The 60,948-nt window shown below is 44.1% G+C and overlaps 1 protein-coding gene across 1 annotated transcript; it reads right to left on the reverse strand.

The window, feature by feature from the left end:
- Window positions 1-9,040: 9,040 nt before the first annotated feature.
- On the reverse strand, window positions 9,041-58,354 carry LOC307206115 (atrial natriuretic peptide receptor 1-like). Its single transcript, XM_079958909.1, has 21 exons — window positions 58,282-58,354; window positions 56,179-56,302; window positions 51,613-51,717; window positions 49,510-49,612; window positions 48,573-48,718; window positions 46,651-46,723; window positions 43,529-43,676; window positions 42,687-42,773; window positions 40,564-40,707; window positions 36,047-36,168; window positions 33,193-33,334; window positions 31,096-31,144; window positions 29,480-29,584; window positions 26,125-26,244; window positions 24,232-24,325; window positions 21,398-21,485; window positions 19,868-20,007; window positions 17,687-17,839; window positions 15,789-15,887; window positions 13,962-14,053; window positions 9,041-11,888 (listed from the first exon to the last, which is right to left on the reverse strand). Exons 2-21 carry the CDS (start codon window positions 56,293-56,295, stop codon window positions 11,754-11,756), a joined length of 2,262 nt encoding a protein of 753 aa, XP_079815035.1. The 5' UTR covers window positions 56,296-56,302; window positions 58,282-58,354; the 3' UTR covers window positions 9,041-11,753.
- Between the last annotated feature and the right edge of the window lie 2,594 nt (window positions 58,355-60,948).

A 60,948-nucleotide genomic window follows, 5' to 3' on the forward strand; every position in this document is an offset into this window, starting at 1 on the left:
ATATCTGGGGGGGGGGGAGCTGTGGGGGAGAGAGAATGCTATCCTTTTTTTTCAATGCAAGATTTCTAGTGAAATTGATCTGAAGCGTAGTGCAAGTAGCTTACGACAGGACAGCACCGCTGGTATTGACAGCACACCTGATTTTGACTTTAAAAGGCATATAGGGACAGGTGGAAAAGCTTTTGAGAGTCTGGAAAAGGGTTTTGGAAATGTGAATGGATACTTCTTTTTGACAAGTTATTGTTCATGGAGGAGAAGGAATATAAACGGATCTCAAAGGCCATATTAATATGCTGTCTTAATGGTGGCAATTTTTAAATCTGAATAAAACAAAACCCTGTGTTATGGTCCTCTGTTTTCAGCATTCACTGTGACTACTTTGAATGTATATACATATACATACAGTGGTACCTCGGATTACAAACGCTTCGGGTTACGTGTTTTCAGGTTGCGGACCGTGGGAAACCCGGAAGTACCGGAAAGGGTTACTACCGGGTTTTGCAGCTCGTGCATGCGCAGAAGCGCCAAATCACGCTTTGTGCATGTGCAGAAGCGCCAAATCGCATCATGCACGTGCGCGGGTGCAGCACCGCAGGTTACGAATGCTGTGGGTTGCGGATGTGCCTCCATCATGGATTACGTATGCAACCTGAGGTTCCACTGTACACTGGTACCTCTGGTTAAGTACTTAATTCGTTCCAGAGGTCCGTACTTAATCTGAAACTGTTCTTAACCTGAAGCACCACCTTAGCTAATGGGGCCTTCTGCTGCTGCGCCGCCGGAGCACACTTTCTGTTCTCATCCTGAAGCAAAGTTCTTAACCTGAAGCACTATTTCTGGGTTAGCGGAGTCTGTAACCTGAAGCGTCTGTAACCTGAAGCATATGTAACCTGAGGTACCACTGTATATATATAGCCAGATTCCTTCCCCATTGCCCTGTCCTGAACACTAATTGATTGTAAAATTATTGCTGGTGGTTTTGTTTGTTTGTTTTCTCCCACAGCTCAATCCCATCTTCCCTTCCTTTTCTCAACGCATTTGACAAACTGGCCAGTGAATCAAATGCTGTTTGAGTAGTATTCCTTGTTCCTCCCCTCATATGCTTCAGATATGCTGAATCCATCTTTTTTTCTTTTTAGGGCATGATATGTATTATTCAGTCAACATCGTATTCACTCACACCATTTCTTTTTAAAACAGAATCCATTTTTAAACCCTTTTTCAGAGTGGAGAGAAAGAGGAGGTTGGTTAGTGATGTCATTGGTCTTCTGCCAATCTGTGCTGTGCGCGGTGTGCTGAACTCAGAACTTCTCTCTCCCCGAAGCTCAGTCCGGAGGAGAAACAAAACATGGCGAGTGCCCCTCCGCAGGAAGCTTGCCGTTAGAATCATGTATGTGTATATGTGCACATGCTAGAGGTGGTGTGTGGAATTCACTGCCACAAGATTTGCTAGGATTAGATGAGTCAAGGGCTATTAATGTCTGTGATTGCTTTCAGGCCTTTTGGAGACATGGGGCAGTATATAAACAAATGCTAGCTGCTGGGGGAAAAGTCTCATGCTCATGCCTTTTTTGTGATATTTCAGAGATACCAGGCTGGTTAGAGCTGGGAACAGGATGCTGGGCTGGGTGGAATGTGGTCTAATCCATGTGTGGGTTCTTTTAAAGAAAATGTGACTGCACTTATGGAATGACCGGGCACTTGGCTCTAAGACCACTTCTCATCCAAATCAATGGCTGAATCTCTGCTCCAGCAGTAGTTTCCACAGCAGAATAAGACATGTGCACCTGTCTCCTTCAGAATTGTACCTCTTCAGTAGAATAATCTAGGGAATAGGGAAGGAGATAACTGAATAACCTGGATTAAAAAAAATTGACACGTTCCGTTCTAAAACCAGTGGCATCATCCATCCAAAACAGTTCATTTGGTTACCTTGCGGTGCTGATAATGCCCAAGGTTGCAGGTTCGATCTCCTTTTTGGGACAGCTGTGTATTCCAGGGGGTTGGGCTAGATTATGCTCAGCATCCTTTCCAACTCTACAGTTCAGTGATTCCATGACAACGAAGCAGTTTTAGGCCCCTTTGGTTTCAGTGGATGTATTGAGCATGTTTCTCAATCCTTCCAGTTGAAGCCTGTGAGGTTCAAAAGAGCTTAACTTTGGCTTGGCTGTGCACCTGGGTATCCACCCCCCTGGGTAACATTAAGGAAATTGTCAGATAGAGTTTTCGCACAAGGTGGGCTGTGTGCATCAATTCAGTTATCATTTGTCGCCATAGCAATGGAAGCAGGAACTTTCTGATGACTCAGCATAAAACATGTCGCTTGGAGGACCTCTCAAAGCCTGCAGGGAATGAGTCAGCAAAACCTATGTACATTATGTCTCCATTATATCATATGTGCAATACTGTATATGTACCAATATCTGATTTGGGATTTTATATGTGTTATATATTTAATCTATGCAGGATGCCTTTCAAGGGTTAATTGTGAGGAACAATATATTCAATAAATCCAGAGTAATTTGTACGTCCTGGGCTTTCCTTTGTAAGTTTGTCCGTGCTTCGTTTCTGTGGCTGATTGCACAGCTCTGAAAAGCCTCGGAGTTTTAAGAAAGAAAGAAAGAAAGAAAGAAAGAAAGGAAGGAAGGAAGGAAGGAAGGAAGGAAGGAAAATATCCGTACGAGCTCTTGTTTTCATCATACATAATTTACTCCAGACCACTTGATTGTCCAACCCTCCATTGAAGGCTTGGGATAATTCTGCAGAAAACTGACTTCTGATTTTTCCGTGTGGAGAGAGAGAGAGAGAGAGAGAGATGGTTTGCCTGGGCAACTCTCACACATGTGATGCTATCTAGCAGATAGACAGAAGTCCTCAGGCTCCTTCAGGGCCGTCTCGTTTTTGGAAACATTGTTACCGACAGTTATTTCAAAGGGAATTATCAAAGGGAGAGATGATGCTTTTCATTAGGGGTGTGAACTTTTCCTACTTGCTCTCCATAAAATTGTACAGCCATTTAGAGGGAAAAGCAGGGGAGAGTGAGACATTTACTCATCATTTGAAGGCTCACAGCAGACAACTACATAGACCAGACCACGTTCACTAAGCAGCGTTTTACAGGTTCATCCAAAAAGAGAGCTCATTTGGGGCCAACCTTTGCCCAGAGGAAGAGAGGCCGTCCATATCTGAGCTCCAGTGTTATAAACTCAGATAGCTTAGCTAATCACCAAATGGCACCTTTAACTTTGGTTCTGGTGGCCACTACCAAATGTCTAGGCACTTTTCTTTTTAAAAAAGAGAATTATTATTATTAATTTCATTTCTACACCACTTTATATTTCAAAGAAAGCATCTCAAAGCAGTTGAGATTGGATTAAAACATCAAATTATTTGATTAAAACATCAAATGAAACAATCCAGAGTAAAACAAATTCAAGTTTTAAGGAAAATAGTTCAGATCCTTCTCTAAGGGACATTTGGCTTTCCCCATATTTATTTGCCTACTTAATTTAGATAGCTGCCCCAGAGCAGAAGTACTCTAGGAGTAGTGGTTAAGAGTTTTGGACTAGGACCTAGGAGATGAAGGTTCAACTCCTCACTCACTGAGTGACCTTGGAGTGAGTCACCATATCTTAGCCTTTACAGTTGGCTGAAGGGAGAACCAAAAAGAGATTGGTTCAGGGGTAAAGAAGTTACGGTTAATGAATAAAATAAATAAATTACCGTATTTTTCGCTCCATAAGAGACACTTTTTTCCTCCTAAAAAGGGGAAATGTCTGTGCGTCTTATGGAGCGAATGTGTGGGTCCATCGCTGGTTCCCTTTCCGGCCCAGCCCCCTTGCCCAGGCCTCCATTGTTAAATGTTCTGCACACGGAGGCTGTTTGTTTCCCCAGCGACATGTGACTGGCTGATTAGATTACAGTGGTACCTCAGGTTACATACGCTTCAGGTTACAGACTCCGCTAACCCAGAAATAGTACCTCGGGTTAAGAACTTTGCTTCAGGATGAGAACAGAAATTGTGCTCCAGCGGCGCGGTGGCAGCAGGAGGCCCCATTAGCTAAAGTGGTGCTTCAAGGTAAGAATGGACTTCTGGAATGAATTAAGTACTTAACCTAAGGTACCACTGAATCTGTCTGGAAACTGTTGGAACGGATCTCTTTCCTTTCCTAAAGAAGCTGCAGAACTGTGAGTTGAACCCCATAAAAACAGGATTTTTTCCCCCTTTGCAAAGTAAGCTCAATAACTTTGAGCTGATCCTCAAAAAACCAGGGCTTTTCCCCTTTGCAAAAGAAGCTGCACAACTGTGAGCTGATCCTCAACCCCCCCCCCCGGGGCTTTCCCCCTTTCCTCCTCTAAAAACTAGGTGCGTCTTATGGTGCGAAAAATATGGCAGTTTAATGGTTGCATGGGGGTGTTTTCTCCTCCGTTAACACCAAGTGACAAGTTAGGCATCCCTCCTGAAATCACTGTAACTGCAAGTCCTGTCCAAATTATTCCCTGGTTGAAAGCTAGATCTGCCATTTAACAACTGTTCCTCTCCTCTCCTCTTGGTTCCTACGTGTTGTTAGATAGGAAGCTTTTGGACACAAAGACCGGATCTGTTTTCTCTCCTCCTTCTTAAACTGCAAGGTAGCCCCAAGGCTTCAAGTGCAGCCTCAAGTGGTCTCAGAACACCAGATCCTTCAAGTTTCCCTGTTTTCCAGGGACAGCCCTGGATTTACAGAAGCCATCCCGGTTTCTGATTTGATCCCAGAACATCCCGCTTTTCCTTAGGATGTCCCTATTTTCATCAGAGAAACGTTGGAGCGTATGGAGTTATGCAACCCATGAGCCAAGGAGATAAGTAACTATACAACCTTTAGAAGACACCTGAAGGCAGCCCTGTTATAGGGAAGATATTTAAAAAATGTGTAATGTTTTATTATTAAACTGAGGTCCAGCTCCGAGGGTCTTCTGGCTGTTCCCTCCCTGCGAGAAGTGAAGCTACCGGGAATCAGGCAGGGGGCCTTCTCGGTAGTGGCACCTACTGAGGAACGCCCACAAGGAACGCCCTCCCTTCAGATGTTAAGGAGATGAGTAATGATATACCATATTTTTTGCTCTATAAGACTCACTTTTTCCCTCCTAAAAAGTAAGGGGAAATGTGTATGCATCTTATGGAGCGAATGCAGGCTGCGCAGCTATCCCAGAAGCCAGAACAGCAAGAGGGATTGCTGCTTTCACTGCGCAGCGATCCCTCTTGCTGTTCTGGCTTCTGAGATTCAGAATATTTTTTTTCTTGTTTTCCTCCTCCAAAAACTAGGTGCGTCTTGTGGTCTGGTGCGTCTTATAGAGTGAAAAATACGCTAACTTTTAGGAAACATCTGAAGGCAACCCTGTACAGTCGAACAGCTTAGTTCTCGAACGTTTTGGCTCCCAAACGCCACAAACCCAGAAGTGACTGTTCTGGTTTGCAAACTATTTTTTGAAGCTGAATGTCCAATGGGGCTTTGGTTTCCAAATGTTTTGTAAGTCAAACAGATGAGGTATTATTCAGATGGGTTAGGTATTATTATTATTATTATTATTATTATTATTATTATTATAAGATGATGATGATGATGATGATGATGATGATGATGATGGAATAGGGCACCCCTATTTTCAACAGAGTAATGTTGGAGTGCGTGGAACACATCTCCTTCACCTCAGAAGATCCCAAACCACCCCAAGCCTGTCCAATCCAGTATTTTCCATTCCAGTTTTTTTTCTTCTCACTCTATTTTCTCTTGCTCCTTCCTTGAATAGAATGAAGGTACTGATGCCCACATTTTAAAAATGCATCCATACTGCAACACATATGAAGGGCACTCACCTATAAAAAGCACCACCATGGAAACTTGTTGAAGGGTGGTTATAAATCCCCAAAATAACAAACAATTGCAAATTTAAAAATAACAATTTTGTGTTTTAAGATGCATGCAAGTAGAGGCCCAGTCCTTTCCTATTCACTGCTCACAAATATTTTGGACGCATGTTGCACGCTTTCTCTGTCAACTCAGTGTATCGGATAACGTGTATGTTTGGTTATCCAGTATTGGTGCCCAAGCATAGTCTACAGAGCAACCCTTTCACCGAGTTTGTTAATAAGGTTTAATTCCACATTAACATCAGTAAAAAAAGAACATTTAATATTAATAAGGTTTGGGCTCTCCCTTTATTCTCTCTTTTTCATTTCCCTGGTATGTGCTGGCAGGGTGGGCAGGAGGTTGGGACCATCGAAATCTAGTCCCCTATCCTTCACTGCTGGAAATAACCAAACTAAGAAGGTGGCAATCAGCTTTAATTTACAAACTGGGAGCTGATCTGGTCGTGCAAAAATCTATGTATGGGAGTCGGCATTGCCTGTTACAATGAAGAAGAAAGCCATGACAGGCACATTATCTCTCTCTGTGTGTTGCCTGCTGCTTCATCCAGAACAGATCGTTGGAATGGGATGAGCGTTGTTCAAAGACTTTGGCTCTTTAATTGGGGAACCCGATGTTACTGAGGATGGCAGGAGCTACAGCCCAAGAACATTGGGTTCCCCAATTAAACACTCCTCATGTTGGCTGTGGTGTTCCTACGGGTCATTCTGTTCCTAAATGCTTCTGAGGGCAGCCAAGCTACCACTTCAAACAGCAGCAAGTGCATACACTCTTCTAAGCTTGGGGACTTGTCTAGGTGTCACCTGAGGGGTCCTTCAAAGCCTTGGGACTATTGCAATGTGTTCTACGTGGTTCTACCTTTGAAGGAGACCCAGAAATTACAACTGATCCAGAATGCGGCAACTAGACTGGTGACTGGGAGTGGCCGGCAAGACCATATAACACCGGTCCTGAAAGATCTACATTGGCTCTCAGTACGTTTCCGATTCAAAGTGTTGGTGCTTTAAAGCTCTTGGCCCTGTATACCTGAAGGAGTGTCTCCACCCCCATCGTTTAGCCCGGACACTGAGGTCCAGCTCTGAGGGCCTTCTGGTGGTTCCCTCACTGCGAGAAGTGAGGTTACAGGGAACCACACAGAGGGCCTTCTCAGTAGTGGCACCTGACCTGTGGAACGCCCTCCCATCAGATGGCAAGGAAATAAACAACTATCTGACTTTTAGAAGACATCCTGTTTAGGGAAGTTTTTAATGTTTGATATTTTATCGTGTTTTTAATATTCTATTGGGAGCCACCCAGAGTAGCTGGGGAGGCCCGACCAGATGGGCGGCGTATAAATAATAAATTATTATTATTATTATTATTGGTTGAAAAGTGGAGTTTTGGTTGAGAGAGTTTTAATGGACAAATCAGAACCGCCATTACTTCTATGGCCCTGGCGGAGTGGTCATCAAATGTTCTTTAAGGAGATGTCTCAGTCGACAGGCAATTATGAAAAGAAAGACCCTTTTGGGAATCAAAGCTCATATTTCCTAGCTACTCCACAGGCTCAGGATCAGTATGAAGGAAGAATTGCTAGTATCATCTTGAATTGGCTTGAGAAGAGATGGACGCTTTTGACTTGCTCGTTGAGCTGAACCCAAAGATACGGCTTTGTGGGATGGGCCCTCGAATCCGAATAGGAGACCAAGATCTGTTAAGAGTGACAATTCTGTGAGCAATTGTTAGGGGCTGTGCCACAGCTTGCTCCACTCACCAACCCAGGGGTGGAGGAAGGGGGGTGCAGTGGGGGCGGTCCACCCTGGGTGTCACCACTGGGGGGGGGAACAAAATACTATACGATAATCTTTATTGTCATTGTCCCATACAAAACAACGAAATTGAAAAATCTACACCAGACATTCAAAAACCAACAAGCCTGCTATCCCAACTATCCCAGCCTGGTTAGTCCCCTAAGAACTCTGATACCCCATTTTTAAATACAATACACTCCCATAGAGACTCCTTACACTGCGTTTAAAACCAAAATCACATTTGGGTAGAAACTGTTTCTCAGGCGGCTAGTCCTAGTCTTTATAACCCTGTACCTTCTTCCAGAAGGCAGAAGCTGAAAGAGATCATTTCCGGGGTGCGCACTATCCTGCACTATCTCTGCAGCTTTCTCATGGCACCTGGAAGCGTAGATTTGATCCAAGGTGGGAAGAGTGCACCCAATTATTCTCTCCGCAGTCTTTACAACCCTGGACAGCATTGTTTTTCCCCTGACCGTGCAGTTCCCAAACCTCACACACAGACCATAAGTACTCTCCACAGTACAATGGTAAAATGCCATCAACAGGTCCTTTGAGAGATTGTTTTTCCGGAGGATTCTCAGAAAATATAACCTCTGCTGTGCTCTCTTCATCAGGTCTTTGCCAGGCGGCACTCACCGTAGGGCTTGCAGCGCACCTGAGCCACATGTCTCTCCTGCGAGTGACGTGGTGGCTTGGGGAAGGATTTTGTGCCCCACCCCAAAACTTACAAAAATTACTGTGACAAAGTATTTATTTATTACATTTATTTATTATTTGTATACCGCCCTTAATCTGAAGATCACAGGGCCATTCGCAACATAAAAATACAAATACAAAATGAAAATGTAAAATACATAATAAAGCAAAATAAATTGATAACCTCCCCTCCCACAGTTTATTTAAAAGGCCACGGAGTGTTACTCAGTCAAACACTTCAGCTTAAAAGTACTGCCAATGTCAGATTCTTATTCTTATTTATATTTATATTTATTAGTCACCTCACAAAATAATTTCTCTAGCTCAATATACATCAAATATAAAACAAGGTTAGAATGCAAAAGAAAATAATACTGTCAATTATACATGAAATATAAAACCAGCAGAAAAAAATAAAACAAAGACTAGCTATAGCAACAAAACATTTAATACAGAAAAACAGAGATTGCAAAGAAACAACTTATGTAACATGCTCTGAGCTGCATAGGGACTGCAGCATAACAGGTGATGGTGTTGTTGTTAATCCTTTCCCTGTGTCTTTTCCTCACTGAAAATCCCCTTCCAAAGTTGTTGTTTGTTGTTGTTATCTGTCCCCAAAGGGGACTGCTTTTCTTTCTGGGCAAATAATAGCTTTGAGATGGTTTTGGATAGAGGGTCCTGGAGGGCCACATGCAGCCCCTGAGTCTGAAATCTCCCATCCACCACATGGCTTGAATGAGGCTTGAAGAATTCATAGATTCTTTCTAAATATAAGGAAAAGATTTGTGATGTGGCTATTAGTCACCAAATTGGGCATTGTGCTATGCATACAGAGGGAGGATACCTCTTAGTATTGAATGAGGAGAGGACCATGTTGGGAAATGGATTGAGGATTAAATCTGTAGATTTAGATCTAAACTTCCTATCCCACGTGTGTGGAAGAAATACAAAACAATATGGCTGTGAAGCCTTTTCAGCAGAGTAAAATACTTTTTAGTTTGGCAGCTTATTAAAGCTTAGTAATAAGGCAGCTATACCTTTTTATCCCCTTCTGTTTGTGGTCTATTGACCAACTCCTTTTCACCCCTGTTGCAGAGAATGAGCCATGCATTTTTAGTAAGATCAATGGGGAAAGGGTTTACTTACATTTCAGTGCAAGCAGCAAATAGAGCAAAGTAGTGTGCAGAAAAATACTTCTAAGTTACAGTGAAATGAAAGTTGGGAGTCTTTGCTAACATGGCTGAAGGCAGGAGTTTTAGTCATGCACGTCTGGTCAGCTTGGAAACATCGTGAAAAGAGAGTCTTCTTACAGGAAGAAGGAAATATAAAGGATTGTCTCCTTTGTTAGAGAGTTCCTGCCCAGAGGAGGCAAAGGAAGTGACCACACACACAGGGTCCTCTCTAGGATGTTCAAGAACTCTCCATGTACTAGCTCTGTGTTTGTCTAGCAAAACATGCTTTTGTAATTTGGCTGCAAAGCCCACAGACCGGCAGGAGAGGGTTGTCGTGCTCATGTCCCTTATTTGGCTTACGGCTATTACAAAAAGGAAGAAGTCTCCAAGCAACTTATAAGAGCCAAAATACACAAAACAATACATTTCAGTAATAAAACCACTCCAATAACCCACAGACGTTTGGTGAGGCAGGTATTTGAAACAAAATGCTAGACCTAAAGGTCAGGTCCAACAGGACTCTTATCGCCTTGATGTGAGAGAAGGGGAGAGGAATTTACCAGGGCAGGAACTTGAATAAGATCCCAAGGCAGGATTGAATCCGTGACAGTTCTGTAACATGAGAGATTATCCGGCATTACAAGCACTTATGAACGGAAGCAAAACAAAACAAAAACTCCGTGACTATTTATGAACGAAAGAGTGCTTGTGGAAAGGAGCCCCGCTTTCCTTCAGAGACACCACAGCCAGTGTCCTAAATTCCACAATGAGTCAGAGTGCTTGAGGTTCTCACTAAAAAGAAAGCAAAAAGCATTGTGTGCCAAAAAGGGACCCAGCATCACGGAGGTGCTTCGAACAGGCACAGCAAAACAAACAATGCTGATGGGCACCCAGACAAACGTGACAGCCCAGGCTTCCTATCCCCCCCCCCCAATCTATTTTCTCTGTATCCAACTGGCTTACCATGTTTACACATATAGCTGTAGCAGAGGGTGGACAATGAAAAGCTTATTTCAAACTTGCAAACCTTTCAACCCCCCCCAGAAGGTTCTCGACTTAAGAGCACTGATGATTATACTATATGTGATTCCTCTCTGAACCATTTCTTAAACAGTGCCAGCCTTGCCAGTAAGAGACCTCAAGAATAGTGCCTTGCCAGTTTCTAAGCAAAATGCTGTTTTTCTGCATCATCTCCTGTTTCCAGTTTTTGGAAGGGGAATTTTCTCCTTCACTAGATCCCTATTTGCGTGCTCACATGTGATTACAATCATGTGGAATGGGTGGGTGAGGCTGGCTGACAGCCATGTATCGTGTTATGTACTGAGTTGAATAGGATCCAAAATGCAGCAGTCTGATTGGTCCTAGAACAATAGGATCCAAAATGCGGCAGTCTGATTGGTTCTAGAACAATAGGATTCAGAATGCAGCAGTCTGATTGGTCCTAGAACAATGCAGCAGTATCATTGGTCTGCAGGAGCCATCCAATCCAGCTCCAGATGGAAGTGAATCCACAACCTGATTGGCTTACAGGAGAATTCCGGAATTAGCCAGTAACGTGCAGCCCATTATGTAAATAATGTATATAAAGCAGATACTTTGGGGAAACTTCCATTCCTCCTCACCACTATGAGCTGAATAAAGAACATGAAATCTACTCTCGACTCTGAGTACATTTTATGTCGGAAGGGTGATATGAAGAGGGGGACCTGCTCCAGGCACACAGTGGTCAAACCATGGTTTTAAACCATTTCCTGCCCCTATTCACTACCATTTGTGCCATCAAAGACTGCATCCCCCTCATTAGGTGGCACAGTGATCCTAATTGTGGTTCGTCAGAGGTCTGTGAATTAAGTAACAACAACAAATAACACTTAGCACAAAGTTTGCTTTGCAGACAAGATTCAAGCAGGGTTTCTGACCCTGGTTTGTTGGCCCTGAATAAACCATGGTTTGTGGGCAGGCGAAACAAACCATAATTTCACCTAACGTCTGAAAATAGCCAGAGTCAGGGTTTGCAAGCCTACAACGGTGTCTATTTTCTTCATATCGCTCATGAGGACCTCCCTTTTGGAGAAGAGAACTTAGATGCTTCTTGCTTACAGTTTCATTTGGGGTGTATAAAGACTGTGACCATGGAGAAAGTACCTGGTGGGGTTTTTGTATGGCAGGGTCGAAAGCAGGTCATTTTATATAACACCTGGGATGATATTGCAAGTACTTTGGTTAAGAGTCTGAGAGGTTGTGGAAGGGCTTAGTGACTTCTTTTGAGTTGCGCTAGACTTCTTTCCTTCCAGCCAATATGTTATCATGTCACCTTTCCCCTAGAAAGAAACGTAACAGCACAACTTATCAATGGTGTCAGCAATACTTTACACCTGAGAGCAAATACCAGCACTAAAATAGAGGCATGGCTAGCCCCCCCCCCCCCCCGTTGCTTTATTTCAATTGCACCAGAGCAGGGATCTCCAACAGGTTGATTGCGATCTACTGGTAGATCCCGGGAGGTTTTAGTAGATCACGGTCGATCGCTGGGCCCCTTTCCTTACCGCCCCCTTGCCCCGCCCTCTATTGTCGCACAATCTGCAGAATGGAAGACGGAGTTTACTCAGTGAGGCTGTTTGTCTCCCCAGCAATTTGTTGGTGTGTGGCTGTTCCTCTTTCTCCCCCAAAACCCTTAAAAATGGGGCTTTCCTCCTCCTTAAAAAAGGCTCAACATCTTTGACCTGAACCCCCCCCCCAAAAAAAACACAGGGCTTTCCTTCCCCAGAAAAGGTTAACAACTTTAACCTGAACTCCATTTTTAATGAGCAGGGCTGCAATTCAAGATCTGTTCTCAAAGTGGGCCAAAATGCCATCCTTTTCAGTGGACACCATTGTGTTTTGCTCAGTTTGGAATGGAACCACCCCTCCCCCCACCCTTTTAAAATTTTGTGCACTGGAACCAAGTGTTTCTGTTTTGAGGGTACTGTTTTGAGGTTTCTAATTTGGGTGAATAGATGCAGTGGTAAAGCATGGGGGGGGGAGGGGGAGGCACAGGGCAGTTGCACTGGGAGAAAAAATTCAGCACCCAGTGCACTTCCTTCACTGGGCTCCATTGAAAATGGCTTCTCCATGTGAACCAGGAAGTGACCTCTCCATACAATGGAACAACTCTTCTTTCATTATCTCTGCAGCTGCAATGTCCTGGGTGACTCAGATGCTGTTATGTAGTTGAATGCGCATCTCTCCATCCATTTCCCTCCCTCCCCCCGGGACCACAGATGCTGGCAACCCACGCTACGCCACTGTCCTTCTGTCTAATAATGGCCTGGTTCACGCAAAGCACTAAACTAAAGTATGGCATAGCATGGACCAGGGATGTAAGAATGCATCTTTTTTTCCGTTTCACCTCGTATCCATCTCAGACAGAACTGTTTCTGTTCCACTGCAGTTTATCTTCTGTCAAAAGCAACTTCATTCATCTTGCTGTCTGCTGTGATGAAATCATGTAACCGAAGGTCATCGCTTGTCTCACCTAAGCAAACCACCAGCCAAAACCGGACACTGATTTCAGCTTGTGGTTTGTCTGGAATGGAATAATGCTAATCCAAACCATGGCTTAGTTCCCATTACAGTTTTCCCACAGTGTGCCAGCACAAACCATAGTTCAGCCTAGTGTTACATGCAAACCAGGCCCATAAGTGGTAGCTTTTGTTTACTAAATGGACTGTTACCTTATACCAGGCATAGGCAAACTCGGTCCTCCAGAGGTTTTGGGACTACAACTCCCATGATTCCTAGCTAACAGGACCAGTGGCCATGGATGATGGGAATCATCATCAAAACATCTGGAGGGCTGAGTTTGCCTATGCCTGCCTTATACTCTCTGCAGTACCTCAGAAACACAGTACCTCAGAAATGTATATGTATATTTAATCAAACTGCAAAAAGGCCAGTGGTTAATTGGCTAAAAATGCAAAGCTGGAGGCAGCCCTAACAGAAATACATTTGCACTTTCCATCTGCACTAGAATAAGCATAGATGTTCTAGTTACCCACTGGTGAGGTGAAACTCTGCTCAAACCCACTTTCCTCTATATTACAGCTTTGCATCTTCTGGGACTTCAAGTCTTCAGGATAAAATAGATCCTGGAGAACTTAGGCAGAAATTAGGCCCTAGGCTGGTAACTTTCAATATCACGGCTGTTTCCAGGGTTTCTTGGGAGAGGCATTAAGACTTGAGTCACTTTACACAGTGCAAATGTGCCCTAAGGAGCAGACCAGAAACGAATGATGCTCAAGATTCAGAGCAGACTCAAGGCCAGCCAATCCAAAGGGGTTAAAGCAAAAGCTTTCCAAAGGACTGCCACTCATTTCCCCTTCGGGAAAGCCTGAACACAAACGTTTCCTATTTACCTTGACTTGCAAATTCCCCCGGCACACCAATATGTACTCTCCAATCTGCTCCAACAGCTGGTATGTATTTGAACTGCACTGTATTTTGAGAGCTAGAAGGAAAAGAGACATTCAGCTACAGCACTGTTATCAGCCCTGCTTCCCTTTTCAAAGAAAAATTCGCTGTAGAAACTGAGCAATGGCCTCTTAGACATAGATATCTCTCCCCCAATCTCGTTTCTGCCATTTGCTGCTACAGTCCTGCCAGTGGACTCACAGGGGAACCCTGAGGTCTGTGGCTTCTGCCTGAGGCATTTGGGAATGTGTCCATGACTGTGTCAACTAAGAATTAATGATAGTATTTCCCATCTCCTTATAGCTGTTGACAAGATCAGACTCTCCAAGTATCCCTATTTTTCAAGTACAGTCCATTGACAAGTAGAGAAGTTGTCCCTATTACTGATGGGATCCCTGGAATGTCCTGCTTTTCCTTAGGATGTCCCCCTTTTCATCGGAGAAATGTTGGAGAGTATGAAATACCCCGCCCGGGCTTTTTTTTCAGCCAGAACTTACTGGAATTCAGTTCTGGCATCTCTCAGGTGGGCGCCATTCTAAGAGAACAAGGGAGGTGCCAGAGGTGAGTTCTGGCCAGTGCTGGATTTATATATAAGCTAAACAAGCTCTAGCTTAGGGCCCCACTCTCTTGGGGCCGCCAAAAAAATTTAAATAAAAAAACCCTGGATGTATATTTCCAAAATATAAGATAAAAAACAAACAAAATAAAAACTACACACAACAACAGTGTTTTGTGTTGTGTAGGCTCCTATTTGTTATGTGCAAATGGCTTTAGATACCTATTAGGTCCGTAAATTACCATATAGCATGTATTCAACACAAAAAACAACGGCAATTTGTTGTTGACAAAGGACAGCTGGACATCAAAAGGGCCCCATTATCTTCAGTAGCTTAGGGCCTCATCAAACCTAAATCCGGCCTTGGTTCCGGCACCTCTTTTTCTAGAAAAAATAGCACTGGGCACCCCTATTTTCACTGGAGAAATGTTGGAAAACTTGACCCTTCCACCCCGCAAAGATAATTCCATGCAGTCTTGCTTAGGAGAGCGACAAAGATGATCAGTGCTAGAAAGAACTAGGCAGAAAGATTGGATGAACTTGGTATGTTTAGGCTGGAGAACAGAAAGGCAAAGGGCTATCACAGTGAAGAGGACAAAGACTTGGGTTGAGTACACACCATGCATGTAAACTTCACCCCAAGGAATCTTGAGAAGTGTTTAAAAAAAGAGGGAGAGGGAAAGGAGTGGCCGAAAGAGGGGAAACTAATCCACCTGCTTTGGTCTCACCCACCCAACCCCAATTAACACAAAAACATAAGTATCTCTGCAGTAGTAAAGGTAAAGGGACCCCTGACCATTAGGTCCAGTCATGACCGACCCTGGGGTTGCGGCGTTCATCTCGCTTTATTGGCCGAGGGAGCCAGCGTACAGCTTCCGGGTCATGTGGTCAGCATGACTAAGCCGCTTCTGGAGAACCAGAGCAGCGCACGGAAAAGCTGTTTACCTTCCTGCTGGAGCGGTACCTATTTATCTACTTGCACTTGGACGTGCTTTCGAACTGCTAGGTTGGCAGGAGCAGGGAGCAAGCAACAGGAGCTCACCCCGTCATGGGGATTTGAACTGCCGACCTTCTGATCGGCAAGTCCTAGGCTCTGTGGTTTAACCCACAGCGCCACCCGCGTCCCTAGATCTCTACAGTGGCCCACCTGAAATGCCATCAGCTCATCTTTCATTAATTCTCACAGAGATTCGCCAGTTGCTGCTGTTTTTGTTACCTTCGCTGGTGGATTCCATCCTGGAGGCTGTGTTGACGGTGTCCCCAAATAAGCAGTACCGGGGCATTTTTGTTCCCACAACTCCTGCCACAACTGGCCCTAGAGAAAGGGGAAAAACAACAACCCAAAACCAATCCAAGTATCCTTCCTGACTTGAGTTTATTTGCAGTTCACCCCAGTATCAGAGATAACAGATAGGGCTTACTGTTTCTGTGTGGGTTCACTCTATTAAAATATAAAAGCAGTACAACATTTGCAAAAAAAAAAAAAAAAGAACAAGGAACAGCACAGGGAGGAAAGTGGGAGGGATGTGCATTTGGTACGGAGGAAAGTCTTTTGTGTGAAGAAAGGCAATGTTGGTCACATCAACACCATATATCTGAAGCACTCTTATGTCACTCAGGGAGAAGCTGAGGAGCTGTTGTTTGTTAAGGGTGCTGGGAGTTATAGGTCTTGCAGGGTCGGCAGCCTAGCAAACTACAGTATCCAGGATTCTTTGGGGAAAACTCTAGCTGTCAAAGTGACATACGAGTGCTTTAAATGTCTGATGTGACTTGGAGATGAAGGGGGGGGGGAAGCTTAGTTGATGGAGGTGCAGATAACGGCTGTTGAGATTTGTAGGCTATCATAATGAGAGGCTTCTTCCACAGAAGTGTATTTGTTTGTGATGGGCGCTCTAAGTTAAGAGCACGAGATACGTGCAAATCGTTCTGTTATGTACTGAGTTGAATAGGGTCCAAAATGCAGCAGTCTGACTGGTCCTAGAACAATAGGATTCAGAATGCAGCGGTCTGATTGGTCCTAGAACAATGCAGCAGTATGATTGGTCCGCAGGAGCCACCCAATCCAGCTCCAGGTGGAAGTGAATCCACAACCTGATTGGCCTACAGGAGAATCCCAGAATTAGCCAATCACGTGCAGCCCATTGTGTAAATAATGTATATAAAGCAGACATTGTGGGGGAACTTCCATTCCTCCTCACCACTATGAGCTGAATAAAGAGCATGAAATCCACTCTCTACTCCGAGTATATTTCGCGTTCCTTCATTCCTGGGAAGAGGGAGGACCAATTGCTGTTCCCACATCCATTTCAACTGGTTATTGACTGAAATAAATAAATATATACCGTACTTTTCTGTCTATAAGGTGCCCCCATGTATAATACGCCCCCTATTTTGGGGGACTGAAATTTCAGAAAATGGGGGAAGATGCCAAAAAGTTGTTGAGCTTTTTGGGGGGAGGATTGGGGAGGATTGCCCCGAGTTGTTGAGCTTTTGGGGGGGTGGATAACTGAGGGTTGTTTTTAGGGCGGAATGCCGAGAATCGCTCACTTGCACGCATTGCAAAATTCGCCTTCCCATCTCTCCCCTCACCTGCTAATCGCCCGCCCTATTGCCGCAGCATCGGCCAATCAACAACACCCATTCCCATTGACGCAGCAACCAATAACACGCACAATAGCCGCTGACAGCTGCAGCAGCAACCAATCAGACATCCACTCTATGCACATCCCATGTATAAGACGACCCCCACTTTTTTGCATTATTTTAAGAGGGGGGGAACTAGTCTTATACACAGAAAAGTATGGTATATTTCCATCAATTATTGCTACCCTGTTAAGAGTAGCTCAGAAAGTGAGGCAGAACTGCCACTTCAAAAAGCAGCGTGAGAACCAGTCTCCCTCCCACGATGGGATGTAGTTCTGGACTCCTTTCTAGTCTGTCTCCACCACAACCTGGCCATTGCCAACAAGGGCTATGAGTGGACACAGCCCCAAGAGGGCAAGCTTCACACCTTCTCTCGTCCTGAATGAGGGCAACATACTTTAATTCTCCCTTATACCCACATCCCACTTTTGCAGAGTCAACATTTCTCCATGGCACAGTGCACCCTCATACCTGAGTGGATCCCTGCTCGAATCTTTAGCTGGGTGTTGGGCTTGTGTGGGATCCTAAACGTTTTGCACACTGAGACCAGGTCCAGAGCCATACTTGCAATTTCGCTGGCATGGCGAATGCCATTCTCTCTGGGCACTCCTGACACCACCATGTCTAGGAAAAAAATAAATAGGAATATTCACCGAGGTTGGCATAGCCTCAATATCGCTATTACCATCGCTCGTGTAGGAACTTTGGAAGAAGGTAACAAGAAATGGCAACAGCTCACCTGAAGATGGCTGAACTGGAATGGCTGGGCCATATGTGCATGCCATGCTAAGCCAAGCCATGGCTTAATGCAAATGTGCAAACATGCTGAACCCCAAGGAGGTGATTACAGCTATTTTGCTTTTCCCTAGTCTGTTTAGATCCGAGCCGTTGACCTCTCATATATGAGAGTCTTTGCCTGGCTGGATTCTGTATTATTTTGTGTTCTGTTTACAAATTCCCGAGTTACACCTACTCCTGTCTTCTGCATCGCTTGACCTTTTGGCTTCAATTTGTAAAAGAAAAATCTACTTCTCTCTACACCAAGCTGTCTAGGTTTCCAATTTGTGCACCTGATGAGGTAGGCTCTCACCTACAAAAGCTTCTGTCACAGATTCTGAAAAACAAAGGTTTCATTTTTAAGGTGCCACAAATCTTTCTTGTTTTTGTTCTTTAATGGTGGGGGAGGGGACTTGCAGAAATAAACTTGGCACAGCATCTTCTTCTCCTACCCCCACCCCCTGAAGATGCCCCTGCACCCACCAAATCTGCTCTGGAGACTTGGAAGAAACCCATAACAGATTTGGGAGATGTCCCATTGAAAGTCCGCACACTAACAGGATAACTTTCTTGGGGCACAGGAAATAATTTATGGGAAACCTATTCATGAAGGGATATTTTAGTGGAGGAAAAATAACCATAAACATTTATTAAATGTTCAAAGCACTCTGCATACATTACTTCAGCAAGTGTTACAACATCTCTGTAAGGTTGGCCATGACGATCAACTGTTATTATGTAGATATGGGCAAATGTAAAGAAACATTGCTTTTCCTGATGAGCTTGGGCTGAGGTCAAATTTGGACTGGGGACAGGCACCTTTTCCCATATGTGGTGGAACTGCAAATTGATTAAGAAGTATTGGGATATGATTTATAATGAAGTTAAGAAAATGTTTAAATTGACTTTTATTAAAAGACCAGAAGCTTTTTTTATTAGGCATTATGGGTCAAGATTTACCAAGAGAAAAGAAAAAACTATGTATGCTACAACTGCGGCCAGGATGTTATTAGCCCAAAGATGGAAAAGTGAAGAAATACCAACCAAGGAAGAATGGCTACAAAAATTGATGGAATATGAGGAAATGGCAAAGCTAACAGAAATACTCAGAGACAAAGACAATAGATAATTTAAGAAAGATTGGGAACTATTTATGTTGTATTTACAGAAACAATGTAAAGATCTAAACTCACCAGCAGGGTTTGAGTAAACATTTACAATTAACAACAGAGATAATAACTATCAATATGGAGATAACATGTAAAATATTTGAAAGCAGGCAGGGGTTAATTTGGGGGAGAAAAACCAGAAAAGGAAGATTATGGGATAATGCACACAGTGACTTACGATCTCTGTAGTCCGCTGGCAGTAGGAGTACAATATGGGCATGTCTTTAAGTTAACATTTTACATTAAAAACCTGACAGTTTCCAAACTATCGAAGGCTTTTCACCAAAGCCAGACTAAACGTCTTTCCTTCTGCAGTGTTGGATGGCAGGTTGAGAGGAGTTCTCTACCAGGACAGACTTTGCACGTGTGCTCAAGACATCAACTCCATAAAACATATTTTGTTGCACTGTGCAAAATATGAGCAAGCCAGGGCTGAACTGATATTACCCTTGCTGGTACCTTTCCCGGGAAAATCAGAGGCTCACTATGTCAGGTTCCTATTGGAAGACTGGACAAATGCTAGAACATTAGCAGTGGCAATGTTTTTATCAGTGGTTGCAAGAACCAATGATCCCTACATTCTGAACAAAATGCTTGTTTAACCTGGAGGTAGGCTGTATGAATTGTGTATTGCTTTGTAACGATTTGTTGGGTCTCTGGACCGTAATAAAGATTGATGATGACAATGTTGTTTTTAAGCACTCACAGGCATCTCCGATAGTTTCCACCTTGTAGACGTCGTAATTGTCTATGATTTCATCAAAGGTGGTGTAGAGCTTGTTTAGGAAGTCAACCACTTGGTAAGGCGTGCTGGTGCTGGAGAGCTGAGTGAAGCCAACAATGTCGCTGGCAAGGAAGAACAAGCCTTAAATGTGAGTCGAAGGATTTTGGAAAACATTTTGATGCTGACACATTTTGATGGCACATTACATTTTGAATTCTGCATATCTGAGCAGCACTCTCCTCTTCCACCTCCTCCACTCTGCCGATTCCCTACAATAATTATTTTTGCAGTTTTCAATTGCACCATGTCAATTTAGCAGGTTGGGGGAGTGGAAGATAGTATTCCTTTATAAAGCACTGGTGAAAAAAATATATTTGAATTATGTTTCCCCAGGCTTTTGCAGCTGAAAGGGCTTCATATGGGCCTCCCCTGCCAATAAGACCTTCCCATTAATTTTAATGGTAGAAGCAGAAATCATTTACTGGACTTTGAATGGGGAGGGGAATCCATGCAAGGATCTTGATATTTCTTTAAAGTATATTCATTGGGACAAAAGTACCCTCACAAAATCTGCTCTGATACCAATCAAACTTCATTTACAAGAGGAGTACATAATCTCTTATCTATACGTTAGAGTTACATCTGTTGGGCAAATAAATCTCTGTGTTGTCCATCCTGTCGTGTATAAATCTTGTCCATCTGCAGACAAGCAGATGTAAGCATAAATCAGTAGACATTAATCTGCAGAATTTTAATGTGCTCGCTTGCTGAATGCTTGAAGCATTTCAGACAAATCCTAAATGATGATGACTCTCTCAAAGGCAGAAAGAAAAAAAGAGGAACAAAAATTCTTTCATAAAAAGCAGTGTACAGGTTATTAGCTCTCTAGCATAATTAGAGCAACTTTCCCTGCACGGCTAACATGGCACTAAACTCTTGATATGGCAACAATAGCCTTATCAACACACGTGTAATGGGAAGGGAAGTTTTGCTACTGAGGGGGGGGGGGAGTTCCTTGTTGCAGCCACTTCTCCTAGATTCAAAAAACACAATGCAGTGTTGACATTGCTTAGACGAGATGACATGAATCTTTACGTCTAGCTAATTTAATTCCTAAATGCATCTACAATTTATTTTTTAAAAAATATTTTCAGAGGCCTACACAGAACGCATATGTGAACGAATCAATCACCATCATGAATATGGTCATGTAAATAAATCATCATATCAGATATGTGCTAAATGTTAGAGATGGAGAAGGAGTGTGCTGCTCTTCACAAGCAGCCACACCAAAATGCACATGTCTTTTGCAGAACAGCTGCAGGCTGTGCTCCCCAAGAGTTTCACCTTTCCGCAACACTCAGCTTCGATATATCTGCAGAGACAGTTGTGGAAGGACACAAAGAATAAAAACGTATCTCGCCATGGTATCGACCGCACCTTGACGTCTCTGAAAAAGCTATTCACACAAAGGCTAAGTAGCGGTTTGCTGCTGGGTTCAGTCCTACTTACCTGAAAAATACAGTGGAGTTTATGTAACTTTGGGCCTGTGATGCCTTTCCTTGTCTTAAATCATCAGCTACCTGTTTTGGCAACATGCCTGTTTTGTAGAACAAACAAAAGCCATTATTACTAATGCAAAGTACCCACTAAAACTCAACCTGTATTAATAAATACAAAGTGATTTCACACTGGAATCCTATACCTGGCCAATACATGCATTTACAGTAACTGCAAGATAAAATGCATCCATTGACCAGAAAGCAGCAGATATATATTGACATCAGGCTCTTGGAACTGGTCTTCTCAATTTAGTTTGATTCCACTGGTATGAAATCTCCCACAGTAAGCAGATACCTAACCAAACTCTCAGTTGATTCGGGATGCAGAAATGTAAAGTCCGTATTCACATCATTCCTCCTCCCTCCCCAACCTGGTTCCTTTTCTATCTTTGAGAATTTCTTTGGATCTTACTTATGTATTTTATTTAGATTTTTATTTTTAACAGTGCACTTCATCGGGTTCTATCTATCTTTATCTTTTCCTTCATACTATCCAGTCTCATCTGTTGGGATTCTTTTCTCAAAATCCTCTGCTTTTAAAACTGTGGTCGAATGGATAGCCTGAGGTCCCCAGAACCACTCTGAAAATAATCATGGCGGGGGGAAATGCTCTACTGCTTTGAGCAGTGGTTGCCAAACTCTCCCCACCCTCCCAATGGGACCACTTGAAAAATGCTAAGAGTCTTAGCAGATCACTTAAATGTTATTTTTTGGTCTGGTGTAGCAATTGTTGTTCCCTGCCCTTGGTATGGTATGGTTTTCTATTATATTTCTATTACTGCTTTAATTCCTTACATTGTATTTTGTTGCATTGCAATTTGAATTCCATATAGAATATATAAGAGATACAAGAAACACTAGGTAAAGGGACCTCTGCCCGTTAGGTCCAGTTGTGGCCGACTCTGGGGTTATGGTGTTCATCTAGCTTTACTGGCCAAGGGAGCTAGTGGACAGCTTCCGGGTCATGTGGCCAGCATGACTAAGCCACTTCTGGCGAAACCAGAGAAGCGCACGGAAATGCCGTTTACCTTCCCACTGGAGCGGTACCTATTTATCTACTTGCACTTTGACATGCTTTTGAACTGCTAGGTTGGCAGGAGCTGGGACTGAGCAATGGGAGCTCACCCTGTCACGGGGATTCGAACTGCTGACCTTCTGATCAGCAAGTCCTAGGCTCAGTGGTTTAGACCACAGCGCCAGCCGTGTCCTTACACTAAAAGACTGTTAAAAATCAATGTGTAATTTTAATGTGAACGTTTCACAGACCACCTGAGTGAAGCTTGTGGATCACTTGTGCTCCCCACTCCTCAGTTTGGGATCTACTGCACTAGAGGTTTCCTTGATGTGCTCATCACACACTGAAGATGCAACCTAATTTTCGTTTTGACACTTGCACATTGCCTCTTACGCGGTGCGAGCAGCTGAAGCGGAATTGTAAGAGAACCACAACATCTTTCCTTGTATGTACACTTGGCTTTTGGAAATGTGGCTACCAGCACTTAAATTTGAGTTCAGAAGCCTTGTGGCACCTCCCCACAACTGTAGCTATATGTGAGGGATGGGGGACCTGTGGCCCTCCAGATGTTGTGGGCTCCACTTCCCATAAGCCCCAGCCAACATGGTCAACGGCCAAGGATGATGGAGTCCATCAGCATCTGGAGATCCACAGGTTCCCATTTCTGCTATTGGGTAAGGAAATATGGAAATGGTCCCCAATGAACAATCACATTTCAAGAAGGGTCCACAATACCAAAAAGTTTAAGAGCCACTTCATGCATACTGAATGTCATGACTCACAGCCTGGGGGCTGTGCACCATCAGATGGAGGAACAAGAGGAAGACCAGGCTCCTTCTCCATCCTTGGGAGAAAAACTGCCAGGAACCCAGTACCACACAAGCCAAAGACTGGGAGAATAGGGAGAAGACCCTTTTAACAATCAGCCAACATCTCTGTTGAGGTGGGATTTACTATTCTGTAGGACCAATGAATATATATAAGCCCACACATAGTGCCTGGAGAGAGACAGCCGGCAGGTGCCAACAAATGAGTCCCACTAGCAGAAGCTCTGGGCTGGCTTCCCCCTGCCGCCTGTCACCAACCACTTGCTCCTCCTAGAAGGTATCCCCCAAGATTGGCTCTGAGGAGGAGAAGGAGTATTGTTCACTCTGACAAGCTGAAATGCTTGTGGCAATGTTGAATTCCTCCTTATACCTTGCATAGCTTCCTCAGCTCTGTTGGAGCTCTCCAAGGTCCTGAAGGTACTTTGAGTGCCTTGGACCTCTGCCTTGGATTTTTGCCTTGAATTCCTTACTCGGGCTATTGACAGGACCATGATGGGAGCACCCACAGAACTGAAAGTCCCCCTTTAGCAAAGCCATATATCAAAATATGGGACGCAGGTGGCGCTGTGGTCTAAACCACAGAGCCTAGGGCTTGCCGATTGGAAGGTTGGTGGTTCGAATAACCGCAACGGGGTGAGCTCCCGTTGCTCAGTCCCTGCTCCTGCCAACCTAGCAGTTCGAAAGCACGTCAAAGTGCAAGTAGATAAATAGGTACCACTCCGGCAGGAAGGTAAACGGTGTTTCTTTGCACTGCTCTGGTTCACCAGAAGCGGCTTAGTCGTGCTGGCCACATGACCTGGAAACTGTACGCTGGCTCCCTCAGCCAATAGAGCGAGATGAGTACTGCAACCCCAGAGTCGTCCGCGACTGGACCTAATGGTCAGGGGTCCCTTTTCCTTTATATCAGAATAATCTGTATTCCCATTGGTGCGAATCACTCACTATACAACAAGCGGTCCGTCTTCTGCTTTTCATGTGTCAAGTCCTGAGTCCTTTCTGCTACTAACACCTCCAGATGTTTGCTGTATTTCTCCATCTAGGCAGGCAGAACAAAAATGTATTCAACACAAACAACCCCATCAGACGTTCTGTGTCAGATAATGGGTTCTGTATTTTCCAGCCGCTGATGTTGCTACCAGACTTCTGCACAAAGGCCTGTGAGACAACTTTGCATAGCTAGGCCCACAAGCCATCAGCAATAAAACAGAACGAACTTGGAGATACCCTAATGTCATGATTCAAAGATGCCTGAGAGCATTTGCAAATTGAAAGCCAATAAATTGCTTTTAGACACAGCCACCCCATGCACACCAGTTTTCCCCCAGCTGTACACATAATGTGAAGGGACGGTTACTGATTTTATTTATATTTCACATGTTTATGTTAGCTCATTTTCAATGTTTGCTTTTATTAGCATTTTTAAAATAAATATTTTATTTATTTATTTTTTAAATAATTTTTATTAACTGGCCAATCACATCAAATTAAATCACATCATATAAATTCCGAATTACAAAGCCAATTTTTTAAATTTTGTTGGGGGAACCCATACTTCAAGATCCAAAGGGGAATTCAGATCATCTTCTTATTACTGCGTTAATGTCCAAATCAGTCCCAATCAGTCCAAACAAAGTTCATAATTCTATCCAGTCTTATCTTGGTGTTGCCACATCATATCTTGTTCGTATAGTTTCTCTTTTTCCTTTACGATCTCTTCTGTTAGTCTCCTTAAGCCGATAGCAAGTGTAATAATCCTGTGTGGATTTCCCGTTCCTTCACTAAGTCCAGATGGTTTCCATATATCTCCTTCATAGATAACATCACTTTATCCATCGTAAATTTTGGCATTTGTCGCTCTTAAGTCCCACCGAGGAGTTGATTCACGATATGTAAACAACTCTATTTCTCTCTTTCTCCTCCCAGACCCAAGAGCTCCCACAATGCCTCACAAAATGGCGAACGGCATTTTTTCCTGACTGCGTCACTCCAAAACTCTTAGCTTTCCAGCTTCATCTTGAAACATTGCTTTGGATCGAAAGTTTATCTCCACACAGCCTTAAATCCACAGCTTAAGTCCTTAATTTCTGACTCATTAGGGGAGGGGGATTCTTGTTAAATCACATTAAAATAAATATTTTAATTAATATTTGTAAGCCACACAGAAGTCTTCCGTGGAGTATACAGTAAATTCGATCTATCCAGGATCTACCCCATAGGAAATGTCTTTAAATTCCTTTACTATTTCTAATAAATGCAACCTCCACCAGTCTGCCAGAGGTAGACTTACTTTCAGTTCACAGGCAAGCTGGGATGGAGTGGGGAACTATTAAAATAGCCTGGAATTAATAATAATAATAATAATAATAATAATAATAATAATAATAATAATTTATTTGTACCCCGCCCATCTGGCTGGGTTTCCCCAGCAACTCTGGGCAGCTCACAACAGAATGATTAAAAACATGATAAGACATCAAACATTAAAAACTCCCCTAAACATATATAGAGGAGTATCAGTGGGTGTAGAAATGGTTAAGCAACCTCTTTCCTGTCCATTGGATCCCCCTTGCAAGAAGTACCTGCCATTCACATCCTCATTAGTTTTATGAGCATAATGCTTCTGCACAATGTCTGTTGTACAGAGATAACGATGAGGAACTATGCCTTGGTATTGGCATCTTTGCTAATTTATAAAATCATATGCCCTCTTTCCTTACTGCCACCTTACTGTCTTCAAACAAGTGACACAGAATACGCATTCCTAAATAATGTTTTCATGTGCTTCAAGCACATCCAAGAGTTGTCCACTCCGGTGCAACTAAGAATGATTCTTACCAAAGTCATCATCATGTCAACTGGGCTAACTTTGTTTGGGTTCATCTTCTGCAGCAACTTCCGGACTTGCTCAAAGGTAAGCCTTTGCGCTGGATTGCTCTTCCTACACCTCCTGATCAGCTGCAAGAAGGAAAGAAGATTCCTGAAATGGAAAGCTGATATGAAAGCTAATGCTCGCTATATTTTGAAAGAAAATTATATGGCAATGATATATAGATGGTATCTAGCACCTAACAAATTGCCTAACATGTATAAGAAAGTTTCTAATGATTTCTGGAAGTATAAACAGGTAGCTGAATCTTTTTTCATATGTGGTGGACTTGTAAGAAAGCAAGGGTATTTTGGGAAATGATATATGATGAGATAAAAAAGATGTTCAAAGTGATTATAACAAAAAAACAACAACAACCCTAAAGCTTTTCTCTTAGGGATTATGGGGACAGAAGTTCCAAAAAAGATGTTTAAGCTGTTTATGTATGCAGTGCTTTTTTCTTAAAAAAAAATGTTTAGGGGTACTCTCATTTTCCTACTTATATTGAAATACTATCCCTCAATGAGGCCAAACTTAGATTCACAAAATGCGTACCCCTGCGTACCCCCCCCCCAGAAAAAAAAGCACTGTATGTATGTAACAGCAGCAGCTAGGATTTTTTTATGCACAAAAAATGGAAGGAATAAGTTCCCACCAAACATGAATAGATAAGTAAGAAAATGGGCAATGCAGAACTGGCGAAGCTAACAGCTAAAATAAGAGAACGTAATGATGATTGCTTTACGGAAGAATGGAAGCCTTTTTCGGACTATTTAAAGAACTATTATAGTATGATGAACTCGCAAGGAGGGTTTGCACTATGAGCAACAGAAGGAATTAGAGATTATAGTATTGTTATGGTATAAGAGATAGAAAGTAGGGTTCGGCAGAGGGGAAGAAATAAAAGGGGGTGGGAAGTCGACAAAAGAAAAGAAAAATTTACTACGTCTTGAAGTGCATATATGAAACTTTGGAAATTTGATAAAAAATAATTTTGAAAAAGAAACAGGATAGTATGCCACTCCTTCCAGTTCAAATGAGGTTCTGGCTTCCGGCAGTCAGCATCTCTTAATCACCGCCAGTTGCCAGAATAGGCTCAACACTTTATCAAAATGTATTATTACTGTTTATTAATTTATATACCACTTGTATGTCCAAGTGGCTCCCAAGTGGTCTTGCAGCTATAAAATCAATACATAATTAAAATGCACAGCAACAGGTCCATGGGGACATTAAAACAGCCTTAATTCAAATATACAGTAATGACCGCTCCCCACATCAAATGGGAGGCGCATTTTGCGTGGTCACGCGCAGCCCCCCGGATCCCAGTGCGGCTCCTGGTAGTTTGGGTCGCCTTCATCCTCCCCAGGCTGGAAACCTGGAGGTCTCTACCTACCTCAGCCAATCGCCCAATCCCGCCTGGGGAGGCACTACCAGGGGATCGGCCAGGTAGGGGGAGGGCCCACCCTGTCCACACAACAGAAGGTGAATCCTACCTGCGAAGCGTCAGTCGGCTCCAGAGCTTCTCCCACCCTCCCCTCCCTCAGTTAAGTCTTCTTTTGCAGGTTAACCTCTTCTCCACAGGTACGCAGGCACTGTTACATCAAGGTTGCTGTTGAAGAGCCGGAAAGGAATTTTCCCCCATTGGCAGGTTTTGCTTTTCCCATAGCAAAACATCACAACTTTGGCGGTTTCAAGCCTTGGGAGGAATCCTTTAGGTCAATCTTCCTAAATGGGGGGGGGGCGTGAAGTGGTGACCCACACCCCCCTTGGGGCGGTGATCTCAGGGTTCCCCTTAAAGGGGTCCTTGGGGGGAGGCGTTGGCCATATGCCGAGAGGTTGTCATTGCTCTCCCCTTCAACGGCAGCGAAACGGGGGGGGGGGGGGGCTCTCTGCTTGACCACATGTTTTCCAGAGCCAGCCCAAAACCCACACATTCTGGATAACCCTGAAGCCTCCCAGATCCCCGGCTGGGGACTGGGAAGGATAAACGCCCAGTGCCTGAGCCAAGGTCTCCCTACATCTGAAACTTAATAAAGTTGTGGCCAATTTTAACCCCATAGTATGTTGTCTTGAGTCATTATTAATCCGCTCAGAGGTTGCTTGGCGTTGGGGGGACTCCGCCTGTCCATGCAAAACAAACCATTCAAAAGTGCAACAACGAAAACGACAGAATCAGAAGTTAAGTTCAGGGGAATGCTTGTCTTCAGAATGCCAACACTGATGACGTCACTCTTATTTTAGCAGGGAGGGCATCCCATAACCTTGCCATCACCAGAGAAAAACCCCACCTCTGTGTTGCCACAAGCCAATAATCATCAAACTTTGGAAAAAAAGTGAGTTCAATTAGCTAGTTGTTGTGCCCTCTATAGGAGAAAATATACAGATACAACGTAGCTAGATCTCTCAAAGTCGTTACTCTAGAGCAGGATTCCCCAAACTTGGGTCTCCAGCTGTTTTTGGACTGCAGCTCTCAGCATTCCTAGCTAGCAGGACCAGTGGCCAGGGATGATGGGAATTGTAGTCTTAAACAGCTAAAAAAAGTCTTAAAAAGTTGGAGATCCTGCTCTAGAGTAATCTGAAAGAAACAAGGAAGAGGGGGGAGTGGTTTTGGCTTCCCCGAATCTATTTTTCCCCAGGCAGACAAACTAAAATGACAAGGTGACGCTTGAATTCTTTTAAACTAGACAGACTTTCCCCCCTCCAGACACATATTTTGGCTCATTGACAGCCACCTTTCAAATGCAGAAGCTAGAGCATAACGACTATTAAATACGATCATGGATCTGACAGTTTATAACCACAGGAAGTCATAAAACTCCAGTAGCTGCATATTAAAAGCATCATTTACTGCATTCTGTTTTTGTGAGACAAGCTGACATTTCAGTTTGTCAGAATAATACTATTTTTAAGGAATATTAAAGCCACACATTGTTCTGTAGAGTCTTGGAGGAGGAATTGGAAACTTCCCTCTTCTTCTTCTTCTTCTTCTTCTTCTTCCATCTGTGTGTTTTGTTTTTAAGCGAAAAAGAAACCTTCCCTTTCTTTCAAGGGCAACATGGATCGTGGATCGTGTCTGCTACAAGTGCCAAACATTTCACAGACCCCTTGTACTTTTCCCAGCAGCCTGATCCACTGATAGGAGCAGATGATAGTGCTCATCTCATCATCACAGAACACTTCACCTGCTGGTTTCTGCAGATCAAGCTGCTATTAAATGGATAAGCAGCAGGCCAAGGCAGTTCCCAGCTGGCAATTTCAGTCCACTTCTGCAACAATAATTCCACCATAAAGAAGACAGGAGTATATTAGCATTCGGTTTACCTCTACATATTCTGTAGGGCAGGGACAGGCATGCTCAGATTTTTCTGATATTAATTCTGTCAAAGCGGGGCACAAAGAATATTCCTCTGACTGTGTATCATCTTTCTAGAAAACACAAATAGTGCCTTTATTTATTTATTTATTTATTTTCAAGGAGATTGTAATCATAGAACAGAAATCAGCAAGAGTCACGTGCTCTACAGACATCAGCTTTCGAATCACATGCTTTGGGGCAAGCCAGTCTGATGGGTGTCATAATAAATTATTATTATTATTATTATTATTATTATTATTATTATTATTATTATTTAATACATTTTATGCTGTGAACAGCCCTGAGATCTACAGTTGAAGGGCAGTCGACAAATTAAACAAATAAAAGGATAACAGTAATAATGTTTTAGAATCGCCAGTTTTGTCATTGGTGCCATTCATTCACAGCAAAATTCCACATATTGCCCCTTTTTGTTCAAGAAAGTGTGTGTGTTGCTTTACGGCAGGCACATCCAACAGGTAGATCACTGGAACTCTGTGGTAGATCACCGGTAGATCACTGGCTCCCCCCAAAGAAGCTCAACAACTTTGACCTTAACCCCCCAAAAGGGGGTTAGATCACTGCCAGTTTTTAACTCTGAGGAGATCTCAGTCTCTTGGGAGCAGGCCACCCTAAGACATCTATACTCTGCTTTTCAATGAATTCCTACGACCTGTTCTAGCACTCCTCAGGACCTTGCAAAAATCCTCACCTCAAATTCAACACAGTTTGAGGTTCTGTTATAGGATCCAGGAGGGCATCCCAAGTTCAGACAAAAGAAGATTCGTTCAGCAGCTCTTGACTTGAATGCTGTTCGTTTCAAGGTAAGTGAGCATGTAAACGATTAACACGATCGCCTTTACCTCGCTGGTAAGGTTCACAGGTCAATAGAGAAGCACTGATATGTGAATACAGTGGTACCTTGGTTTAAGAACAGCTTAGTTTATGAACAACTTAAGAAGGCTGCAAACCCGGAAGTAGGTGTTTTGCTTTGTGAACTTTGCCTTGGAAGCAGAACATGTTCCGCTTCCTGTGGAGTGTAAATTGAGTCCTCCGCTGTTATGGGAAAGCATACTTTGGTTTAAGAATGCTTTGGTTTAAGAACAGACTTCTGGAATGGATCAAGTTCATAAACCAAGGTACCACTGTATTCTAAAATGACCCAAGCAAGGGTGTGTGACTCAAACATTATGGCCTTCTCAGCATAACAAAACCAAGATAACACTCTAATTCTCAAGTATTTAAAAGCAGATATTTAATTACCCGAAGAACCAGTCAAGTTAATTTGGAAATGGTGCAAGATTTTGCACAAAATATATGAAAATCTAACATTTTTTGGGGGGGGGGACCTGAGGGCTCAATAATAATTAACTGCTTATCTCTGCCTGTTTTCCCCAACAGCAGTCTCCCACAATCCCAGCTTCCCCCAAACACCCTGGAATTATTGATTTCTAAGATTTATAAGGTTACAACAATAAAGTATACAATTATAAAAACAAACAAAACCACTACAGTTTTAAAACACACAAAATCATTCCCAAATGGAGCAGAACAGTCAAGTACCAGACATCATAGATCTTACCAGGGTGGGGTCACTTCTTGTTGCTATTTCGATTAAAATGATGGCATAGCTGCAAAATTGGAGATAAGTCGTTACCAGTGGCAGAACATTGGAAACAGAATGATTAGTTTAGTTTGTAAATGCAGGAGCCAATTTTCAAGAGAAAACACTCGACAAAGCAGCATGGGAAGACGAAATTAAGCAACCGTCATGCAGTGCAAAACATACCTAAAAATTTCTAAAACACCCAGAATTCGTAATAATCTTAAAAGCCAGCAGAAATCCTTGAGCATAAACATGAAGACACAGTAAACTAAGAATAAAATGTTTAGATCAGTCTTGAAAAGTGGAAGCAGTTGACCTTCAGAGCCCATTCAAACAATCGACAGGTGGAGCTTGCCTAATCTCAAGCAAAATTTAATTCCACAGATGTGGGGCCACTACCAAGAAGAGGCGACAACTTTGAAAAAGCTCTCATCTGGCTAAACTTAGCCATGATGATTAAGCCCCATTAAAAGCAACAATACTTTGGCTAGCGATTGCTTAATTTCAACGGAACTTAAGGCACAACTATATGTATATCTACCTAGAAATAAGTCCCACTCTGTTCGCTTACTCCCATGAAAGTATGCACAGGGTTGTAGCTTTAGTAACAGCCGACTTTCAGGTGGATTGGGGCTAGTATCTTTAAATAAGTCACGAAGGAATGGATTAATGAAAGCCAATTATTTAGCATAGTGAGGTGCTTCTGTCTACTTCAGATGGTGTGCCATCTTCCCGCTCAATGAACTCAACCAAGTACAGGTCCCATTCCTTATAAATAACATTGTTATGCCCTATGGCTAATGAAATAAAGTTGCCTTTAACCCCAGTACATTGGTACCTTGGTTCTCAAACTTAATCAGTTCTGGAAGTCCGTTCCAAAACCAAAGCGTTCCAAAACCAAGGTATGTTTTTCCATTAAAAGTAATGCAAAATGGGAATTAACCTCGATGCATTGCTAAAAGAGGATCAAACATTAGAGGACTTGATCCATTACACTCATTTTCACACCTCCAAAGAGGCCAGTCTGATGATATGCTGAAGAAGCATATATCAGGCTGTGGGTGCAAAACATGCAACAGATGACACCGAGCGCAGGTGTTTTTGTTAAGTTTAAGCTCTTCCTCCCCAAAATGGCCTCCGAGGGTTGAAGAACTGCCTGCCATAACGGGGACAAATTATTCATGCTGCCAAGTGATCCCAGATTGTGCCACTTCAGTCTACGTCGTTCAGTTCTTTGAAAAACGAGTATGCTGCTCCTGGGACGATGAATAGCTATTCATAATATTAACAATAAATAAAACAGAACAATAAAAAAAAACAGAAGGAGACTCAACGGAATAATAAAAGCAGACCAAGCAGAGAACCCATAAGACTGCTAGTTAAAAACAGCTCGGATACCATGCTTGAAGGCTTAGATGTAGGCGCTTATCTTACAACTTCTAACCCCCTCAACTACAGTCGAATCCTAGGATCTCAAACACCTTGGCTCCTGAACAAATCGGCTCCCCAAAGATTGAAACTTGGAAGTGAGTATTCTGGTTTTTGAACAATTTTCAGAATCTGAATGTCCGGCATGGCTTCTGATTGGTTGCAGGAGCTTCCTGCAATCAGGAATTGGCTTCCTGCAGCCAATCAGAAGCTGCACATTGGTTTCTGAATGTTTTGGAAGTCGAACATACTTCCAGAACAGATTCTGTTCGACTTCCAAGGTACGGCTGTATTGGTCATACTGGCTAGGACTGATAGTACTTGATCAGTAACATCATCTGGGGGAAACAGAGTTAGAAAAGGCCTCAAAAACTTGGAAAAGCTCTGCTGGGTGGCCTTGTGAAGTTCTGATGGGGGCACAGAAGCAACGCTTTGAATGAGAGAAAGAGAATGGAACAGTGTGATTATGAAAGAATAATCTGTCATACAGGAGTACAGTAGTCACAGCTTATTAGCAAAACAGCGAATAATTCCAGCAACACAAAAAGCAACCCCCCATGTTTGTTCTGTCATATAGTAACACAGTTTACTTTGATTATGCATGAAAAAGGGGAGTGGGGGAGACCCATTTATGATCATCATCACCTGTACACATCTGCAACTGGAGTTGGTTCAAAGTTTGGTGTGGCGTGAGCCTCAGGCGCCAGATATATTTGTGTGAAGTGCTTATGAGGAACATTGGACTCCATTAAATAATCTTCTTTTCTATAGAACTGCAAGCCATAGTCTGACACAAGGAGAAGCAAAGGAGGGGAAGGAAGAAAAAAAAAGGGATCAGAAATTTCCCCTGGTTGTTTTGCATTATTTTGAACTGAGTGCCACAGGAGATGTTCATTTCAACACTCTCAGTTGGGAAATGGGCTGATTCAGTTTAGAGCTGAAATGAATTCTCCTCAGCAAATTCCGGACATGAGGATGGGAGCAAATTCCCTGGATGTCAAAATATTAGTCGCATTTTAAATATTCAGCATCAGCATTTCACATTCAGAGTTCTGTCAGTAGCAGCCAGCCCTTTCCCGCATCCGACAGCTGTCACTCAGTAAGGATGAACATCTGACTGCCTCACTTCGCAATGGGCTGTACAGGACAGCTAACATGCTGTCATTCTGAACTAGCTTGGTCTGCCTTCCGGGCTGGTGTCACATAGTTAAATCTGATTGGCTGTCACCATGACTAAGAGAAAGGAGGACTATTCTCCAAACATAAGCAAGGGCCCAAATAGATTAAGCTGCAGGGAGATTCCCAAATGCTGCTATCTGAATTCCAGGTATGGGGAGGCAGAATGAGATTCATCCCAGTACGTTTCCGAGCACAATTCAAAGTGTTGGTGCTGACCTTTAAAGCCCTAAACGGCCTCGGTCCAGTATACCTGAAGGAGCGTCTCCACCCCCATCATTCTGCCCAGACGCTGAGGTCCAGCGCCGAGGGCCTTCTGGCGGTTCCCTCATAGCGAGAAGCAAAGCTACAGGGAACCAGGCAGAGGGCCTTCTCGGTAGTGGCGCCCGCCCTGTGGAACGCCCTTCCAGCAGATGTCAAAGCGATAAACAACTACCTGACATTCAGAAGACATCTTAAGGCAGCCCTGTTCAGGGAAGTTTTTAACGTGTGATATTTTACTGTATTTTTGCTTTCTATGGAAGCCGCCCAGAGTGGCAGGGGAGGCCCAGCCAGATGGGCAGGGTATAAATTATTATTATTATTATCTCCCTGCCTGAATCTCTCTGGGAATGGAACCAGGGAAGTCTCCTGGAAAAGCCCTAGCTCATTCCCTTGGAATGCATAACATATAAGGGTCTAATCTATGACAAGGCAAAAGGTAAAATGGGATGTGGGTGGTGCTGTGGGTTAAACCACAGAGCCTAGGACTTGCCGATCAGAAGGTTGGCGGTTTGAATCCCCGTGACGGGGTGAGCTCCCGTTGCTCGGTCCCAGCTCCTGCCAACCTAGCAGTTCGAAAGCACGTCAAAGTGCAAGTAGATAAATAGGTACCGCTCCGGCAGGAAGGTAAACAGCGTTTCTGTGCGCTGCTCTGGTTCACCAGAAGCAGCTTAGTCATGCTGGCTACATGACCCAGAAGCTGTACGCCGGCTCCCTTGGCCAATAAAGCGAGATGAGTGCCGCAACCCCAGAGTTAGTCACGACTGGACCTAATGGTCAGGGGTCCCTTTACCTTTAAAAGGTAAAGGACCCCTGGATGGTTATGAGTGACTATGGGGTTGCGGCGCTCATCTTGCTTTCAGTCCAAGGGAGCCGGCGTTTGTCCACAGACAGCTTTCTGGGTCATGTAACTAGAATGACTAAACCACTTCTGGTGCATGAAGCACCGTGACGAAAACCAAAGTGCAGGGAAACACCATTTACCTTCCCATCGCAGCGGTACCTACTTATCTACTTGCACTGGCATGCTTTCGAACTGCTAGGTTGGCAGGAGCTCAGACAGAGCAACGGGAGCTCACCCCGTCGTGGGGATTTGAACCACCAACCTTCTTGGCAAGCCCAAAAAGCTCAGTGGTTTAGACCACAGTGCCATCCATGTCCCTACAAATGCATAATATCTAAGGGTCTAATCTATGACAGATCCTACTGAGCAGATATTAACAGATGGGGAGCATCACTCGGGGAGCAGAGCAAGTCCTGACGTGATATTTTAATTAATTAAATAGTTTCTTAACTGCCACTCATTAATTATCCAAGGGTACATGTGACTAAAGGGGTGAATAAAATGATGTACGTGACATGCTGCATACAGCCCAAGGGCTACTGTAATATAGTGGCTAAGCTACAATCCTAAACACACTCACTAGGGAGTAAGTAGATGTGTTTGGAATCTGTGCGTCAGGCTGAATGAGAAGGAGCGGCAAACCTGACAGTCCCTGGTTCCAAACCTGTCTGTATCACAAGCTCAGTAGGCAGTCGTTGAAACAGGCTACTGTCTCCCTGCATCAGCCCCCCACATCTGCAATACACAGATAATAGTTCTGATCCTCTACCCTATAGCAGTCTTGCAAGGATTATTCATATATGTGAAGCACTTTGAACATTATTATCTACGCGCAGAGTATCTGCCAGTCTGTTCCTTCAACTCCCTTTGAGTTTGATCTGCCAAACATTTGGGGTTTTGTTTTTTTGTTTTTTACTGTTATCCAGTGAGTGTTCACAATACGGCTGTATTGTGAGAACCTCCTATATTACATGATAAACATTATGTGTATCAAAAAACAACAACCCCACCCTGAAGACACATTGCTAATTGCTGTTTGTTGCTAATAGGTCTAAGTTGAGCCATTTGACATTTGCAATGTAATGTCGCATAGATTCGTCGTTTTCAGGAGATGTGGGGATGGTGACCACGAGGACATCAGCAGCACTATCCCATAATAAGGCAATATCCATTCGTACTTTTCCATAGCACAGAGAGAACAGCTCCTGTTCCGCTTACCTGAAATCTTACAAACCCAGCGATCATCAATGACACAGTTGGTGGACTTTAATCGCCCATGGTAGATCCTGTGCTGGTGAAGATACGCCATTCCCTGAGCAATGTCTGTGGCAAAAGAAAGCCTAAGATGGTAGGGATAATAATCGGTGTTAATATGGCCTACTGTACCACAGGGCTAGACTTAACACTTCAAGAGCTCCGTGGAACAAATGGGCAAAGATTGCAGTGATGTTTTGACTTGCATCTGTTGTAAACAAAAATTGCCCTTTTCACTTATGGGGTATCCAAGAACCCATATAGAGTCCCCTATTGGTAGGAGAGAATAACAGAGGCCAACCAGAGAATATTGAGAAGCAAAGCAACTAATAAGCTTGATCTTTATTGATCTGTTGCAACAGGGTGCTCCCCTCACTCTCAGGAGAGAGGAAGGACCCAGAAAAATGGCATGCAAGGCCTTATAAAGACTTTTGAAATTCCCATCCTGTAGATCAAGACCACCCCCAGAAACATCATACATACATCACAGAAGAGGTGGTCTTAAAACAGAAATTTGAATGTTGTTTTTCTCCTGTCATTGTTTATCTCCTGTCTGGCAGGTTACTTGATTCGATTGCCTGGGTAGCCTGGCCAGTCTTTTGTAATGATAAATACTTAGTTCCTGGGCCATGTCACAGGCTCACACCCTATTCAAACACAGACATACCCTTAGGACAGGATTTGTGAAGGAAAAGACAATGGGGAGGCTTTTCCATTTTCCTTTGACCTTGCAGAGAAAACATTTGGTCAGTTTGGGACAGTTTGGGAATCAAAATGGTTCCAGGTCGGTCTTCCTGTGCTGATCTATGTATGTGCTTGGTTGGTACACTTATGAACATTTAACATATATCTAAGACCTCAAAATTCCTATCACACATCCAATAGGGCCTGCCAGTATGGCTTCCACGAAGCATCTCAATAATTATCCCCTCTCAAATCCACAGACGGTTTGATCTTCTTGTTTACTTCCTGCTTGCACTAGGTCGGTCCCTTCTTACATTTCAGGGATCGTTTCTATGGTGTCAAACTAGAAAAGTGTACTTGAAAACGATCCCTTACACGTGCCTCCTGATAACTTAGGCTTGCATTGTTCCATGTGCAATGCTATCTGGAGGAGTAATCTAGAGTATTTGTGGGGGACCGATCTGTCGGGTCGGCCGGGGGCATGGACGACCCCCAGGCAAACGACAGGAACATTCCCAGCCTGTTCCTCCCATCAGCCTGCAGCTCTAGGGAGTTCTGACAGCCTTCCCCGACGATTTATAGTGACTCATGCTTGGACACACTGAGCACACATCCAGAGTCCAGCAGAGATGAAACGCAGTCAGAGCTAGGCTGGGGTTGTAAGCACTAAGCTACTTTATTAAGCATAAAGGTAAAGGTAAAGCTCTGCTGGGTGGCCTCGTGAAGATCTGATGGGGGCACAGAAGTAATGCTTCGAATGAGAGAAAGAGAATGGGACAGTGTGATTATGAAAGAATAATCTGTCATACAGCAGTACAGTAAAGGTAAAGGGACCCCTGACCATTAAGTCCAGTCGTGGCTGACTCTGGGGTTGCGGCGCTCATCTCGATTTATTGGCCAAGGGAGCCAGCATACAGCTTCCGGGTCATGTGGCCAGCATGACTAAGCCGCTTCTGGCGAACCAGAACAGCCCCCACAAGATTTTCTTTGCAGTTCTTTGCCCCTCACAAACCGTAGACAAAGATGTAGTGTGGTGGCATCATTGGCCTTTCTCAACCTGTGGGTCCCCAGATGTTGTTGAACTACAACTCCCATCACTCCTAGCTAGCAAGGCCAGAGCTCAGGGATGATGGGAGTTGTAGTCCAACAACATCTGGGGACCCACAGGTTGAGAACTGCTGGACTAGATGGTCCTCAGGGTCCCTTCCAACTCTACAATTCTATGATTTCTGTGATTCCTTATGAATACCATGCATCTTCTTTCACTAGACATTACTGTTGGGATGCAGAGAAGAAAAGACATTGGCTGATGGCACCTCTTGGAACTTGTAGCTGGAGCCTTGAGTCCCTAAACCACGGGTTGTCAACCTGGTCCATACAGCCCACTAGTGGGTATTTCAGGATTCTAGGCGGGCAGTAGGGGGTTTTACGGCACAAGCCAAATCCTCCTTCCATCGAGCAATGGTGGGCGGTAAGGAAATTTTACCATTAAGAAAGATGTATTAGTGGGTGGTAGGTATAAAAAAGGTTGACTACCCCTGCCCTAAATAACGCACAGCAGTTGTTGTTTTTGTTTTTGGGGGGGAGTTGCACTATGGCCCTAAGGTAAAGGGACCCCTGACTATTAGGTTCAGTCGTGACCGATTCTGGGGTTGCGGCGCTCATCTCGCTTTATTGGCCGAGGGAGCCGGCGTACAGCTTCTGGGTCATGTGGCCAGCATGACTAAGCCGCTTCTGGCGAACCAGGGCAGCACATGGAATTGCTGTTTACCTTCCCGCCAGAGCGGTACCTATTTATCTACTTGCACTTTGACATGCTTTCAAACTGCTAGGGCCTGCAAGACAGAGTTGTTCCACCAGGCCTTTGGTCAGGGCGCAGCCTGACTCCCTCCTCTGGCAACCTGCACAGAATCTTGCTTAATCGGTTGCCATTAATTTGATTTTAATTAATTTTTATAATGAAATATTTTTAGAATGTGTGATTATTTGATTGTTTGATTATTTGATTATTGTTAGCCGCCCTGAGCCCGGCTTCGGCTGGGGAGGGCGGGATATAAATAAAATTTATTATTATTATTATTATTATTATTATTATTATTATTAGGTGGGCAGGCGCAGGGACCAAGCAACGGGAGCTCACCCCGTCACGGGGATTTGAACTGCCGACCTTCTGATCGGCAAGTCCTAGGCTCTGTGGTTTAATGCACAGTGCCACCCGCATCCCTATGGCCCTACCCACACACAATAAATCTAATCAGCAATTTGATCCCAAAGTCAGGTTCTCTCTGTCAGTCACTCTTAAAAGATCACTTCAGGCTCAGCATCACACTGGCATCTTATCTACCTAATGATGCCTCGCTGTAATTAAAATCCCATATTCTATCAAAAACACCATCTGGTGAAATGATTACACATACCTTCTTATCAGTCTGAAAGTCAGTGAGGGCTTTGTTGTTATTTCATCTATATATAATCTTATCTCATATCAATATAGCAGCTACATTCCCCCCCCCCCCCGTTGAGACTTTGTCCATGAAGGGAATGATGCAAATCACACCAGCAAGACAACCTCTGCCCCACCAAATACTGGCTTCTGTTATTAACACTTTAATATAATGGATTCTAAAAATATATAAAAAACTCTCATAGTATAAATGCTGTTGAAATACATTATAGTTTCTCTTTTTCCTCATGCGATATAAAGAACTGATTTGAATTGGAGAGAGAGAGAGAGAGAGAGAGGAAGGAAGGAAGGAAGGAAGGAAGGAAGGAAGGAAGGAAGGAAGGAAAGAAAGAAAGAAAGAAAGAAAGAAAGAAAGAAAGAAAGAAAGAAAGAAAGAAATTTTGCTGTGAGTGCTGCAAGACCTGCTCCCGGTTTTGCTCACCTATTTCTACCTGCCTTGGGATGCAGGGACTCTGATAGATTCTTTTCTTCTTCTTTTTTAATCGACAAATGCTGATGCTACTTCTGTTGGGAACAGAAGCCATCTTACAGTTAGCCTATAAAGACCAGCCACTCAGGATGCTGAGAGAATATTGGGGTGAGGTATGACATGGTTTGCATTTTTTGGTACTGACTCTCTTCCGCGGCACCGGAAATCACTTCTGCACCTACCCAGATGCTGAAAATTGCTTCTGCACAGGTGTGATTTTGGGCATCTGGGCATGCGCAGAAGCAATTTCCGGCGCCACAGACATGCACATATGCGATTGCTGCTGTCGCGCTGCACTGGCCTGGCCCAAGGAGGATCTCCGCGGGAGTGATCCGGCCCATGCCCGGTAAGCCTTGCTGACCCCTGATATATATCAACAGGATGGCAGGTGGGTCACCAGGTGATTCTTCCTCAGTACTGTTCCCTCGTGCCCACGCCCCTCTCCAGGTATTCTGAACATGCCGGCTTTGGCCCTTTCAGTGGGTGGGTGAGGTGTCCCCAGTTCTCCTTCATACAACTTTGGCTCAACAACCTTGGTTAAAAAAAGCTCCACAATTTAGGTGGCTTCCTTAAAAGAGCTCACCAATTTTGGGGGTGTTAAGAACGCAAACCCTTACAAGGCAGCTTCCACAATAAACAATCACATATCAGAATAAATTTTGACTAAAATGTGGGTGAACTTCCATGAGAATTAAAACAAACAAACAAACTGAGGTGCAGAACTAAATTTAAGATGGAGGAGATAGAGATAGATAGAGAGAGAGAGAGAATGAGAACCCATAATTGACAGATTTCACTCATCCCAAGCAGTAACTGTGAGGAAAATGCCAGCATTGACATCCACCTTTGTCACCTTTCTCTCACCTGAAGCCCCAGTTTAAAGGGATGTCTTCATTGAGCAGCACATCAGTCAAACTTCCTTTAGGGCAGTATTCCGTGATTATGGCAATATTTGGCGCTTCAATACAGCCTCCAATGAATTTGCAGAGGTTTGGGTGGTCCAGTTCTCTGTGACAAGCAGGCAGGAATTGGGTTGTGCCATATACTTTCTAAGAACACAACATTGCATTTTGAACACTTTCCCTTGCAGGAGAAGCCTCTCCTTGAGAAGGAACTTCGGGCTTGAGCCCCAGAACAACTCCATAGCCACTGTGAAGTAGTTGCTTTGGGAGTCGAAACCATATGTAAGCCTGTAACCCACTTACTGAGAATAAGTTCCATTGGACTCAGCAGGACTTACTTTTGAGTAGATATGCATAGGATTGGTCTGTAAATTTGTGTGTGTGTGTGTGTGTGTCCTAGCTCCCAAAAGCTGCTATAGATGGACACAGTGCTTTTTTCTGGGGGGACGCAGGGGTACACATATTTTTCACTCCATAAGACGCACCTGACCATAAGACACACCTAGTTTTTAGAGGAGGAAAGCAAGAAAAAAGCTCCCCATCTCAATTTGACAGAGCGTGCAAGGGAGAAAGAACCCCTCTGAGCTGGCTCCTGGCTGCTCTCATGCAAGTCACAGAGCCCCTCAGATGGAGGGAACTCTAAAGAGTGTTCTAAAGACCTCTTCCCCCGCCTCGCCTCTCCCCACCCCCTCGCGCGGCTGCCACCATTAGGATGCTCACACGGACGATGTGCCACACCCCCGCCGCTCCAGTAACCAAAGTCCTCAGCTCCGCCGCTGCCAGGGACAACACATTCGCTCCATAAGATGCACAGACATTTCCCCTTACTTTTTAGGAGGAAAAAAGTGTGTCTTATGGAGCGAAAAATACGGTAAGTTTGGCCCCATTGAGGGGCAGTATTTCAATATGAGTAGGAAAATGAGAGTACCCCTAAACATTTTTTTTTTAAAAAAGCACTGGACACAGGTGCAGCCAACGTGAGGTCCCCCAGAAGCTTCTGGACTGCAGCTTCCATCAAAGCCAGCCAACGTTGCCAACGGTAATGGATGATAGGAGTTGTAGTCTAACATCATCAAGAGAGAACCATGTTGGCCACTCCTGGATCATTAGAGGGCCCACAGAACTTCTGATCAGTTGTGACTGAGCAACAGAGAGAGGAACGGGATATGTGAGGAGTGAGGGAGATAGAGATGGAGACAAAAAGAGCTGAGCCAAAATAGGAAACCGATTGTGGGAGGTTCCACTAGTAGTAAAGTCTTTACTTTTTCTCATTTATTAGACGGGACTCTTATTTGACCACATGGCTCAAGATCATGCCATGGACTCTTGGCTTCTGTCACACGGGTTCATTTCCTGAGAATTCCAGTATTTATTTTCGTCTCTCTCCCACCCCCCGCTCCATAAAAAAGGCCCACATTTCTATACCTGAAGGAGCGTCTCCACCCCCATCGTTCAGCCCAGACACGGAGGTCCAGCGCCGAGGGCCTTCTAGTGGTTCCCTCCCTGCAGTAAGTGAAGCTACAGGGAACCAGGCAGAGGGCCTTCTTGGTAGTGGCACCCGCCGTGTGGAACGCCCTCTCATCAGATGCCAAGGAAATAAACAACTATCTGACTTTTAGAAGATATCTGAAGGCAGGCCTGTTTAGGGAAGTTTTTAAGGTTTGATGTTTTATCATGTTTTAAATATTCTGTTGGGAGGCACCCAGAGTGGCTGGGGAAATAAATTCCTCAAACCCAGATTAAGCTGGTGCTGTGAGGGCTGGGGGAAGGGCATCATATGGCCTCAACGGGGCAGCATATTACCAAGGTCCACCCCTGTTTCTCTCAGCCATTCAGAGACTGCTGCTGGCTTCGAAACAAGAAGGGATGTGGGAAGGACTTCTTAGCATGCCTTCAGGACATACAAGATATCATAGGACAGGTTGTCTAGTTGATCCTGAAACACACAGTTAAACATGCCAGTAAAGGCAATATGGGTCTCAGTTCACTTTTTGAAACAAGTGGATAGTGAATTCAAATTTAAGGAGCACACACTTGTGTGCATTATCTATAAAGGCACCCATAACACTTTTAAAAGTAGCTTACCTTACTTGTTTGACTTCTTTACGGATGGTCCTAGTGAGAGTAAACGTCTTGTTCATTATTTTTTTGATGGCCACTGTTCTACCATCACTGGAAGAAGGCAAAGACAGTTGTTTAGCAACCATAAGTAAATAAAAAACCCACAACCCCTCCGTATATTTATCTATTACAGTTATATTATCTGTGGTGCAAAAAAACCCACAATACATTGTTCTTCTCCTTTTCCCATTTATCCTCACAAGAGCCCTGTGAGGTAGGCTGAGAGGTGGCAACAAGCCATAGTTCACCTAGGGTGGATCGACACACAGGAAAAAAACCACTATAAGTAAGTTAGAAAAAAACCGCTATGGAAAATCGCATAGAATTTTTTTTTACTCTCCAGTGCCATCTGGTGTTGCATGCTTATAATGCATTCAAAACACTGTTTTTTGACTAATGTAGTTGAGTCACTAGTGAGCTTAACGGCGGCTGGCCAAACCACGTTGGACAACATGTGCCTTTGTATTTAATATGCAAATAGCAGCAGCTGTGGGGGAACAAAAATTATCAGGGCCACTGCAGCGGGGAGAATTCGATGCTTTCCTCCCCTGAGGAAAACCCCATCGCTGGAAGCATTATTTGCATTGGGAGGAGATCTCCCATTAGCACCAGGGAGAAATTATGAACTTCTCATGACAGCAATTGCTTGGCCACCGTGGGAAACAGGAAGCTGAACTGGGCAGGCCTTTGGTCTGACTCAGCAGCCTCATTATGAAGCTTGATGGAGCCTAGGCTTGACTCAGCATAAGACAGTTTCCCATGTTGCAGTAATAGAATAGAGCGAAAGGACTGCAAATTACACCTACTAGATCCCCGTCTGCGTAAAATAGTTCATCTTGGAAGTGTTGGCAGCTGCTGTACAGGAGCTCAGTGTCGTGAGGCAGCTGGTACTGGAGACGCTGGGTCGAAGTGGCACACTCAGGGTGCTCCCCATTGCAGTCCTTGCCATGTATTCTGATGAAACAGGAAATTAGATGTAGGTTGGTTGTATGCACATTGGTGAGAATACTTGAACATTATTATGATTCCAGGATTAAATCTGCAAATTGTTTGCTCTGCTGGTACCTTTCTAGTACCATTTGAGGAGAGGTCAACAAAAGTGGTTCAAAGACTCTCTCAAGGCAAATCACAAAAGATCACCAGTGTCGAAGCAATGATTCTTCAACATCAACTTTATTGAATTGGCCATGTTGTTTGGATGTCTGATCATCTTCCAAAGCAACTACTCTGTTCCCAACTTAAGGATGGAAAGTGTAATACCAGTGGACAACAAAAGAGGTTTAAAGATACTCTCAAGGCAAATCTTAAAAACTGTTGCATAAACACTGACTACTGGGAAATTCTGGCCTGCAAGTGCTCCAACTGGAGAACAGCCTTTACCAAAGGTGCCATGGGTTTTGAAAACGCTCGAACTCAGGACACAAGGGAAAAACGCGCTAAGAGGAAGGCATGCTTGGGAAACCCTCACCGTGATCAACTCCCATCTGGAAACCTATGTCCCCACTGTGCAAGGACGTGTGGATCCAGAATTGGCCTCCACAGTCACTTACGGACTCACTTTTGAGACCATGATTATGGAAGACAATCTTACTCGGCTACGAGTGATTGCCCAAGAAGAAGAGCACCATTTGAGTGTTTGTTCTCTGCTAGCAGTGTGCCAAAGATTGATGATGAACTGACCCATCGTATAGAAGGGTTTGCATAGTTTTCTGAAACTTTTAAAAGGTTGGCTTACATACACAGTTAACATTCTGAATCATTTGGCTGTCATGCTTTTAATACAGTGAAGATAAGGTATCAGAATTTATTTTATTGCAGCCATCTGGGTTATTCGACACACACACTTTTCAGACTCAACATAATGATGAAACACTTGGCTTTGCATAATTTTTTTTTTTTATAAAAGCCAAGATTAGCTTCTTAATTTCTTTACTGTTTCATCTTTTTGTCTTTCTGCACAGCTCTGTCCGTCGCTACTTCTTCCCTGTCAGATTTGCATATTTATGTCTACGTTTCCAAATATTTTAATTAACAGTGTTATCATCTCTTTTCCCTGTTTATCCTTTCTGAATGCTAAATTTATGCCTCCCAATTTGGGGTGTTTTCTTTTGCTAGATCCATGCTGACAGTAGCACTAACAGTTTTGTCTGGTCTTGTTAGCTTTCAGCAGAACAAGTTCGTTAGCTGGGTCTCTGATGTGTGGAGGGCAGCAAAGTCTCATCAAAACCAAAAAACAAATCCACAAATAATTGAAAAAAGAGGAATCAAATCACGAATGGAAAGTGCTGTTAATATATTACATTAAAACCATAAACTCTTGTATGAAGTACTCGTACTCAAAATGATATATTATGTTTAAAGTTGACACCCCCCCCCCCCCATCAACTTAAGAAAGGCAGGCTACATAGTTGGTTTCAGAGGGCTTCCCAGATGGTATCGAATGCCACTTCTGGCTTAATAAACTAGCAGCTGCTGAAATTTCTTCTCCTGCAAAGGTTTAGGAGTAGGTGATAACTGAAAGCCATCCAAACAGGGGCAGACCTTGGTAATATTTGATGCTCCCCACAGCCCAAAGCTGTTAAGTATAGTAATTTAATTCACTGAAATTGTAAATGCTTGCATGCTTTACTATGTATTGAAATTTGATTGATTGGTAACTGAATTCTAGAGAGTTCTGAAGTAGCTCTCGTGTGATTGGCTAGCGTTGGTCACATGGAGGTATCTAGTGAAAGAAACTCCATTTTATGGGAAGCAAGATGAATTTGTTATAGAATCCACTGTGAACACTGCTAAGTTGAATGGAGTGTTGGAGTGCTTCTTTGCTTGAAGGAAAGGGAGCAAAGATGCAAGAGAAGGTAAAACTGGAAATCTCCCATAGGAGCTGCAAGGCATGGCCTAACTGAGATACAGATGGCTGAGTGCTGAGCTCTGGAAAGGGAGGAAAAATACAGTTGTTTGGAAGTTAAAAGAAGAGACTGTAAGCCCATGCTTGGAGAAGCATGCGACTGTAAATATTATGTTTTAATTCATCTATAAGTTACGGCAAGTAAAGTTGAAGTGTGGACATTGGTTTAATTTCCAAAGAAGGGTGCTAGTCATATATATGATTTGAGCTTCTTAGCTGAGATTTCGCTACCCTCACTTCAAAAAAAGCCACCTTCCCAAAACCGGGTAAGGGAGACACCAGGCTTTGGGAAAGAGGCCTGAGGCTCTGGCACGTTCCTAGAGCCCACCAGCCTCCTTCCCAAAGTTGGGCAAGTGCTAACAAGGCTTTGGGAAGGAGGAAGGAGGGCTCCAGGACCTGTCAGATCCCTCACACCTCCTTCCTGAAGCCCAGCACTTACTAGGCTTGGGAAGGAGGCAGGGCCCCCTTGGCACCTGTGCCCTGTTCGAGGGAATGGGCCCTTTGTCTGATCTCGTAGGGCTTTTCCCTATGTCATTTTCTTGCAGTATAGGGTTAAATTTTACACACTCAATTTCAGTTTGCATTTCTTAGTGCAGAAAGTATTGCTCTCATGTGTAAAGATCTTTCCTATTCTTTCCTATTCTAATTAATACAAGAAACTATTAGGTTTTTATTCATAGCACCATATTTTTCCGTGTAAAAGATGCCTCCATGTATAAGATGCCCCCTATTATTATTATGGGGGGGGGGCTAAATTTAAAGAAAATGAGGGGAGATGGCCCAATGTTGTTGAGCTTCCTAGAGCGCATGCCTACCACAGCTTTTCCCCCACCCACTATTCATGTATAGGACGACCCCAGTTTTTTGACATGATTTTTGAGTCAAAAAACCTCTTCTAATGCACGGAAAAATACGGTATTTATTGTAACTGGCTTTAGTATTTCTGCTGTGTGTGTTTAAGTTGCTTTGAGTCATTTCTATGAGATGATAATGATGATACTAATGATACTAATACTTACAGACCTTGTTTGATGCAGCTGAAGTCTATGATCCAGCTTTCATCCCAAAACATTTTTTGCTTTTGGTACTGGAACCACTAAAGAAAGCATGAAAGGGCAAATTCATCCCTAGGCTCTTCATCATAAGATCTTCATCATATGATCTCAGGGCGGTTCACAGAATAAAATACAGGATAAAAGCATGAAAACAGCAAAACAATCCCCCCCCCACCTTCCCACAGACACATTTAAAAGGCTGTACAATATTAATCAGCCCAAGACCTGGTTGAAGAGGAATGTTTTCACCTGGCGACTAAAGATGTGTAATGAAGGCGCCAGGTGAACCTCCCTGGGGAGAGCATTCAGAAAAAGGGGGGCCACCACAGAAAAGGCCCATTCTCATGTTGACACCCTTTGGACCTCACATGAAGGAGGAACACAAAGAAGGGCCTCAGAGCATGAAGGCAGAGTCTGTGACAGTTTACTGTTGGGAAACTGTGTACGTGCAGCTACTCACACAGAGTCAATTAAGGTTTGGCAGACAGCCAGAAGGCAATCTGAAGGAGTAAGTCTGCTTGGTGATAACAGAGGCATGGAGACAGCTCCCTGATTGGTCAAGCGCTCTCAAGGGAGTGATAATTAATGGTCTACTAACTGGAATGTGTTAGTTCAGAGTTCAGAGTTTCAGAGTTCTGTGTGTCAGTGTAGGAGTTGTGAGTCGTGTATGAGAGAGCAAGCTAAAGATCCGTGTTCTGTTCCTGTAAATAGTCCACTGTATATAATTAACACCTAACTACAAGTTCCTGGTTCCTGCTTCGTCTATCCTGTCTGCAGCCAAGTCGCCAATTGCTTCCGTGGATTCTGTGTTTACTCTGCTAGGTCTGACTAAGGTCCTGCAACTAGTCAGAAAGTTGCGAAACACCAAATAGGTTTTACCAATATTTACATGGGGAGAGGCGGTCCTTAATGGCTTGAAGGATACCTGAAGGATACCTGAAGGAGCGTCTCCACCCATATCGTTCAGCCCAGACACTGAGTTCCAGCTCTGAGGGACTTCTGGCAGTTCCCTCCCTGTGAGAAGGGAGGTTACAGGGAACCAGGCAGAGGGCTTTCTCGGTTGTGGTGCCCGCCCTCTGGAATGCCCTCCCATCAGATGTCAAGGAAATAAACAACTATCTGACATCTGAAGGCAGCCCCATTTAGAGAAGTTTTTAATGCTTGATGTTTTATCGTGTTTTTAATATTCTGTTGGGAGCCGCCCAGAGTGGCTGAGGAAACCCAGCCAGATGGGTGGGGTATAAATAAATTGTTGTTGTACATACTACCGTACTTAATATTTCAGAAATCTATAAGCAGAGACTTAGACTGGTTTCTCTTGAATTCCTGACATTGGTAAAATTCCCACAACAGGTTATTGCACCATTGGTGCTTCACATAATCATCATCATTTTGAGTTGGGGGGGGGGCAAAAGAAACATTTACTTTTTATCCTTCCTCCCCCATACTGTTTATCTGAAAGACTGAGCAAACTGAGAGTCAGTTCTCTTCAGTTATCTCCTACCAGCTAGAAAAAAATGCCTACAGACAGAATCTGAGGCAAACATTATCCATGCCGAGTCCCCTTCTGCAACTTCACAAAGCAGAGAGACAGTTTGCGTTGCAAACACAACAGAGAAGGAAGTGTCCTCAGCTGTCAGACAATCTCCTAGGAGGCACACTCAAGAGGTAACAACTGCCTATTTTGGAATGCGTCTCCCCAGGTGAGGCAGAGCTAGCGATGGCTGCTTCTCATCCAGGTACACCCAAGAGGGCAGCAAAGAAGTAGAACTTGTGTTTATGCTGCGTTGCATTATAAAATGAAGATTAAGTAAGAGGGACCAGACAAGGGAGAGGGGAAAGCATGGAGGAGAGCAGCTGAGTGGCGGTGAAGTTCTACTTAACGCGTACCACGACTGTCAGAAAAAAGCCGGTGCAGACCAGACATATTGGTAAGGCAATTGCGATCCTGATGTCTGTTGCCAACGGACATTCACCACAGTCAGCCGGGCATGTGGAACAGCCCTCGTCATCCTCACAGATGTCATCCCCACAGACTGAGCACAAAGAGAAAGAGGTTTCAGAATTAATAATACAATGGCACAGCACCAGGATATTCCTTTGTGGCTAAGCGTGATCAAAGGGAAGAGGGTCCCTCCTCGGCCCAGTATACCTGAAGGAGCGTCTCCACCCCCATCATTCAGTCTGGACTCTGAGGTCCAGCACCGAGGGCCTTCTGGCGGTTCCTTCACTGTGAGAAGTGAAGCTAAAGGAAACTAGGCAGAGGGCCTTCTCGATAGTGGCGCCTGCCTTGTGGAACGCCCTCCCATCAGATGTCAAGGAAATAAACAACTATCTGACTTTTAGAAGACATCTGAAGGCAGCCCTGTTTAGGGAAGTTTTTAAGGTTTGATGTTTTATAGTGGTTTTAATATTCTGTTGGGATCTGCCCAGAGTGGCTGGGAAAACCCAGCCGGATGGGCAGTGTATAAATAATAAATTATTATTATTACCCTCTTTAAAAACAGGACTTCAATCAAAATGTGTCTTTACTGACAGATGTCCGAGGCTCTTCAGTCAAGAGGGGAAGTTGTCCTCCCAACATCCAGCATGACTTGTGCTGCCTGAAACCAATGGTTCTGGCATTGGCGATCAACCCCATGACACAATGAATCTTTTGTACAATTGTCATTCTTTGCACGAGCAATGACAAGGAAGATTCCCAGTGATGTGGGAAATGATGCATTAAATTCTAATGAATGTTCAGGTCCTTCCGGTCTTCCTAGCAGCAGAAGCGCAAGCATTCTCTGAACATTTCACTCACCACCTCCACTGTTTTGTAGCATACCTACTGCCGGGAGGACCATGGTTTGGGCTTCCAAAGCAGCCTGCATTCTCCCAACCCTGATGTGTGCAATGAGAGAGGTCATGCCCACATGCACCAGGACTACCTGCAAGGCAAGCAAGATGGAGGAAGAGAAAGAGAAGAACGGCAACCCAATGAGATCAGTGAGAACCATTCTAGTCCAGATTGTCACTGGCCACCCAGATGCCTCTGCAGTCTCCCGAGGAGGGCTGTGGAGATGGTCACCTTCCCCCTGTTAGTCCTCAGCATTTGTTATCTGCAGTGATAGTGTTTCACTCATAGAATCAAAGAATCATAGAGTTGGAAGGGACCATTTGGGTTATCAAGTCCAACCCCTGGCAATACAGGGATCTCAGCTAAAGCATCCATTACAGATGGCTATCCAACCTCTGCTTCCAAACATTGACTCTCCTTTCTTGGAGGTTTTTAAGAGAGGTTGGGTGGCCACAACCTCTCAAGAGAGACTGTTCGCTGTCAAACCGCTCCTACTGTCAGACAGTCCTTCCTGATGTTTAGTCGGAATCTCCTTTCTGGAAACTTGAAGCCATTGGTTTGAGTCCTACCCTCCAGAGCTTGCTCCATTCTCCATGTGACAACCCTTTTAGATATTTGAAGATGGCTATCATATCTCATGGGATGCGGGTGGCGCTGTGGGTTAAACCACAGAGCCTAGGACTTGCCGATCAGAAGGTCGGCGGTTCGAATCCCCGTGACAGGGTGAGCTCCCATTGCTCGGTCCCTGTTCCTGCCAACCTAGCAGTTTGAAAGCACATCAAAGTGCAAGTAGATAAATAGGTACCGCTCCATTGGGAAGGTAAACTGCGTTTCTGTGCGCTGCTCTGGTTCGCCAGAAGCGGCTTAGTCATGTTGGCCACATGACCTGGAAGCTGTACGCCGGCTTCCTCGGCCAATAAAGAGAGATGAGCGCCGCAACCCCAGAGTCGGTAATAACTGGACCTAATGGTCAGGGGTCCCTTTACCTTTACCTATCATATCTCATCTCAGTCTCTCTTTTCCAGGCTAAACATACCAAACTTCTTCAACTTATGTTCCTCATAAGGCTTGGTTTCCAGAACCTTGATCGTCTCCTTCTGCACACAACCAGCTTATCAATTTCCTTCCTAAATTGCAGCACCCAGAACTGGACACAGTATTCCAGACACGCTATGTAGATTCGACTGATCTATCATAGCTAATAGCCTACTCTCTTCGAATTTGTCGAATTTCCTTTTAAGCTAGAGGCTATCACCACATCTTGAGTCATGTATTCTGAATGCTGTGTGAAGAAATATTGAATAACTAAATGAACCTGGATCTAGCTAAGTGAAAGGGGGAGCCCTTTTCTTGAACATTTTCAGCAACATCACAGTGCCCTATTCCACTGTGCTTTTTAATAATTCCTGTGAAAGGACTTTAAAGAGTTCGCTAATTCAGAAAGCCACTGCCCACATTAAGTCAAGCTGCCCTAATAGCTGCATGATGTACACTGAGGATGGGGAATTTGTGAACCTACAGATGTTTTTGGACTCTATATCCCATCATACCAAACCACTGACCATGCTAACTAGAGATGATGGGATTTGGAGCCCAACAACATCTGGAAATCTACAGGTTCTCCATTATATAAATATATATATATATATTAAAATTGCTACATCAAACCCAGAGTCAACTTAGGTGGGGGGTTTTTAACCCCATGTTGTTCCATACTCACAATACTAGGCTGATACTTGGTCATTTTTACTTTAGATGTAATGAATACTCATTCAATGCAACAATTGCTTAAAGGTAGCCTGGAGCTCTTGAGACATAAATGTGGTCAGTTCTTCTTGGTGCAACGATTAAAAAAGAGAGGGCATAATGTCCTGAGCAGCTGCTAAGCTAGCCAAATTCCCACTGTGGCCTACCGAGGCCAGATGTTTTTGACTACAACTCCCATCAGCTGCAACCAGCACAGGAGTTGTAGTCCAAGCTATCTGGAGGGCACCAGGCTGGCAAAGGGGAATAATAGATAATTCAGGCTTTTGCCCAGCAGTCCAAAAGAGAGTGAAACAGAGTCCGTGAGGAGGATTAAACCTTATTTACCTTGGCAGTCCAGTTTCTCTGTGTCATTTTGCCCGCAGTAGACTTGGTGTGGGTGAATATTTGGCCATCGTCTGGGATCCATGGTCCACAAATGCCACCTTTCCCCTTTTGTCAAGCAGATTAAATTAAACAATACAGCTTCAGAGTCATGTAAATATTCTTTTAGAAGTTCATGTAACAGTAAACTTTAGTTGGAAATGAATTTAAATGTCACATTCTCTGCTTAAGAAAGGGGAATATATAATCAGCCTTAGTGCAATTCTGGATAACGCCCCGATAACTTAAAGTGAATTATGCAGTTAGGCTTCATTTTTTCAGCCCATTTGGGTACATTTAGCATTCTTGCATGTCAGATGAAATGTTTTAAGTACCTGCCATTTTTATTTGTAATTTCTTGTGATTTCCAATTTTGCATCTCACTTAACCTCCAGGACCATGAGTTTCAGTGCTCTTGAAAGCTTAAATTATTTTAGTTTTAGTATTGCCAGTTGATGTATATCTCAACTTTACAGAATGCAAAAAGCTGTTTACAAAATACGAAAACATCATACCAAGACATAAGAATACTTCATAAGAGGAGTAGCCAAGGGGTATTCTCCAGATGTTTTGGACTACAATTCCCATCATCCCCTGTCAGTATGGCCAATGGACAGAGATGATGGGAGCTGTTGTCCTCAATATCTCTAGAGGGTACCATATTGGCTATCCCTGATTTAAAACACAGTACAATAATATCAAACATCAACTGGCCCCATAGCCCTCTAGAATAAAAACACTTCAGCTAGCCTCCTGAAGGATAAAGGAGAAGAGACATAGCAAGCTTCCCTTAGGAGAAGTTCTAGACAGTGGGTACCACTACACAGAAAGTCCTTCTCCTCAAAACCACCAGCCTAAGTTTGGATAAGCCATGGCAATGTCTCCCAGCATGAGCAAATCATATGGAAAAGGTGGCAAATAGGGATCTACTGTACAGTTGTTATTACATAAGCTATCCTACACCCAGGTCATTTTGGGCTTTAAAGGTTACTGAATTGAAGTTAGACCACATGGTTGCAAAATCAAGTTATCTTAGAATTCCCCATTCAAATTGCCCATGAATATTTCAAAGTTTCAAATTCAAAAGCCACCCCCCCCCTCCGGATGGCTCAATGGAAAAGTTAGAATGTCATGGTCAGAACTAAAATTTTGGTAAGCTTCTGTTCCGCCCTGACATTTTAAACATGACATTTTAGCTCAATGGTGAGAGACTCTTTTATCCCCCAGAAAGCTCTCTATGGGTCATCCGTTGACAGCCTTAGATTGTTTTGCTTGCAGAACTGCAACTCCATCAGCCCCAATGGCTAGGGATCATGGGAGTTGTAGTTCAGAAACATCTGGATGGCCAAAGTTTTCCCACCCCTGCTCTGTTTGAAGGGCTGCCTGGTCCAAGTCTACAGGGGTGGACCTTGGCAATATGCCACCCTGTGGAAGGCCATTTGATGCCCTCTCCTCAGCCCTCGTGGCTCCAGCTTAAGCCAGGCTTTGGGAAGGAGGTGAAAGGCTCTGGCAGAATCCTAGAGCCCTCCTCCTAAAGTCCAGTAAACACTTGGTCAGCTTTGGGAAGGAGGCAGAAAGACTCTATCACACTGTCAGAGCCCTCACACCTCCTTCCTGAAGCTGAGCAAGTGCTTTGAGAAGGCATCCTCCTTGGCTGTGCACCTGGTGCAACCACACCACTTGCACTGCCTTAAATCTGCCCCTGAAGTCTAATTAAAACATACAGAACCAGAAGAAGAAAGAACAGGGACTTGGACAGCAGACTAAGCAGTTACAGAGGCCACCTCATCTCAGTCTTCGTCAATACGATAAGCTGCATTGTATTTTTAAATAATATGCAGTGATTATTTCTGAATTTGCCTCTGCACCTACAAATTAATTTAGCAGATGAAAAATCCATGCAAATCTGTGTTACCCTTTGTTCTCTTTTTTGATGATGTGTAAATGGCCATCTTTGCGGTGGTAGCTCCTCTAGATTTCCTTCAGTAAAAGGCGTATAAGAAGGGAATTTTGCCCATATACTTCCTTTACAGAGGATTCTCTGCAGCTTATTTTCTTTGATGTTTAACATGTTCTGACAGCTCTTCCACAGATTTTTGTGTGGGGTGGGGACAAAGTCTATTTTGAGTAAGTATTTTCAAAGATTCTCATTTCCCAGCCAGCTGTAACCAACAAGGATTATGTTCACTATATTGTGCTAAAATATACAACACAAAAGACTTAAGGTTTTAGCGGGGGTGGGGGGGTAGGGGAAGGATGGCTTATTTCTGGTGGCTAATGTCAGATAGCCCCATGTACTTCTCTCCATTTGTGTTATACCAAAATGCAGATTGCTCCTGCAAGCAAAGGTAAAAGTATGAAAGGAAAGAATCGTGCAAAAGACACCAGGGTGTATAAATAGCTCGTACTTAGCCGAACAGAGTTATCTCAATATAAGAGTGTTCCGTATCACAAAGCCACATTCCTCTTAGCCTTCATATTCAGTTCCATCTAAGCAGGGAAGCATAAAATATCTGCACCAAAATGAAACTTTAATAACCGATGGCTAGAACGGTGTCCTTTTGGTTAACTCGCAAAAAACCTTCCCATCCTCAGAACGAAAAGCAGGAAGAGCCGGAAAAGCCTGTTCACAAAGAATAACTTTCCCCCTTTTCTTTCTAAAGAAGACGGAGAAAAGGGCTTTGCATTTATATAGCACATTTCAAGTGCTCAAAGCAGCCAGGGATCAGAAGAGTGCAGTGGATCCTCATATTACCATTTCCCTATTGCAGGGAGTAGTCTAGCATGGAGAGTGTAGTAGGGACATCCCTCAGATCAGATAACCATAAGATCACAAGAACATGAGATGAGTCTGCTATATCTAGTCCAGCACCCTGGACTAGTGGCCAATAAGATGCTCTTGTGAAGCCCACTGCCAGGGATTGGACTCAAGAAGGTGAGATTGGAGGAGGAATAGTGGGGGTCACCCCCCTTCTCCTGATGCTGCAGGAGAAGAGGAATGCAGCCTTGATTTATAGCAGGAGTTTGAGGAAAGTCACAGCTCAGAGATAGATGAACAGAAAAGTTGGGCAGTGTTAGAAGAAGGAGGCGAAGGAGGAGACAGAAGCAGGGCAGCCCGCTGACACGTCATCACTGGAGAGTATTTCTGACCCCCCTTCTCCCAGAACTCGGCGTTCGTTAAGAGTGCAAGAACAAAGGAATCAGAGACATTTGACCACAAGCGGCCACCATTAGGGCAGATGCTGTTGCTAGGAAGGAGGGAGGAGGGACTCAGTTGGAGTGACACCATTGTTAGGGCTTGTCGCGTTCTCTTGTCTCTCGCTGTTATGATTGAATAAAACTCATTAAAAGAACTCTACCATGTTTCTCTGCTCTTGCTGCGACTGGGGGAGGAATAGCTTTCCCGAAGCCTTGACACCCGCAAGCAGGACATGAGTGCAACAGCACTCTCTGCACCTATGATTCCCAGAAACTGGTGTTCAGGGGCACACTGAACTGACAGCGGAGGCAGAACATAGCCATTGTGGTTAGTAACTGTTAGAATTCCTGCTTGATGATTGCAGTCATAAGATTGTTGTCTTTCACATGACAGTATATTTTTTGACTCCACAGAGTGGGATGTGATGGAGACAGGATGTTTGTGTTACTGTCTTCCGTGAAATGGGATTATTGTCCTTTGTTCATTTTCTCTTTGCTGTCTGATGCTAGAGAAAGAGGGAGCCGTGTTGCAGTGCTCCGTGTGTGTTTATATGTAAATAAAGTAGATTAGCCAAAATGCTGAGTTGCTGGGGTTCTGTCACGCAAGCTGCAAAGATTCTGCGAATCCCTAAGTGTGCCGATGTCTGTTGGCATTGGTCACTGTGATGTTCGGGATGAAGAAAGCTTTAGAAGCTCCTGAATTATCGACCAGGAGGGAGGGAACATGCCAGTTGGGCATGTGTCTCTGCCAGGGTCCTACTCGAGTGTAGGCTGAACTCCTGACAGGAACCACTGATGGCACTGCCTGCCATGAATAGGTCCAGTCATAGGTGCCAACTCCTAGAGGCCGATGTCCTTTCAGCGCTCCCCCCCCCCCAATAAAATATTTGAGGAGGCAAAGGCCCCAAAGTTGATGGGCATTGCCAGTCAAATGGTGTGTCTTGTGATTGATTATATGGGCAGGGCTTACCTTGTGTCCCCCCCATTTTTTATTATTCAAGTTGACACCCCCGTGTCCAATCTTCTTTTAAAGCCATCCCAGTTGGTGGTCATCACTGCTTCCATAGCTGAGCTGAGATTTGAATTGAGGGGCTTCCTGGCTTACAGCTCCCACTTTTATAACACAGTGCTAGGCATGTTCTCCTCGTTAGAGATGCATGTTCCTGGTGCCTCTCAGCCATAGCCCACAGAGGGAAAAGGAAAGAACCACTGAGCAAATTTCTAGCCCTGCTCTATGCCTCCATTAAACGGTGTTTCCCGGGACCTAATGCCTATCAGTTTCCCCAGGCTAGGCAATGCGGCCATGTCAAGAGCCTTGATGTTTGTACTAACCATGAAGGCCAACGGGCAAGAGTGAATGTTCGCATGATGGACACAGCAGTTCTCTCCATTTGCATCTTTCCAGTTGGAAGGGCACTCCTGTTCCTCACAGAATGTTTTGGCAGCCATTGCATCACTTAAACAAAAAGAAAAAAAGAATCCAGAGACAAAACTTACTTTGAAATCAATTTTGATACGATGCGATGCGATACGATATGATATGATACAATACGATAATCTTTATTGTCATTGTCCCATACAGAACAACGAAATTGAAAAAATCTACATCAAACATTCAAAAACCAGCAAGCCTGCTATCCCAGCTATCCCCACCTGGTTAGCCCCCTAAAAACTCTGATACCCCATTTTTAGATACAATATACTCCCATACAGACTCCTTACAATGCATTTAAAACCAAAATCGCATTTGGGTAGAAACTGTTTCTCAGGCGGCTAGTCCTAGTCTTTATAACCCTGTACCTTCTTCCAGAAGGAAGAAGCTGAAAGAGATCATTTCCAGGGTGCACACTATCCTGCGCTATCTCTGCAGCTTTCTTATGACCCCTGGAAGCGTAGATTTGATCCGAGGTGGGAAGAGTGCACCCAATTTTTCTCTACAGTCTTTACAACCCTGGACAGCATTGTTTTTCCCCTGACCGTGCAGCTCCCAAACCACACACACAGACCATAAGTTAATACACTCTCAACAGTACAATGGTAAAATGCCATCAACAGGTCCTTTGAGAGATTGTTTTTCCGGAGGATTCGACATGTAGACATCTTGGTAGGGCCGGCCCACTCATGAGGCAAGGGGAGGAGGTCGCCTCAGGTGGCGGCCTCCCATGCCACAACTCACCACTGTGGCTGCCTCCTCCACACCCGCCCACACCCTTTGCCATTGCCTGCAATTTTCTCCTTTGTGCCCACTGCAAAGGAGGCGGTGGGTGGTGGAAGAGGAAGTGGCCAGGCAGTGAGTTGTGGCAGGGGGCAGCTGCAGAGGCAGAAGTGGGCAGAGGCAGCCAGGCAGGGTGGTAGGCATTTTTGGTTTTGCCAGAAGCAGTACAATGTCTTGGGCCGGCCCTGCATCTTGGTGTTAGTATAGTAAGGAAGACCATAATTTCCAAATCCCCCTAAAGACAAGCAAATCAAGAGCAGTCAAATCTGGTCTCTGTCACTTTCACACAGCTTCACCCACAAACCTGCCGTTTCTGCATCAATCCTGTGATTTCTTGGGGGAATCTGTGCAAAAAAAAAATCTGCATATTATTTAAAGACCATTTAAAATATATTCTCTCTCCAAATCCACATTCCTATAGGATTTTGATATTTAATTATTTCGTGCTGAGAACTGTAGTGGAATATTCAGGAGGTGTGAAAGCCAGTGGCTACCTGAGACCTCGGCCCCTTGTCTCTTGGCTCGGCCCTGACTTACGAGCCAAAAGATGGAAGAAGCATGCTAGGAAGTAATATCAACCAGATGTTCTTTAAGGGATAAGAAGGATGCCTACCTATCACAGTGAAAGGAGAGTAAGACAATATTTCTTTGATCATAACAGGGAAGAGTCTCCCCAATTTTAATCAAGTTAAAAACAACAACACTGTGATTTAAGTATTAAATTTGGGGGGAAATGTCATTCCAATCTAATTCACACCAGACTGCGATATTGCCCAATCCTTTATTTGGAGGTGAAAAAAAATAATTCAATAACTTCTGTTTTTATATATCTTGGGGGGGGGACTCCTGAATTAATCTGAGGGGAGCTTCTCTTTCCAGCACCTGCTATGGCAGAATATTGGAGAAAAGCTTACTAGTACTTATGTTCAGCTACAGGTGAAGTTCAAGAAGATAAATTTTCAGAGGTGTGCTTTTGTCCCCTCATGTATGTGAACTATAATGAAAACATACTGAGTCCCCCAGTGACCCAGATGTCTCACTGAGTGGTAGCATTTACAAAAAGTGCAGATTGTTAATATAGTCTGCAACAATCAGAGGTTGCTGAACCTGTATGAAAGAATTGCAGGTGTGTCAAGGCTGTTTTGTTGTACAGGTTTGTCAATGTTTGTCAAATCTTGAAGAGGAGTATAGCTGGGACCACCTTGCATTCAATGACTCACCTGTGGGAAAGGATCCCATTTTCCACAGAATAGTGGTAAAAGTTGTCGGAAGCAATGACTGCGTAGATTACATCAAAGGATTCCCCGCTTATGACCTTTTCTGGGGGCCTCTGGACCCAAGCCATCTCCAGGCCTGAAGAAATAAAAGCCAGCTCAACACTTCATAGCCAAAACCAACCAACCAACCAACCAAACGGCACTATGCAAATGATATTGGCCTAAACAGGTTATTTTGTGCATGTAACTAATAAAGCAGGATTTGAAGGTCTGTCACATAGATGATGGAGCATTTTTTTTTTTTAATCTGTTGCTCCAGAGCTCGGATACAGAACCAATGGTCTTCCAGAATTTTCCGGCCAAACTCCCATCATCCCTGATCAGTGGCTGTACTGGTTGGGGCTTCTGGGAGTTGGCACGGAGCTGGTCTGATTTTGTCCAATGGCTTCAAGACAAAAGGCATTTCACATGCAAGCTCCTGTACATTTAGTTACACATAATAGATCATAAAGGTAAAAGGTAAAGGTACCCCTGCCCGTACGGGCCAGTCTTGACAGACTCTGGGGTTGTGCACCCATCTCACTTAAGAGGCCAGGGGCCAGCGCTGTCCGGAGACACTTCCGGGTCACGTGGCCAGCGTGACATCGCTGCTCTGGTGAGCCAGAGCCGCACACGGAAACGCCGTTTACCTTCCCGCTGGTAAGCGGTCCCTATTTATCTACTTGCACCCGGAGGTGCTTTCGAACTGCTAGGTTGGCAGGCGCTGGGACCGAGCAGCGGGAGCGCACCCCGCCGCAGGGATTCGAACCGCCGACCTTTCGATCGGCAAGTCCTAGGCGCTGAGGCTTTAACCCACAGCGCCACCTGCGTCCCTTAATAGATCATAACCATGCTGTAAATCAGAGGTCACCAACCTATGGCCTGGGGGCCAGATAAGGCCCAAGGGACTTGTTTATCCGGCCTGCGGTGATGCCCGCTGCCTCCTACCGCCCACTCTTACTGGCTCAGCACAGCACGGGGACCCACTTCCAGGTCGGAGGCGCACTGGAAATAGCTTGCGCGCATGCACACAGGCTCCTCTGACCCGGATGTGCACTGGAAATCGCATGTGCATGCGCATACGGGCGGGTGTTCCCCTGCCCTCTGGTCTGCCATGCAATCATTGCTTGAGACACCGGCCCTCGGCAAGGGAAACTTGGAGACCCCTGCTGTAAATCTTTTCTTTGTGTTCGGATCACCTTGGCTGAATTTTCCTTGGAATACTTGAACTCCAGGCAAACATTCCCCCCCCCCCGACGTTCTTGTGAGCGTGCTGGTTACTTTCCTCCATTTAAATTGCCTGGAAATAGATGTTACTGCTGACTCATGGATTTGCAGTCAGATACAAGTTTGGAGATGCATTAGGAACCCTCTTGATTACTTCCATTTCTTTCCAGTCTACTGCATTACCAAGAGGCTATATCTTGCGAAAACAAGAGGTGAACTCACCACCACAATCCAGCATGTTATACTCATCTGGTTTCTCCAGGGGCCAGCAGTCATAATCAGTGTTATCCAAATCATGCCACCCATCCACGAAAACAACCTGCCACAGAGAAAGACAGAAAGCCATACATAAAGAAATGGGACTTCTTTCAATTTCCTATTTGCTGTTCTGGGAAATGAATCCACTAAAGACACAGATAATCAGCTGTCTTTAGAGATTCAGTGTCAGGATGCTGTCAGCGGCTCCTGGCTGGTTGCCCAGGAAAGTATAAAGACAAGGAAAAGTTTCTTACCGTCTTTTTTTATTTCAATCTTTACAAAGAGAGGCTATAGAACCCAGCCTCTTGGATAAAGGCACTGTCCCGAGTCAATCTCCACCCCCTGTCTTTCTCACTTCTTCTTTCATCATTCTCATCATCTCTTCTACAGGTGCTGCTACATGCCCTCTGTCTTTGAGCTCTTTGCTCTCCTACTTTTAAGGCTCGCTGGGTTCTGGGAGATGGTGGGTCTGGAATGCTTTCTAATGATAGTGTGTCAGCCAGGTGTTGTTCTGGCTTTCTCATGATTTCCCAGCTTTCCTCCTCATCTGCCTCTGAGCTGTGACCTCCTTCAAACCCCTGTTGTAAATCTATACTGTCTTCCTCTTCCTCCTTCCTGAAAGGGTCAGGATGGGGAGGTGGTCTTCACCATTCAGCTCAACTTATCTCCACAAGCTACGTGGTCTTCAGGTACAAGCCAGGCTAATTCCCTGGTAGCAACAAGGTAGACAGGGAGAGAACCATGGGGTGAATAGTGGGCAAATACTTCACACAGGAGAAAGGCAGACAAAACACACAATGTGATTTTTACAACAACAAAGTTTCTGCTGCTGTTGATGATGCCCTTATTTTCGGTTCACACCCAAGTGCCAAACTGTGAATGTGAGAAGATCCTGTGGAGATATGGTCTCAGTGCAGTAGCAACCCATTCTCCTTTGACTCCATCTATTTTTGTTGACGTTGACTGTGGGGGATACTGAATGAATCTCTCCACAGTTTTCCTCCTCTACTTTTTTTGGGCAGCCCTGAGCTGAATGTGAGAGATGAAGAACCACCAGCACAAGAGGTGGGGCAATGTCAAGGATCGTGCTGAGGAGGGCTGCACTGAGTAGGAATGGTGGGAGACTTCCCTTTTCCCTGCTTCTAA

Source organism: Podarcis cretensis (genome assembly GCF_951804945.1).
Source record: "Podarcis cretensis genome assembly, chromosome: 17".
NCBI classification, from domain to species: domain Eukaryota; kingdom Metazoa; phylum Chordata; class Lepidosauria; order Squamata; family Lacertidae; genus Podarcis; species Podarcis cretensis.

What these genes read in the sequence shown, in the direction of transcription:
- LOC307206115 (XM_079958909.1), bottom strand. Translation starts at nt 56,295, where the DNA reads ATGGCTGCCAAAACATTCTGTGAGGAACAGGAGTGCCCTTCCAACTGG. An exon ending in GCCCTACAGAATATGTAGAG is followed by an intron (nt 26,245 to 29,479) that starts GTAAACCGAATG and finishes TCCTTCTTGCAG; the next exon opens with CTGATCAGGAGGTGTAGGAA. An exon ending in GGAAACTATCGGAGATGCCT is followed by an intron (nt 17,840 to 19,867) that starts GTGAGTGCTTAA and finishes TTTTTTTCCTAG; the next exon opens with ACATGGTGGTGTCAGGAGTG.